At 39.3% G+C, this 51,520-nt stretch overlaps 2 protein-coding genes and 1 pseudogene across 2 annotated transcripts; 2 read left to right on the forward strand and 1 right to left on the reverse strand.

The window, feature by feature from the left end:
* The first annotated feature begins 14,099 nt into the window (after positions 1-14,099).
* LOC133315923 (uncharacterized) lies at positions 14,100-16,561 on the forward strand. Its single transcript, XM_061517604.1, has 12 exons — positions 14,100-14,249; positions 14,339-14,403; positions 14,455-14,600; positions 14,702-14,798; positions 14,902-15,026; positions 15,133-15,217; positions 15,304-15,424; positions 15,517-15,674; positions 15,760-15,883; positions 16,025-16,150; positions 16,234-16,299; positions 16,397-16,561. Exons 1-12 carry the CDS (start codon positions 14,100-14,102, stop codon positions 16,559-16,561), a joined length of 1,428 nt encoding a protein of 475 aa, XP_061373588.1.
* An 11,007-nt stretch (positions 16,562-27,568) lies between these two features.
* LOC133315924 (uncharacterized) lies at positions 27,569-28,867 on the reverse strand. Its single transcript, XM_061517605.1, has one exon. The coding sequence runs from the start codon at positions 28,865-28,867 to the stop codon at positions 27,569-27,571; it is 1,299 nt and encodes a 432-aa protein (XP_061373589.1).
* Positions 28,868-42,547: 13,680 nt separating this feature from the next.
* LOC133315925 (uncharacterized) lies at positions 42,548-45,018 on the forward strand (annotated as a pseudogene).
* Positions 45,019-51,520: the final 6,502 nt, after the last annotated feature.

The raw sequence follows: 51,520 nt of genomic DNA on the forward strand, positions 1-51,520 counted from the left end.
TGTCATGACAATATAGCATTAAAGGTATTGGGCCTAATAATGGTTGTTAGCCCAAGAAGAAGTTTGGAAGCCCACCAAAAGGAAAAAGGGCGCATGGTTAGTTAATGGGCTTGGATGGTCCAAGACATTACTAATTAATTTAATTAGTTAAATTAATTATCAAATGTTTAAATTTTGAATTTTGAATTTGAAATTTGAAATTTGAAATTTGAATTTTGAATTTGAATTTTGTAATTCGAATTTTGAATTTTGAAATTCGAATTTTGATTTTTGAATTTGAAATTTGAAATTTGAAATTTGAAATTTAAAATTTTGAATTTTGAATTTTGAATTTGAATTTTGAAATTTGAAATTTGAATTTTAATTTGGAATTTGGAATTTGAATTTAAAATTTAAATATTTGAACGTTTGAATTCAAATGTTTGAATTCGAATTTGAATTGGCTATGAAAAGTTGTTTCATAACAAAAGGATAAGATAAGATCTTGTTGGAACAAATCCCAAATATCAAGAGGAGATCTTTGAGAATCTTCTAGTGAGGATATGGGGCGCTGGTTTAGGTATCTGATGATGGTCATAGGATCAACCAAATGAGCTCCAGTCAGATTTGGTTTGTTGAGAGAATAAGTGAGACAGTTGGTTCAAGTTTGAATGCAACTGTTAAATGTATCTGGACTGTTATGAGGCCAAGTGGGGCGCACCATATGGCTGGCCATATGATGGTTGTTGAGTCAGATTCTTGTTGAGATATTCACTTGATATCATGAGGATGTGAGAGGAGGTTGTTGACAAGATTGGAATTTTGCAACAACTCCACTCATCCCCCTAGTGTGCGCTATATATAGGGCCTTATTTGAGTGAAGAAAATTAGATTTTTAATTAACTCATTCTTTCATCTCCTTGTGGGTTCCTTTTGAGGTTTTTCTTAAGAGAGTTTCGAAATAACCTAGCCTTTTTCAAAGAAAACCATGCGCCACTTTTGTGTCTATTCTTGCTGAATATTCACTCTTCTAACAACCTTGACCTAGCCTCCTCCTTCACACATTGGGCGCATAGCTTGCCTCCATTGGTGTTTTCGTTGGTGGCCTTGAAGAAGAGTTCTTCCGTCTTGACAAAGGGTGGTGTGGATCAACATTAGAGGGCTTGCATCTTCAAGCCTCATCTTGATCATCCTGCAGTCTTGGAAAGCAAACAAGGTAACATCCATGCCCTAAAGCATGTTTCTTGATATGGTATATGTTATTCCACTCGAAAAATTTTGTTTTTCCCTCTCACATGCCTCGACCTTCAAGGTCAGTTTCTTTCAATACTGTATTTCCCTGATGAATCTGGCTTCTAGCAGCTCGTCAACGTGCTCATTCAAGGCTTGACGTCGGTCGGATCCTATCTTCCTCTTCTTTGGGACACTGGCTGTGATCCGGGGTACATGGAGAGCTTGTGGCAGCAGAAAGGTGGGTCTATTCCTGGGATCTCCGAGGCTTTCCACGCAAATACGTCGCGGTTTTCCTTTAAGAAGGAAACCAGTTCCTCTTTGAAGTCAGCATCTAGGCATTTTCCTAGCTTGGTGTGCCCTTTGTCGTTCTCCGCAATATCGACATCCTCCAGCTCTCCTTGGGGTTCTGGACGAGGTGCTAGGAGATCATCTCTCACGTCGAGTTCCACCAAGTTGACCTCGCTTCCACATGCCTTTAGTGATTGGTCCTTAACTCCTCCCTCTTTAAGCCGAGGTGGAGATGATGGACCTCCATGATGGACTCGTAGAGTCTCATAGTAGCACTTTCTTGATTCTTCTTGATCACCTCTTATGGTGACGATCTCGTTGTTCATCCCAGGCATTTTCAATGCTTGATGTTTAGTGGAGATCATCATATCCCATTCATGGATTGTAGGCCGGCCAATGATCACGTTGTAGGAAGACGAGGTGTCCACCACGATGAAACGAACCCTTCCAGCTCGGAACGAGTCCTTCGTGCCCAAGGTCAACTTTAGGTCGATGTAGCCTTTTGGAGGGGACGCCGCTCTGTTGAACCCGACCAGCCCGGTGACACATGGTTTCAAGTCCTTCTCATCCAGGTTCATCCTCTGGAAAGCATCCCAGAGAATTATGTCAGCTGAGCTTCTGTGGTCAATAAAGATTCTCTTCACTCGGCAATTGACTAGCACTCCAGTGATCGCCAATCCATCAGTGTGTCCGGGTACGACCATTCCTAGTTCCTCCTGAGTAAAGAACAGTCTTAGGGGTGCAGGTTTGTTGTCTTCCCCTTTGAAGGTCGGCCTGTCTCTTACAGACATGACCTCATTTAGGTACTTTCTTTTGGCGTTAGCCGAGTCTCCTCCCCCACCTAGAGCTCCACTTATCACGTTGCATTCGAATTCGGCTTCAGGAAAGGCCTCATCCTTATCATCGACCTCTTTGCCTTTGGCAGGTCGGTCTTGTCTTTGATCCTTTATGTCTTCTCTCTTCGGGCTTCGACTTCTGCTTCGGCTTCTTTGTCGTCGCTTATTATTTTTCTTTCCTTGTGTTCGGATGATAAATTGCTTCAACTTCCCCTCTCTGACGTGCTTTTCAATAGCATCTCAAAGGTCCCAGCAGTCATCCGTGATGTGACCGTTTTGATCATGGAAAGCGCAGTATTTGTTTCTGTCCATCCCGCTCTTGGCTTTGAGTGGTCGAGGTCTCTCGACGTTGCGCATCTCGGTCTAGGCCGCCTCTTTCAATATCCTGGATCTGGACATGTTCAGGGGTGTGTAATCATCATACTTCCTTCTTGGAGATCGATCGTCCGACCTCTTATCGTGAGAATCCTTCCCTTTTTTGGATCCTTTCTGGTCCCGTTCTTTGTTATTTTTCTTACTCGGGCTCCGACGTGTCGGGCTTCGTCCTTATGACTCGACGTAGACCTTTTGTATATCTTCCACATCAATGTATTTATCCGACCTTTGTTGGAACTCCTCCAGATCATTCACCGGGTTCTTATAGATTGATCTCGCAAGTGGAGTCACCATCTAATCCCGAGATGATTAAGTGAAGGTGCACCGCTTCAGTTAAACCTCAGACCTTGAGGGCGGCATCCTTGAACCTGTCGAGGTACTTCCTCAGCGATTCATTCTCTTTCTGCCGAATTCTTCCCAGAGCGTAGGCCGGCATTGGATGCACCTTGCTTGTTGCAAAGTTCAGTCGGAAAGTCCGGGCTAGGTCCTCAAACGAGCCGATTGAGTTCCTGGGGAGCCTGGTTATCCAGGTCATCGCCTGACCAGTCAATGTTGTCTCAAAGATTCTAGCCTTAATAGGTCCAGTGATCCCGTTGAACAACGTTTCGGTCTTGAAAGCCGCTAAATGGGCTTCTGGGTCCTGACTTCCGTCGTACGTAGGTATTCTGGTGCTCTTGAATCTTGGAGGTATAGCCAGGTTCATGAGCCTCTCAGTGAATGGGCTATCATTAGCCTCCTCATCATCTAGGTAGTTCTCGTCATGGTTATCGTTCGGTCTTCCACCATTCCGGTCGTTGTCGAAGTTTGGGATCTGCACATTCTGTGCGTGTCCTTCAGTTGTGGCCACGTTCTGATGTCGCGGGCCACCATCAACAACACGACCATCTCTTCCAGGTTGGCCTTCAACATTCTGGTGTAGGAGGTATTCAGCATTCTGGTGTTGGATGCCTTGAGCATTCTGATGTCGTGGTCCGTCGTTTGCGACCTGACCGATTCCTCTGGGGTTGCCTTCCACGTTGCGATTTCTCAGTTCGGCCTCGAATGTCGCCATTCTTTGGGAATCTAGTCGCTATTGGGTTAGGAATCTATTCTCCATCTCTTGCAACCTTTGAAGGATTGCATTCATGGCCATCGTGGTCACGTCTCGCGGTGGCTCACTGTGTGGAGGTGGGTGAACTGAGGCCGCTGTCGTATTGAGTTGGGTTCTGGGGGTTGGTCCCTGAGTGCCGACCTGCACCTCTACCACCACCGGGTTCGCGTCCAACTGGAGTTATTCCAATGCAGATTGGTGTTGAGGCATGCCATAGGGCTGAGGCTGAGATTGATGCGGCGGCATTTGGGCGGTGCTAGATGTCGAACGGGTGTTCGTCATCGTGGAATGGGGGTCGAAATTTATTGTTCCCACAGACGGCGCCAATGTTAGGTCCTGGATAGACCGTATTGCTATACCGTAGGGTATGCGCTCAGAGATAGTGTATATCAACTGTATACTAGGCTTATAGCCGAGGTTCCAATCACTGCGCACAAGCAATAGGCTTATAGCCAAGAGGTGGGTGAGTGCACAGCGTGGGCAGAAGTAGTAAATGAGTTCTGAGTCATTACCTGGGGTCCTTAGGCTCTTATTTATAGCATTACCTTCCTAGTCTTGGGCTTTTTGAGATTCTCCAATTGTAGTAGGATTCAACTCCCCTTCTGTTGGGATGTGATCCTTATCTTGTGCTATTTGGCTGTTTGGAGTTGTTGAGATGTTGATGACTCTGTATCTCACCAGATATTCTGATAGGTAGTTGGGATATATTCATATCCATAACAGTTGCCCCCCAGCTCGGTATTCCGAGGTTCGGGATGTCGAGGTGCTATTGTGTTACCTCGGATTCAGTTTTGTCCGAGTTCATTGATCTCGGGTTTGGAATTTCGAGTTTTTGAAGTCTGCGCTCTAACTCGGAGTTGCTTTCGTCAAGATCGTACGCGTTATGCCCCTTGATCTTCCTTGATGTTTGTATGTATAGTCGAGTGGGGGCATGTCGGATGCGACTTGAGCTCATTTTGAGATTTTGGATATCGTTGTTCCGAGTTTTAATTTCATTGTGCTGGACCGAGTTGACATTCTCGGTCATGTTGCGACCTTTGGCTATGATCTTTTGGTTGACCTTTTATTTGATTTGAGACTTCATGGCGCCATTGGAGCTCGGAAGTCGGGGCTTGGCCTCATCACATCTGCCTGACCTTTCGTGTCACGCCTGCTGTGATGGTTACGACGATCCACGCGTTTTACGCTCGTTGGTGGTTCGTGCATCGTGCAGAGTGTGCTATGCTGAGCCTTGTGTAGGTCATGATTGAGCACATTGAATGCGTGCAGAAGTGATTTCGCTATTTTGCCCCTGGCTACTCGAACGGTTTGCAGCCTTTCCCTCTTCGCGCCTATGACTTTACTTCTTCTTTAAATACCAGCTTTTCAACTGGTATACGATTTTCGTTTCTCCTGGGCTCTCTTCTTCCTTTTCTGGTTCTGTGCCTTCGAAACTTTCTTGGAGCTCTTGTCAATTTCAGTGAAGGTTTTCGCGTGTTTGAGTTTAGTCCTCATCATCTTCACTTCCATATTCAGGTACCCTCACGTTCCTTCACTTTTATAAGTTTGTTTTTCGCTTGGTTTAAGTTGAATTTAATAGTTGTCCTCATTGGAAGCGAGGGTGGTTTTTACGTTCCGTCCTTTCGAATCCCCAGTTTCCTGTTTCCCTCTTCGGAGTGTTGTTTGGGGTTCGTGATGAGTGCCCCTAGCTCTTCTTCTGGCCAGGCTTCTGGCCGAGGTGATGAAGTGAGAGAGGAGGTAGTGAGGCGATTGCCTAGGTCGGTCCAGTACTGGATTTTTGGTAAAGAGTATACTGAGGAGGAGAAGCTTCAACAGCTTCTCCGTGGTCATAGGGGAAGTCGTCGGAGATCCCGAGGTGGTCTTGGTAGGAGAGGGAGAGGTCGGGTAGGAGGAGGTCGTCAAAGCCAACTTAGTTTTTCCACCAACCAGCCTCCTTTAGCGGATCCTTCACTGCCTAGGATGAGTTCCTCACCCGAGCCCGTCCCTTTGTCCTACATACTGTCGTCCTCCCAGGTGGCTCCGGGTTCGAGATCCGTTCTAGATCGGATTCCTCCCCTTGGTTTGAGCGATAGCTCCTCCAGTCTTTCTTCGACCGAGCTAGGTTTTCCTGAATCAGTCGTCCCTTCTTGCTTCGATGACTCTGCTGCAAGTCGGGTACCATTTGTTGACCTCGTCAGCAGTTCTGAAAGCTCCATCCCGTTTTCGTGGAGTCCATGCTCATTGCCGTCACATCTCGAAAGTCCTAGATCGGATTTGGATGATTTTTGTACTGATCCTCACCCTTCGTGTTCCAGGACCACGGCAATGGAGGAGTCCGACGTCCAGAATTGGGTCACTCACGAGGTCCTAAGCCTGCGGTCCACGATGTCTCCTGCTGACGTGGCCCAGCTTCCGGTTGGAGACCCCAGTGGGGTGGATATGCTCCCAGCGGGTGATTATCCGGTGTGCGCGGGGCCTATTTTAGACGAGCCCCACTTCTTTTTTCTTTATAGAGATCTGATCACTAGGTTAGGGATTCAGTTTCTTTTCACCGAGTTCCAGATGGCTGTAATTCGTAGACTTCGGGTTGCGCCTTCCCAACTCCATCCCAACTCCTGGGCCTTCATCCGGGGTTTTGAACAAGTTTGTGCCTACCTCTGTCTTCCTTGTACAGTTTGCCTCTTTCTATACTTTTTTGATGTGTATACAGCCCGGACTGGGGCCGAGGCTAAGGAGAGAAAGGGTTGGGTGACTTTCCGAGGCGCTCCAAATCGGGGTATTTTTATCCCCTACTCCCAATCTTTTAAGGGTTTTAAGGACGCCTACTTCAGGGTAGTAGCTCGTTCGGACTACTTACCGTGGTTTGCCTCGTCTTGGGGAGACGATAGGGACCTGGAGAGTCGGTTCGAGCTTTACTGGACGCGGAGTCACTATCAACGGCGTCCTAGGGACTACGCTACTCCTGGAGTGGCCCTTTCCGACTCGGAGAGACTGGCGGCGTCTGTCCTGGTTAGTTATGCCAGGAAATTCGGCATTATCGATTTGAGTCGGATTGTCGATAAATTTGGAGAGGACCTCCTTTGTGAGCTTGGTATGTCGCTTTCTTTTACGGCTTTTGTTCGACATGTGTTGTGATTTGAGTTCTAACCTTTGAAAAATCCTTTGCAGTTAGCATCATGAGCGAGGAATACAAGAAATTTTTGCCCAAGCCAAAGAAGACTTCCAAAGGGAAAGCTAAAGTAGATCTTTCCTCCGAGGTTGAGTCTACCAAGAGACGACGGATTGATGCCGGACAGGGCGATAGTTCGGCCACTGACGAGGTTATTTTAACCGATGTTTCGGCTTCCCTCTTTACATCTTCGCCATCTTCACTTCCTCCTCCTCCTTCCATTCCTCAGGGAGACCTGATTGTCTTGGAACCTGGAGAGTTGTGGAAGGTCGGGGTCTCGGACCGACTTAGGGCTGTGCTGAAGCCTCCTCAACAATTTATGGGCTCTTCGTCCTTTACTTTCGAGAGGAGGAGCACGTTAATCCGTCTGGAAGAGGATTCTCTGAAGGCGTCTTCCTTGCTCCAGTCGTTCCAAGACCTTCATCAAAGACTCGATTTGTCCTCAGCCTCCAACTCGTCCCTTGCTCTTAGGGTGGAGGGGCTGTTGGGAGAGAAATCCGAGTTGGAGAAGAGGGTTCATGAATTGAATTTGGAGCTGGAGGCGGCAAAGAAAACTGCAGAGTCGGCCAATGCTAAGGCGGAAGAGCTGAAGGTAGATAAATATGCTCTTTCCAAGTCTGTGATCGACAAGGATGCCCAGATCCGCAAGCTGCAGACCGACTTTGACGAGGCTAAGGCCATAATCGTGAACGCAGCTACTGGGGCCTTTGCCAATGCCATTGCTCAAGCCCTGGTTCTGAACCCTGGTCTTATTATTGACGGAATGGACGTTTCTTATGGTGTGAAGGACGGCGCTATCATTCCTGGGACTCCGGGTTCAGATTCTGATGATGAAGAGACCGAAGCCGAGGTTAATGAAGTTGTTTCTCCTCACATGAGTTGATGAAGGGGTCAGAATGCCGACTTTCATTTTGTAACCTTGTTATGGGCTCCTTGAGCCCCTTTATTTTCTTGCCTGAACATAATTGCCGCTTTGGGTCGGCTTTACAACTTATGTTTTAATTTTCTTTTGCCGAGATCGTTGCTTACTTCTCTTTACTTATATGTTTGAAGTTCCATTATGATCTCGTCATATTCGACTTATGAATCGCCGAGGTTTTTTGTTAGTCGATCTAGAATTACTTTCGTTTGTCAACAAAATTTTTATTCTTTTTCGGTCGCGAAGCTATTGAGGCTTCAATTACTTGCGTGGAAATCAATATGCATAAACGACAGGAATTAAATAACTGCTCATTTTATTTGAATTTCCAACGACATCTCTTTACAAGAGCTGAGCTTAGAAGCTCGTTTTATTTGCTTCGAAATAAATCTACCTACTGACTGAGCTTAATAGCTCGTCTTATTTATGTAGAAATAATTCTAACTATTGTAGGCCTTCAGCTTGTCCGCGTTCCAAATTCTTTTTACTGGTTTCTTGGAGATAGTTTCCAAGGTGTTGGCCTATTCTTCCCAGATTATCCTTGATCTTATAGGGGCCTTTCCAGTTTGCAGCGTGCTTCCCATCTCTGGCGTTTTTGTTGCCAATGTCTGCTCTCCTTAAGACTAAATCGCCAGCCTGGAATGACCGAGGTCTGACCTTCTTGTCGAATCTAGCAGTTACTAGCCGCTTTGCCATCATATTCTTGTATCTGGCATTTTCCCTGCATTCATCAAGTAGGTCAAGTTCTACTAGGAGTGCTTCCTTGTTTTGGTCTTCGGTTCCTTGTAACCTCTGCACCCTCCTCCAGGACGGCTCACCGATCTCAACCGGGATCATGGCCTCGCACTCATTTGTCAGCTTGAAGGGGGTCTCTTCTGTGGCAGATTGGGCACTAGTCCTGTAACTCCATAGGATGAGGTGTAGTTGCTGGACCCAAGCCTTTGGCTTCAAAGAGCCTTTTCTTTAGCCCGTTGATGATCACCTTGTTGGCAGACTCGGCTTGTCCGTTAGTCTGAGGGTGCTCAACTGATGCAAACCGATGTGTGATTTTGAGGTCGGTCATTAACTCTTGGAACTTTTTGTCAGCAAACTGTGTTCCGTTATCTGTGATGATCTCAGCAGGAAGCCCAAATCGGCTGATGAGGTTTCTTTCAAAGAATCTCCGTATCCTTGCCGAGGTAATGGTGGTGAGGGGTTCAGCCTCGATTCACTTGGTGAAGTAGTCGACAGCCACTATCAACCACTTGAGTTGTCCTTCAGCCGCAGTAAAAGGTCCTAGTAGGTCCATTCCCCATTTGAAGAACGGCCATGGTGTCGTGATAGTTTGCAGCTCTTCTGGGGCTGCGCGAAGGATCAGCGCATGCTTCTGACATTGTTTGCATCTTTTGACATTCTCCTTCGCATCCGCCTCCATAGTTGGCCAGTAGTATCCTGCCCTTAGTGCCTTTCTGGCCAAGGCTTTTCCTCCCATGTGATGCCCATTTATGCACTCATGAATCTCGGCCAGCACGTACTCGACCTCGTTCTTGCCTAGGCACTTCAGCATAGGTGTGTAGAAACCCTTCTTGTAGAGTTTCCCCTCTACTATGGTGAAACACGTCGAGTTTCTTACGAGTTTTCTTGCCTCTTGTGTTTCGTCTGGTAGGATTCCTTTTTCAAGGTAGGCCACTATTGGCCTTCTCCAATCCTCAGTCTCGGTTATAACCATGACGCACGTCGGCTCCAGGATGCTCTGTTGTATCACATTGCGATGATTTCCTGAGCCCTTTGAGCTGGCGAGTTTGGATAGGACGTCGGCCCTATTATTTTCGTTCCGAGGTATTGGAGGGACAAAATTTAAAATACAAAATTTAAATTACAAAATTTGAAATTCAAATTACATCTCTTTTAAAAGAGCCCAAAATTACACATTAATTTAAAATTTCAAATTTCAAATTTCGGGCACCATGACCATCCCCTTCCTCATTTGCACCTGAAATGTTAGACAACTCACAAGTACAAAAATATTATCATATAATATATTTTTCACGTATGTCTTGATATTTAACAATTAAATATTAAAACATAATTAAAATTCAAAACTTTTTCTTAATTCTTCAATTGGCCGAATTATATAACAATTTATTATAATTCAAATTTTGTTGACTCTTTCTCAAAGAACACAAAATTAAACCAATCATGTAGCCATTAACATGTTAATGGCCGAACCATATACCTTGTGTATATGATATAAATTTTCGAAAAATTTAATCTTATGCACATGAAACAATTTCATGGAGAAAAATAAGAAAACAATCAAGGTGTTCAAAACACCTTTCATGGTCGAACTCCACCCTTCAAAAAGGTGTTTCCTTTTTAAAACATTCACAAAGTAAAAACAACCATGTATACATATGGATTCATGAACATAGCATTCGAAATAACATGTTCATAAAAACAAAAACTTTAACCGTTTAAAGTATTGTAAATTAAAATCCATACGTAAAAATTGAATCTTTAACTTTTAAAGAAATTTTAACCGTGAAAAATATGATCACAAACAAGGTACCATCACCCGTCTATGGTAAAGCAACCGGGCTCTGATACCACTTGAAAGTTGGAAATGGCCTTGAAGGCCGATGCATGCTGGAGGGATAAACAAAACTTTTTCATTGCAGAACACACATGCATTCAAGATCATGCTTTAGGAAAGCATGATGTTACCTTGTTCGTGAAAACTTGTGATGATCAAGGTAGGTCTGAAGGGTTCAGACCCTCTAACGTTGATCCACACCACCCACTGCGTCTAGGTGCAAGAACTCCTTCTTGTGAAACCGCCAAGTGATCACTACAATGAGGCTTGCTAAGCGCACACTGTGTGAAGAGAAAGGCTAGGTAAAAGTGTTTGAAAGAGTGAAGCTTTCAATGTGAAAACTTCACAAAAGTGGCGCAGGAGAGGAGAAGAGAATGGCTTGGTTGGTTTTCTAAAAACCCTAGAAGGAATGGTACCTTATAGGTCCTCCCACGACTTTAGCTAAGACATCTCCATATCTGTAGCACATGAGGTCTATACCTTGTATCCATATACAAGTAGATAAGTCGTGCTAGTCTTACCCGAGATTATTGACCCCATTCTCAGTATCTCTAGACTAGGAACATAAAATTAGGAATAAACATCCGGTATTCTTGAATCCTCATGATTGTGATCTCATCACAGATACTCAAGAGATACCTATTTTATTCCACGGGGTTTATCAAGTTATTCATAATATATTAACATTAATATCGAGACAGAATTATGAAACAAGATAAAGAGTGCTTTTATTTATTTGCGACAATATTAAAAAGGTCTACATCTATGTCCTTATTTAATCATAAGATTGTCTCTAGGACACCCAAATACTAACAGACATAATACCGATCGGTTACATTGTATCCTGCTTGGAACACTACACACTACGGGTATCCGGCCTAAGCTGTCATATATCTTGGCACCCTGCCCCGCAAGCTACCAAACTGGGGGGCTTCTGTTCTAGATACTACTCACCTTAAGCCCACCAGTTGGGTCCAATATCCTAAGCCCATTGTCTAGAACATTCTAGAGGACACTCATGGCAAGTCATAAAAGCTCACCACTAGGACATTTCCCTATCCCTGCACTGCTGCCCCTGTACACTGACAGTGGGCAACATGTCTTGTCTAAGGAGAAGACATGGCTTGGAGACAGCTCATGGGCTGACCAACGGTCTCCCCCATGAAAAGAGTACTCTCCTCTCTAAATACCCCCATCACACATGGAGGGGGGATCCTCTTCCCCACTCTTTACTATGTTGTTACTCTGCCCACTTGGTAGAGCCATCCTTGCCATACACACACCCCCTTTATGCACCATGGGAAACTTTACTAGTGCCATGGTCTTTACCATTGCCACTATAGACACCCCATATATCAACATACTTCACCCTCCATGAGATACATCTTATGTACACCTACAGTATAGCAATGAAAATACCCAACCACTTGAAAACCTTAATATGCTTCCAGTTCCCCCAACAGATTTCTCCAAATCCAAACCTCCAAATTTGATGTGAAGAAGTCCTCAGGAGGATCATTCACAAAAAAATTTATATGACGTTAAATTTTAAAATGAATGGATTTATTCCCTTGCATTGTTCTTGCAAATTTGTAATACCAATTATTAAGTCACATCAAATTATTATGGAAAAAGTGTTTGTCCTTTTAAATGGCACAACTTATATCCTTTCACTCTCATAAAGAGGTGGGACCCATACCTTTATATTTTTTTGTCCACTCTCTCCTCTTTTATCTATCTCTTTCTCTCACTTAAAATGATACAAATTTACATCCTTGCAAACTTTTTCCAATTATTATTTATAATAATATTATTATTACATTTATTATTTATTTTTATATAAGTTCGATTTAATCAATAATGTATATTTGAACCAATAATTCATTGACTCTGCTATCTTGACCAAATTAATAATCGGCATGTCATGCAAAACACAATATCCTCTAATAACTATTTTATGAACTTTCGTTAAGTATGGCTGTACGGGCTTCCTATCTGAGTTTCTGGCTCATATAAACTGGTTAGCATTACCACTGTTATAAATTGATTACTCGAACCCGAGATTGTTTAAAAAAATTTACTAGAAATAATTGCTAGGAGAGCGCCTGACGATGAAGTTCATCTTTGTACAACGAATATATATAGGTATATCTTTACTAAAATAAAAAAAATAAAGATATGAAATAAAAAAACTATAAAAATAAAGAAAATGTAAATGTATTATTTTTTATATTTGATAAAAGATATACGAGTAATCGGTACATCCATAATACTAAAAGTATTTTCCTGACTACGGGTGTTAAGAAGTGAGAATTATCTGAAAATATTATAAAAGAAATGCTGGGTATAAAAAATTAACAAAAGATCATGTACTTCTCAAAATAATTACTTGACTGTTTGATAACTTTTGTCAAGGACTTTATTATTTTAGTCTTTAGATGGTTTGTATTATATATGAATCTTATTATTATTATATAGGTATTTAATAATAAAGAATTAAGGTACATCACAATCAAGTGATAAGATTCAACTCATTGTTATATTTAAGGAATTATGATAAAAGGCAAAAAGAAAGACAATTTAAGAAATTAACATTTATGTAAAATATGAAAAGCATGAGCATATATGCATTAATCATTTTTTTCTCATATATCATTATTATTATTTTATGTATGTCATTATTCTTTATTGATTAGCATATATATATGACAAGAGTGATAATATTTTTTTTTTGTATATAGGAGTGATAATTTTTAATTAGATTAATTAGACACTCTAATATGACTGGAATATGATATGTGATTTTTGTATTAGAATCTACAAAAAAATGACATGGAAAAAATTGCATAGTGTCTTGTATCTACCGCTTCTCCGAATCGAATTATAATTTATCCGCTTAAATTAAATATTTATATAATTACATTTTAATCCATTTTTATTTATTAATTTGAGGTTATTTATATGATTTTCATTCTAAACCTATAGCTATGTAGGAATTATCTGAAAATATTATAAAAGAAAAGTCGGGTGCAAAATTAACAAAAGATCATGTACTTCTCAAAATAATTACTTGACTGTTTGATAACTTTTGTCAAGGGCTTTGTTATTTTAGTCTTTAGATGGTTTGTATTATATATGAATCTTATCTTATATTCTAAGACAAACTCATTCTTTGGCAAGTCCGCTGACGTGTCGCTTCCTCCTTCACTTTCAGCTTTGCGTTTACAGTTACACTACAAAATTTTAAAAACTTTCCTTCTTTGGTAAATCAGTGAATAAAAAAAATATAAAAGAAAATCTAATTTTCAATGAAAATCGAAGGACAAGATTTCATAACTCAAATCAATAGTCAAGATTTGTTATAAATTGTAGGTGGCAGACAACTCATTTAAATTTGAATTTTGTAGTTGAAAATTTAAATTTAAAATTTGAAATCTGAATGGTGGCAGACAACTCATTTAACGTTGAGCTACTTTCTCCATTGGAATTGTTAAAAAATTTAAAAATTGCATATGCTTATATGTATTCTATGCGAATGTTTGGGGCGATTTTCTTCTTTTGTTCATTTTTTCTTTTTTTCCTCTGTCGCATGTCAGCTGTTCAAACATACAGCCTCAACGAAATAGCTTCTTCGTCCTCTCTTTTTTCGTCTTACCAATATGTTTTCAAAATATGATTTTCTGAAGGATGTCAATCCTGCCAAGGAGGACTGGAGGATTAAGGTGAAGGTGGTTCGGGCTTGGAAAGTTCCGAACTTTCAATGTAGAGATTTTGACGACAATGTTGAAATGGTTTTATTGGATGAACAGGTAGTTGTCTGCATTTTTTAAATCTTCCATCTTTGTTCTGATCATTTTAATTAACGTTATTCATGGGGGTTGGCTACGTTCTTTTGTAGGGTGGTAGGATCCACGCCACTGTCAAAGGTTCTTTGCCAGTGCGGAAGAAAATCCATGAAGGAGAGTGATATTTTATAAAAAAATTTGGAGTTTGATTCAATAGCGATGTGTTCAGGCCAACCAAGCATCAGTATCGTTTGTCCTTCAACTTGAGGACTGATGATAAATCGATTGTTGATTGTGATCTTTCTTGGAGTCAATTTGATTTTGTTGATTATAACATCATTGAGAAAGAATCATCTGACTCTCCTTATTTAGTGGGTAATATATTTTTCCTAACTGTTTTCATTTTTTAACTATTTTTCATTTTTTAATTTTTGCATTTTTTTTACGAACTCTTTGCTGCCCTCTTTTTTTTGTAGACGTCATTGGTTTAATTTCAGGAATTGGGGAAGTTTGCGAACGTGTAGTTTCTGGTAGGAAAACGAAAATGGTTGTGTTGGAGCTTGACAACTTGAGGTATTTGAAATGTTAGAGTTAGATAGAAAAACAAAAAAAATGAACGCTCTGTTAGCTTATATGTTTCGTGTGTAACGTTGTTCTTGCTGCAACTCATATGTAGGGGTCACAAGCTGGAATGCACTTTTTGGGAGCATTATGTGGATGAGGTGCAATCTTTTTTGGCAAACAACGACACTCCCCATAACGTCTTAATAGTTCAGCTGGGAAGGATCAAATGTTTTAGGGGTATTTTTTTTCTGATTTTATTGGTTATACTCATAACGTCGTAATCGTTTTTGTTTTCATTATGACATCTGTATTATGATTTTATTCGATTTTTTCTATTTAATAGGTAAGGTCGGTTTAACCAATACAAAATACACAACAAAGATTGTCATTGATTCAAAGGTGCCAGAGATTATTGAGTTCAAAAAACGGTGTGATATTTCTTCTCGAACATAATTTATTCTGATAGTGTTTATTTGGTTATTCACTTATAGTGTTAACAATTTTTGCTTTATAGTCTTTCAACTGATGGTGTGGAAAGTAGTATGAGGTTGACTCAGTCCTCATATTCGTTCGAAAATGATTTTCTTAAGGAGACTGAAAAGAAGTCTATCAGTGATGTTAAGCTTTGTGGTGAGGTAAATATTTTAAGTCTGTTAATCTCTTTTCTTGAATTATATCAACTCTGTATTGTTGTGTTTCATTTTTTAGTGCGATGACTGTATTTAAGGTTATGACGTGCATCACGTATGGGACTATACAATCTATTGAGAGCAAATACAACTGGTGGTACAAGTCTTGCAAGAAATGTCCATTTTCTGTTTGTGAGGATTTTGAAAAGTGGTACTGTAAGAATTGCCAAAAATATTGGGATGATTATTATCCAAGGTAACATGTTGTTCTTGATCTATAATTTTTCTTTAATCCATCACGTTGATATTTGTTGCTGATATACAATTTCGCAATACTATAGATTTAGTGTTCAGGTTAAAGTTGTGGATAACACTGATTCTGCATCATTTCTTCTGTTTGATCAAGACTGTGTTACATTGTTGGGAATATCTGCTGGTGAATCGCGCGAGCGACATTTTAAGAGGGTGTGTATTATCAATCCTGTTAAATGCTTAACATATTTTTTTTTTGTCGTTTATTGATCACTGTTAGCGCTGGAATTTGATAACGTTTTGTATCCTTTTTATTTCTTTTGTTTTACTTTTTCGTTTTTTATTTTTTTATAGGGTGCGGATTTGGATCAATTTCCAGAAGAACTAAATGTTTTGAATGAGAAGTCAATGTTGTTTAAGATAAATGTGAAGCAGAAAGATCTGAACTCAATGTTCATTAAGTCTCTGATTGATCCAAATGTAGGCTGCATATTTTTTTTTGTTGGATGTCCAACTTTCTTAATCTTTTTTACTTGGCTGCTGTTTGTTGTTGTATGTCACAGGAGGAAACAAATTTTGATACTGCTCGTGAAAACAAAATTGTATCGTCGGAACCTGAAAAGGCTGCGGTAGCCCATTATTTGAATTAAAATTTATGTTCTGAACAAAAAAAGTTCATAACATCTTGACGTGCTGTTTATTTTTATTTTTTTTACAAAACTATAGGATGTTGAGAGTCAGACCTGTGATAGTGTTGACGTTGGTGATGTTTCTCTGACTATGTTGACACCAATGATTAATTCTCATTATTCTATTGCTGGAGAATTTAATTTTTCAGCTGTCCGAACTGCGAAAGAAATAAAGCTTGAAAAGGAGTTACGTATTTTCTGATTTATATTTGCGTTTGTATAAATTGGCATCAAATTTTTTTTTTATCTTACTATACTGTTTAAACCATTTCATTTGCTTGCGCAAAGTTGAGATGCTCATCACTGATTTTCTTTTCTTTTTTTAAATAGATTTGATGCAGAAGCATGTGAGATCACCTCGTAGATTTGGCAACTATGTCTTGAGGATGACTTTTTGTGTCTGGGAGACGAAATGATTACAGGATTTTTGTTGTTATTATGACTTTTATTTGCAATGTCTTTTGTTCCAGTGACAGCTAATATGGTATATTCATAGCCAGAGTTTTTTTGTAGTGGTCTACCCCATGAAAGCTGTTTTTTTGCAATGGATTCCTGATATGTTGATGTGTGGCACTCTCCTACTGTTTTTTAAACATTGATTCAAAACTTCTAGTGGAAAAAAACAGTACTCATCCAGCGGCTAAAAAATCAGTTATATCTTCCAGTATCAATAACGACGTTAATTAATACTTTAGCAAAATCATTTGTAGTGTTACATGTTGTGCAATAAATGTTAATAATCAAATGATTAATCCAATCTTTGATTATGTTTTGGTTCGTCTTTTAAAAGTTTAATTTTACAAGTTCGATTTTACTCAAACAAAGACTGAGTAAACAAAAATTATAATCTGACTCATTCAATAATTCAAAAAACATATCTTAAGAACTGATAGTATATCGTTTTGGAAATTTATATGTCAGCAAATCTTAACATATTATTTCTTTTTGTTTCTTTTCTTTTCTTTCTACATTGTCATTTTTTGAATTTGGAACGACGGTGTATTGGGGAACATCTATCATCAAAACACTGCATCTAATCTACTGTTTACTCAACGTAGGAATTAATCAAATCTCTAACTACTAAAAACATCCCAACCTACGATTTAAATCTAAAAAAGTTTAAATTTGATTCAATCTTTTGGTTCTTATGGATAGATATTTAAAGTTGGAAATTTTATTGACCTTGATTCAGTGTAATTCAAAAAATTACTTTTTTTCAAAAAAAAAAAACAAATCTTATATTCTAAAGGAATGTCATTCTTTGGCAAGTTTGCTGACGTGTCGCTTTCTCCTTCACTTTCAGCTTGATGTTCACACTACAAAATATTTAAAACCTTTCATTATTTGGTAAAAAAGAATAAAAAGAAAAATATTAAATAAAATCAAATTTGTAATTAAATTCAATTGAGAAAATATGTCAACAATTGTTGGTGGCAGACAACTCATTTAATGTCCTTCTACTTTTTGCATTGGAATTTCCAAATTAATAATATCTAACTGCTTTCTGAAATCTTGATTTTCAATTTTCAATTTTAAAATTGAATTTGAATTTGAATTTTAAAGGGTGGGAAAACATTTGAACAATTGTTGGTGGCAGACAACTCATTTACTATCTCATTACTTTTTTTGCAGATATTATTCCATTACTTTCTACATGGATAATTGTTAACCATATTAATGCTGCATAAAAAAATAATATTTTCTTAAAAGAAAAAAATTAACATAAATATATATATATATATATATTTTTTCTAAACAACATAAATATTTTTAATATATATATATATATATGAATCTAATCTAAAAATTATAAATTAAAAGATAAAAAAAATTCTTTTTTCGAATAATATGTAAAATTAATAAAAAAAATTACATCTATCATTCTGTATAAAATAAAATATAAAAATTTAATAACTATAAAAATGAATGACCATTCAGTGACCACTGACCATTCAACTCCGGCATCGTAAAAAGATGTTGGCCATTAAGTATGTTACGGACTATTGTAATGTTTCTCATTACTTTTTGCATAAAAAATTGTTAAGCTTATTAATATTATTATTTATTATATCTATTGGGGGAAAATATTTAATGTATATAATTCAAACTTTTTAAATTTGAATTTTAAACTTGATAGGTGGGAAAAGAGTATAAAACAAAAACTGAAATTATCAAAAATTGGAATTTGATTAAACAGAATATTCTAATTACGTTTTTTCTAATGACCGTGTTTCTAACACACACACACACACACACACACACACACACACACACACATATATACTAGTTGATTACCCGTGCAATGCATGCAGGAAAAAAATCGGTTTGTTTGTCCCGTAAACAAATTAATAAGAAAATCGGTTTGTTCGTATGACATAAACGTGTAACTTTTAAGGTAGGAACAAAAAAAAGAATATAATAATTTAAACACAGTAAATTCCATGGTTGACAACAAAATCTCCAATAAAAAAAATATAAATGTCATGTTGACAGCAATATAATAAGAAATATGCCCAACCGATACTCACAACAATTGTAAAATATCGTCTCCCATGCACTATTGGTATTTGCTGCTGTTCGAAATGAATCATAAACAATATATAAACAATATTTGGAAAAGAAAAAAATTATTGAAGGGAATTATATAGTTTAGGCAGATGAATAATTCAGAATTACAATGAAAAACCTTTGACTCTGAAAAATGACAAGGGAATAATATACTGATTGTGCCTCGAATACTGAATCTGCAAAACAATAAAAAATTAGCAGAAAAATAGGCATAACAACTAAAGGAAATTAACAAAGAAGATAGATTCTCTACAATATGACAAACAAAAGCAACTTATCAAAGTCTGCATACGAAGAAATATATTTATTTATAGTGACTGAAAAAAAAAAGCAGCTTATGTTCATAGTGAAAGGAGTAAAAAAGAAGCGCAACTTATGTTCATAGTAAGCATTGTAAAAAGAAATGAACAACAAAGAAACTTTTGTAACAGAAAATAAACATACGAACCATGAACAGGTCGAAGGATAGCGTTTCACACTTACCAGTAAAGGGAGACAACACATGACATCCTGAGGTCGAAGAATCACTCAGAATATTTTTAAACGGTCCGTCCTTCTTCTCTTATTTTGGGGAGTTTGGAAATCTGATTGATGTTTATTCATGACAGCGCCCAACTTGCTTGGAAGAACTTTTGATTAAGAGAAAAGAGAAGATAAATTAAGAACTTTTTAAACTCTCCTTTATATGTATATAGACGTGCTTCAACAGAAAAGCGAAGAGAAAAGAGAGATACTCCCAAATATACCAAAAAAATAGAAAAGAAAAGTCTGCGAGATCAAAAAAACTCAGTGTGCGGAAATGACAGTGTCGTATTCGAATTGCAGGGTGAAATTAAGATACATAGGACAAACGTCATTAAGATAGAAGTCATTTAAAATTTAAAGTTGATGGTCAGAACATGTGCGCTTTCACTTTATAATTTTGGGTAATAAAAATTTAAAATTTACAAAATTACTTATTCGTAAAATTATAAATTTTAATTACTTACTCGGTAATTTAATTAAATATATGTTTTGCTTTTTGAGGGAGTAGAAGTCATTTCATCAATGCGTCAGCAATTTCTGGTCATGAAAGATAAATGTCATTATCTGTTTCAACGTTTAAAAACAAAATAACTATATAATAAAAAAATGTAGGCGTTTCGAGCTTCAGATGCGTCCTGGTTCTTGCGCGTAAATATTAAAATTCGATTTTTAAAAGAAATTTTTTTCCGACCATCCATATTTAAATTTAAAATTTTAAACCATTTCAAATTTCAAATTTCAGATCAGACGACCAATTCCAACATAAAAAGCAATTAAAACATCTGATTATCCAATTAAAATTTCGAATTTCAAAACCATATTTATTTATTAATTATTCTTTTTTGTCTGCCACCACAAATGGTCATTTAATTATTCGATTTAAATTTTAAAATTCAATTTTTAAAAGAAATTCTTTTCCCACCATCCATATTTAAATTCAAAATTTCAAACCATTTCAAGTTTTGAATTTCAGATCAGACGACCAATTCAAACATAAAAAGCAATTAAAACACCTGATTATCCAATTAAAATTTCGAATTTCAAAACCATATTTAATAATTAATTATTGTTTTACGTGTTCCACCACAAATGGTCATTTAATTATTCGATTTACAAATTAAAATTAGATTTTTAAAAGAAATTCTTTTCCCACTATCCATATTTAAATTCAAAATTTTAAACCATTTCAAATTTTGAATTTCAGACGACTAATTCCAACATAAAAAGCAATTAAAATAGCTGATTTCTTTTTGAATACCAATGTGATGGGCAGTGGGACATTCAATGCCTTGTCTGCCACCACAAATGGTGATTAAATTATTCGATTTAAAAATTAAAATTCTTAGATAAAATATAAAAATCTAAATGCAACTATAAGAATATTTTTTGTGGATAAATATAAAAATCTATTACATATTGATAGTTAGAGGTGGCAAACTAGGTTCGGCCCGGAGGGCCGACCTACCAACTTATTTTTATAATTAAATTAATATTTCATACTTCTTCTTTTATAATTAAATTCCTATTTATCAAAAAAAAATAAAAAAATTCCTGAATCCGATTTTAATTTTTGTAAATTCAAATTTTAAAATTCAAAATACTAAAGACACAAATCCTTGCAAAAAATAATTATTTATTATTATTTTATAAATATGATTGTAATAAATGAATGTCCATCTCTGAGATAAAATATAAAAACTTAGATGCAACTACAAGAATTTTTTTATGTGGATAAATATAAAAATGTATTACATGTTGGTATATAATGCTGACAATTAGAGGTTGCAAACTGGACTCGGTCCGGAGGACCAACCCGCCAACATTCTTTTATAATTAAATTAAAATTTTACCTTTTTCTTTTATAATTAAATTTCTAATTCTGATTTTAATTTTTGTAAATACGAATTTGAAAAATTTCAAATACTAACGACACAAATCTTTGCAAAAAATATTTAAGTATTATTATTTTGTAAATTTGATCTTTCTAAATGAAAGTTCATCTCTGGAAAATACTGAAAGAAGATGAGTAAAACTTTGTAATTTTTGAATGACTACATGACAAGGTAAAATGTAGCAATATACTTTTATGTGTTGCGTTAAGAGTGAATCGCGGAAAGGATTTTATAACTTTTGCAAGTATACGTTACGCATCTTTCTTATTACCTTGATGTCAAGCTCAACATTTTTTTTTTATTACAAATACATTATATTAAGTTGCAAATCACTCGAATATTTTGAATTTTAATTAAGTCTTTATTAATTAATTTATTTTATTTTATCATCATCGTGTTAGTAATACATGTTTTGTTACCTGCATATGTGAATATATTTTGTAGTGCAGCTCAGCATCGTTATTTAATTTGAGACTGAAGAAAGATATATCTTTTTTGTTTGTTCTTACATCATGCTATTAAATTTTAACAAAAAATATTATTCATAATATTTATTTTAAATTTAGGTAAACTTTTACGAGACAAACAAATCGATTTTTTCCCTTGTGCATCGGCACGGGTAATACACTAGTTATTATTACTGATCAGACCAAATATAATACGGGCTGGCCAATATGTATTGGGCCTAATCACACATGGTTGAGACAGAGATTGAGTTCTTTGCCTTTGGGCTTAGAGTTGTTGTTGAGGATCAGTATGCCTCTGTCCTTTGCTATCGCGGTGAATCCGAATAAGGGGTACCTGCGAAGACACTCCGATGCTTAAGTCAGTATTAGAGGCAAGTGTATGTATGTGATAATGAAAATAGATAGAAGTACCTGAGTGTGTACCATCTGCTTATACAACAGTATGATGCCGCCTTCATGAGGCGGTATGGCTTCTGATTGGCCCTATTTGGGCTGCAGGTCAGATTAGGACCTAAGTAACCTTATTTCCTTAGTACTAGGTTACCTGAGTAGAGTCGCGGTGAGCTGGAGATGTCCTCTATTTATTAGTTTCAAGGCGTGGTTAGCTTGCCTTGGTTCTTAAGTTAGCTTCCTTATTTTTGAGGATTTTATATCAAAGGGCGGTTTCATGCGCAATAAGAGCATCGCTTCTTGCCATGCGCAAAGGGGTTATCGTGTCTTGCCATGCGCAAAGGGGTTATCGCGTCTTGCCATGCCAAAGGGGTTATCGCGTCTAGCCTTGTGCGCGATGTTAACCATCGCGTTTTGCTTTGTACCCTTCATAAGATTGGGCTTCCTTGCATATTATTGGGCCTCTAATGAGCCTACTATATTTTATCCAGATCAGTTGCCTCCTAGCTTGCAGTTTTGTCATGGGGCAAAGCTGTGAGGTATACGTGTTTGTGCGCGATATATTCATCTCGCATGTCTTTTTTGACATCCGCAGTAATCATGTTAAAGTGTGATCATGACTTTTAGCCGCTTAAAGACGGTGGATTAGACGTTAACTGTCAGAAGCATTTAATGCCATAGAGATTACGTGGGTGTTTAATGGTAAGCGTGGTTGGTTTTGAAGTGTAAACGTTTTACCTTCTTTCCACGTGTCCCTGTAAAACCATTTAACTCAACACGTTTTGTGACCTTCGGACTATCCGTTTGATACAACCTTTCATATCTGTACTGAGTTATTCGGTTTGGAGGGAAAACATGTCACTAAGACTGTGAGAAATCCTCTGTCTGTCAGCGCTTGCTGATTTCTTCTGCTTTTCCAGTGTTGACACGTCCTGCTCGTGGTTAGCTTATCCGAAGTATAAATCTTAGGTATGTTCTTCATCCTGCTTTATTACCTCATTTTTTATCGTTTTAAGTTTGGGATATGTCTGATTATCGCAAATCTGAGAATTTTATCAGATTAACCGAACGGTCTGGCTCGTCCAGTCCTCCTTCTAAATCACTACCTAGATCAAGGTCGTTGGAAACTAGGGAAGTATGGCGTACTGATAAGTATGCCACTCCATTTTCTAACATTTTTGTAAATGATAAGCGTTTTCCTTCTAGACGGTTTGAGGTTGGTTCATCTTCACGACCCTTGAATCGCGAAAACGTGAAAACTCGTTCTCGACAGAGTTCATCATTGTTCCCAAAGATTTCCTTTAGAATGTATGGTCCCATTTTGATTTCAAGTGATTCGTCTTCAAGTTCTGAATGTAGTGATAAGTCTGTAGATACAGTAAACCCTAAACCATCCTCTCCAAATAGTTTGCGCGATACTTCATCTCCCATCGTGCAAGATTATTATGGTCAAAAGAGTCCAAGTCCCTTACCTTTAAATGTAATATATCCAGCAGGGTATCCTTTTAAGAAAAGGAATTTTGATGATTATAATTCTGCATTTGTTGTCTCTTCTTCCTCTAACTCGTCTTCTTCTACTGATTCTTCTTCTTCTGAATCAGAATTCGTTTCCCCTCAAATCAAGGAAATTATGGCGAGACACGGTGCTAGTGACAAGAAGAAACAAAAGTTGAATCCTGATTCTAAGAAGAAAGTTTTATATATTGATCCTGAAGGAGAATCCCCAGTCAAGCGTAATCTGCGGGATGAAGAATCCCTAAGTTGGGTAGCAGATATGGTACTGGATACTTCTTCCATATTCTACTCGCCAGAAGAATTGGCGCAAGTAACAGCTGCCATCCACATCACCCCTGACAAAGCTTTTGATGATCAGTGGGAAATTAGTGTTGTGCCAAAAAATGAGCTCGTTTTCTCATCGCGCGCAGAAGGTTCCACCAGACATTTCTTTATGATGTATGCTTATTTTTTCTTATCAATAGGAGTTCGCCTTCCTTTTTCATCTTTTGTTTGTAAGTTGCTAACATATCTGAATGTAGCGCCCTCACAGTTGACCCCAAATGCTTGGGGTTTTATCAGGGTATACGAGATGGTCTGCAAGGCATATAATCTCTTTCAATCTCCAGAGTCATTTTTGTACATGTTTAGCGTGATGGGACCTCATTCGAGTTGGGTGTCTTTTAGAAGTAAAGTAAAATTATGTGAATCATATTGCCGGAAGATTAACAAGTGGACCACAGAATATTTTAAAATTCATCCTGCTGAAGGTGCCACCCCCTTTTTCATGGGAGAAGATAACACTCCTATCTTTCCTTTGTATTGGACCGAACATCCTGCTGATGGTGCAAATTTGGTCTATAATTTTGATGATTTGAGCGATTTGGAGCAACAGACTGTGATCGCACTAAGCAATATTCGCGCGAAGCTTCAGATACGGGTTATTTGAGCACGTACACAATTTTGAATGAATATACTGATATTCGAGCCTATTTGGGTAATTTTGACCTTTATTCGCTTGTTGAGTTTATGTATAAAAAACTTTGTGTAGTTTATGTTATAAATGTTGTATATAGCTGACGCGAACTCCTTTTGCAATGTGCTGCAGATAGTTCAATGGCAGCTTCTTTGAGTAGATTGGAGAAGATAGCGGCCATGCGCGGTGTTTCAGACGCAGGTCCTTCCATCCTTACCAAACCTTCCATGTCAGCTACCGCCACTATTGCTGAATCCAGCGGGGATGCCACCGCGCGTATGAAGTCTCTGATGAAATCTCCAGGTCCTCCAACTGCCCCTTAAATGTTATCCCCTCTGAAAAGGAGGTTGAAGGTGCTGGGAAGGGAAAGAAGAAGACTTTTGAGGAGATGAATGTAGGTTTTCCAGACCTCATTTATTTCGGAGATGGTTGGGAATTTGATAAGGATATGTTTGCCAAGGGCAGAGAGATAGGTCCGCGCATTGAAGCGCTGCTAAGGGAAAAATGGCTGGGGACGTGCGCGAAGCTGAGTATAGCGAATCAATTTATCATGTCTGTGCCTGGTAAGTAACTTTTTGTCGCTTTATAACTTTGAAAATGTGATATCAATCTCTGTGTTGTAACATATTCTATGTAGCAGGGTCTGTTGACTTCTTGAAGGGATGCATTGATGAATTGAAGAGTGATATCGCGCAGTAGCGTACAGATTTTGAGGATAAACTAAAAAAGGCTGAAGAAGAGATGGCCAAGATGAAACAAGACTTGGAGAAAAAAGATAATGCTTTGAAAGAAATGGAGACGTCCAATAAGTAATTGAAGGCAGAAAAAATTGAGTTGAACAAGCGTGTCATGGAGCTGGAGGGAAATGCTGATACGGGGACAAAAGAGAAAACTCTCTTAACCAATGAGTTTAAGAAGTATCAGGATCTGTTCGAGAAAGAGGCTGAGGGAACCTACTCCAATATCATGCAACAAGTGCGTTTCTTCAACCCCACAGCCAAGTTGGACAATGTTCACTATTTTTACTATATCAAGGATGGCCAACTAATGATGCTAAATGATAAAGATGAAGAAGTGGTGGTAGATTTAATCAGCGCGATGGATACAGAGACCATCGCGCCATCTGTTCAAGAGCCAACCCTGCAAGGGCCAATTGCTGAAGGTGAAGATCGCGTTGAAGCGAATGAGGGTCCCCAAGACATGTCCATTCAGACTATTTAATTTTCTTGAATCTTCCCTTGGTTTTTTGGTCTGTAAGGGGAATATCCCCAATTTATTTGAAACAATGGTATTTTGCTGATAATATGAATGTTATATAAGTCGCGATGGCTAAAATATATCTTGTTTTCTTTCACAAGGATGTGTGATGAGTGCCTACTATGTACGTGTCATTTCGTAGAATAGTTGTAGTTATATCTTCTTTAGATGAAGAGCTATGTTATAACAAAAATACCTCCAGCGTACCTCACCGTCATAAGACGCGATGGTACAATTATATGAGGTTTTTGCAAAAGTTGATAACCTTTGAGGAGTATAACCTTTGAGGAATATTACTCTCCTCGTCCTTCTTCTCTTCCTTGAAGGCTTTCCTGAAGATATTGGTGTTTCTTCCTGATACTGTGCTATGGAACTTTGTGTGTTTAAAAATCATTGTTTCCCTTTCCTGTTTTTAGTGCACAATGTATGTATCTTCCTTCAAAACACAGCGCGCTTGTTCCTTTATCTGGAACTAGGGTTTGTACTTCGTATGGTACTTGAGAGCCATAATTGAATTCTGCATTGTTATACAGTTCATAATTCGTAATACAGTTCAACTGATATTTTGCATACCTTTCTACTTTGCCTTCTCTGAGGTATGATGTGGCTTAATATGCCCTTGATGTTGGCAGAAGCATCGCGCTTTAGAGGAAGTTTTAACAAGTTACGGTTTTATCTTTCTTACATACATCGCGATGGAGCGTGGAAGAAGTTACATTAGCTTTCTTCAATTATTGGAGGATCTGTTCAGGAGGATCCTTTTGATTGGAGGGTCCTTTTAGAGGATCCTTTCATTTGGAGGGTCCTTTTAGAGGATTCTTTTAGTTGGAGGGTCCTTTTAGAGGATCCTTTTTTAGGATCCTTTCATTTGGAGGGTCCTTTTTATAGGATCCTTTCACTTGGAGGGTTCTTTTAGAGGATCCTTTTACTTGGAGGGTCATTTTACTTCGAGGTCATCGCGCTTTACTGTGTCGCGCCCTTATGTTTGGGCAAGTGTGATCATGTTTGATCCTTTCTCTTTATTTGTATGCGCGATGAATATAGTAATCATATATGCATGTGCGCAATATATATATCAACAATGTAGAAATCTGCAATCTTTATTTGATAATTTTGGAAAGACAAATATTTCTCAAACAAAAAAGACTTAACTATAAAATATCTTAAGCTTATATGCGTTCCATGTGTGCGGGATGGTAAGCCCAGACAACGTCTTGATGACATATGCACCTTTATCAGTCTTACTTTGGATGCGATATGGACCTTCCCAATTTGCGGCTAGTTTACCTTGTCGCGCGTTCTTATTTCCAATGTCCGCTCTTTCTAGGACTAGGTCTCCTACGCTGAAACTTCGTTTAATAACTTTTAAGTTATAACGTGCTGCGACTCTTTGCTTTAATGCCGCCTCCTTGACATGGGCAATTTCGCGCATTTCATCAATTGCATCTAAGTTATGCAGTAAGGCCTGCGAGTTGCTTTCTTCATTCGTGTACATTTTTCTCCATGATGGTTCTCCAATTTCAACTGGAATGATGGCTTCGCCACCATAAACCATGCGGAACGAGGTTTCTCCAGTGGTTGAGTGGGAGGTAGTTCTGAATCCCCACAACACATAGTCCAATTGTTCAGGCCAATCTCATTTAGCTGCTTCTAACATTCTTTCCAATCCTCGTTTCAAGACTCTGTTTGTAACCCGTTCGTTTATGGATGTTCAACAGAAGTGTATCTCTGTGTTTAATGTGAAAATATTGAAGTATTTGATTGAATTTTTTATCCGCAAACTGCATACCATTATCAGTTATAATGGTATGAGGGACTCCAAATCTACATATGATTTTTTGATAAAAGAATCGACAAATTCTATTGGCTGTTATTGTGGCTAAAGCTTCTGCTTCGATCCATTTGGAGAAATAGTCTATAGCCACTGATAACCATTTTACTTCTCCGACGGCAATCGGAAATGGTCCTAATATATCCATTCCCCATTGGTAAAATGGCCAAGGGGATATCATTGAGGACAACTCCTCTGGGGAAGCATGGTACAAATCTGCGTGTTCTTGACATTTGACACAATGCAGAACGTGTTGCTTAGAATCCTCTTCCATACTAGGCCAAAAATATCCTGCTCGAAGCAGCTTTCGAGATAACGATTTGCCTCCCATGTGATGTTCGCCAATCCCTTCATGAACTTCAGAGATCACATATCGAGCTTGTTGGGGATCTAGGCATTTAAGCAATGGGGAAGAAAATCCTTTTTTATACAGATGGTTATTGATGACAGTATAGAATGAAGCCTTGCACGCTAGTTTCTTGGCCGCGCGCGGTTCTGGTGGTACCACACCTTTAGTCAAGTAGTTCCAGATTGGTGTCATCCAAGTGTCTTCATCATCTGGTGGCATCGTATCATCGTCGATCAAGGATTGCGCACTCTGAGATGGACGAGGTTTGCGTTTGGTGATGGCCATTATGATGCTAGGATTGGGAACGCTTTGCTGGATGACTAATCTATTGTTTCCTGGTCCCTTTGTGCTGGCTAATTTATATAAAATATCTGCTTGCGAATTTTGTTCTCTAGGGATGTGATCCATTGTGAACCTTTCAAAATTTGCTAAAAGTAACCTTACCTTTTCGAGATATTTTACCGTAAAAGCCTCTTTTGCCTGGTAATTCCCTTGGACCTGCGCAACTACTAGTTGTGAATCACTTTTAAGAATTATTCTTGCTGCCCCCAAGTCTTTTGCCATTGCGAGTCCAGCGAGGACTGCTTCATATTCAGCTTGGTTGTTTGAAGCTTTGAACCCAAAGTGGATAGAATGTTCCAAAGTTATGCCTTGAGGACTTTCCACAATGACTCCTGCGCCACTTCTTTTAACATTTGAGGATCCATCGACGAAAATAGTCCAATCCTCATTTGCCCTGGTTTGTTGTAAGTGCGTCATTTCAACGAGGAAATCGGATAGCACCTGAGCTTTGATTGTCTGACGCGGTTCATAAATGATATCGTATTCAGATAATTCTATTGACCAAGAAATCATTCGGCCGACCAGATCAGGCTGCCTTAGAACTTGTCGAAGGGGCTGGTTTGTTCGAACTTTGATAGTATGTCCCTGGAAGTGGTGGCGCAAACGTCGCGATGTTAGAATAAGCGCGAAAGCCACTTTTTCTATCTATTGATAGCGCAACTCAGGTCCTTGGAAGGCTTTACTGACAAAGTAGATTGGTTGCTGTTCCAGGGAATCCTCGCGCAATAATACGGCGCTAATGGCCTCGTTGCTTACTTTACTGAGAGGTATAAAACTAAAGGTTCATCTGGTTGAGGTTTCACTAAGACAAGAGGTTTAGCGAGATGTTCCTTGATGGCCGCAAACCCTGCTTCGCACTCAGAAGTCCAATTAAAATCTGTTTGTTTTTGCAACAGTTTAAACATTGGTAACGACTTTTGTGCTGAAGCTGGAAGAAATCGAGTTAAAGCGGTTATTCTTCTAGTCAATTGCTGCAACTCTTTTATGTTACGCGGGCTGGTTATATTGAGGACGACCTTACACTTGTCAGGATTGGCCTCTATACCGCGATGTGTTAACATGAATCCTATGAATTTTCTAGCAGGAACTCCAAACGCGCATTTGGCTGGGTTCAGCCGTAATCTATATTTGCGAATTTGTTTGAATACCTGCTCTAAATCTTGAGGGTGTTGTTGAACATCAATGTATACTTCGAGCATTTGGCCAATCTGTAGGCTGAAGATTTTATTCATCATACATTGATACGTGGCTCCAGCGTTCTTAAGGCCAAATGGCATCATATTATAACAATAAGTAGCCTTTTCTGTAATAAAGGTTGTGGCTTCCTCATCTGGTTTAAACATGGAAATCTGGTTGTATCCTGAATAAGCATCCATAAAGGATAGAATCTGATTTCCCGCGGAGTTATCAACCAATTTGTCAATGGTAGGGAGAGGGTAAAAATCCTTTGGGCAATATTTATTAAGGTCTGTGTAATCTGTACACATGCGCCACTTCCCGTTGGCTTTTTTAACCAAGACGACGTTAGAAAGCCAGGTAGAATAAGTGATTTCTCTAATCACTCCTGCATCAAGCAGCTTTGTTACCTCAGTTTCGACCACTTGTTGTTTTTCTGGAGATATTTTGCGCTTCTTCTGCGCGATGGGTTTAGCCTTTGGATCCAGGGTTAAATGGTGGCATATTACGTCAGGGTCTATACCTGGCATGTCAGCTGTTGTCCATGCAAAGAGGTCTTTATTCTTGAGAAGCACCGCCACCAATGCCTTTTTTTCTCCTTCTGGTAAATGTCGTCCAATCTTAGTAACGTCGGGTAATGGTCCAACTTGGAGACTTTCTAATTTGCCATCAGGTTGAGGGCGTGTATCGCGCAGGTCTAGATCAGTCATATTGACCGATGCTTTTCTTTTTCCGTCCCGCGGGGTTGGAGATTTTTCTCGTAAGCTGGTATTGAAACAGCTACACGCTGCTTTTTGATCGCCCCTAATGGCAACTATTGCCCCAAACGAATCGCAGAATTTGATTAGAAGATGGGCATAAAAATGATTGCCTTTAACGCGACAATGGTTGGTCTTCCTAAGATAACGTTATATGCAGATGGATATTCAACGACATAGAATCGTACTTTAACAGTACGAGCCAAAGGCATGATCCCAAATGTAACACCCCGTATATATCTGGTAATGTTATCATATCATCGTATTAAGCTGCGCTTAATTAAAATTGCGGAATATATTTTTCTTTTCAATTATGACGTCATTATACTTAGCCAAGTTGAATACTTAACTCATTTTCAAAACATTGCCTGTATGTAAATTGCAAAAGACAGCTAACTGAAATACCTCATAACATAAATAACATAAGTATGTCTCTAGTCACAGAACTACAATACGTAGACCGAACAACCCTGATAGTTTATACAACCCAGTTAAACTTTAACATAACAGAAATCAAAGTGGCATGGACAAACCCCATGCTCACCCAAATAAGGCATCAAACCCAACATAAGTCTCAACATCAACAACATAATAATAAGACGGAAAACATAAACAGCATCCAATCCAGTCATGTCAGCATAAATATAACAATAATCATCAACTAAGCTCCGGCCTCCTGTCGCCAGAGGCATCAGCCCCCAAATTACCTGAACCTGAAATAAGCGCCCCCAAACGTGGGGTGAGATCTCTAAATAAGAAATCTCAGTAAGACAAGGGGTCCTCAAGGACTCTTCCGCCCCAAGCTCACTTACAAGTATAATATAAGTTCAAAAGCAATAATTTCAATGCATGTTCATGTTAAGGCATATATATCATGACAGTATAATCTCTTGCTCAACGAGCTAAATACTATAACTCATTAATCATGTGATGTATGTAGATGCCGTTCGACTGGCCAGGGAACATGATAGGGATTATGCACGTCTGCGACCCATCTAAACATAAGAGTCGCAGTCTTATATGCCTTACACACCAGAGTCGCTGTCTGATTGTGTAAGTAAACAACATCACTTCCATACACTACATGCCTTACACACCAGAGTCGCAGTCTGATTGTGTAAGTAATCAACAGACATATTCACATATCTCAGGCATATATCAATGCATATAAAATTTTCATAAAAGCATACCATGCATATAAACCACCCTCCCATGGAGGTCGGTGGAACAAACAACAGATCAATCCAAGGACACGAAAGCTTACCTTTCAAGCTAGCTATCCAAACCAAGAATCCAACCAAGCTCAAGGTCAACACACAGCACAATCACAATCTGTTTTGGACCGATAAATATATCAATATACATACTCAACAAACCTTTGACATAAAGACAATGCCTTTCCTTACGTTTCATGTCTTTAAACTCTTCACAAAGCCATAAGCCCTTAATCCCTTGATTCCGACTTAGTTTAATTGTTACAGAAGTCCACATAAGTCAATCATGGGTCCACAAATCCAAAATTACATTCTGTATGAACAGTACCGTCACTGTTCTGAAATTCCCAGAATATCCATATATTTGTCGGGGACATATCCGGATATCCATATTCGGATATCACCAGACCCCATATCCGGATATCCATATCCAGATATCATATTCGGATATCAATATCCGGATATCATATCTGGATATTTTGCGACAGAATGCAGTTCTGCATTTTCGTGAAGATATCACTTAAAGGGTGGATTTTTAACCCATTACAACGTCCAAGCATGCATTTTTAAAGGCTTTTATGTTCATGTTCAGGTTGGATACTTGTTTAACCCATTAAGCATGACAAGACACCTCTTTTATCAATTAAAACTCATGACCAATGGTTGGTAACACTTACCCAAGCTTTAAAACAGAGAAAGTAGTGCTCTTGGAGCTCACCAACAACCTCCAAGGTTCTGACTTTGAAGATGCACGAAAATGGCACACAACAATGGTTCCTTTCCTTCAAAGATCACTCCATGAAGCTCAAAATGCCTTCACAAAGGCTCCACCCTCACAACTCAGCAACACAGCCCCTAAGTCTCACCAAGACAGACCTCAAACTCAGAAAGGTGAAGGCTTTCACCCTCCAAACACACACCTCTAAGTGTTTACAAGGTTTAAAGAGAAGAATCCATGGTAAATGAGGTGAATTGGGAGAGTTTTCATGCAAGAAGGCCAAAGGAAGAAGGTGGCAGCTCACACTCAGCAAATTCTCATGTAGAGAATGTCAAGTTTCTGACCTAGAAACTTGTGCACACCTATATATAGTCTAATTAGTTTTAATCGCACAATATTAGCGTTAATTGCTACGCTTAGCATTTTAATCCCAAACTTAGGATTCTGAACCTACTCATTTTTTTAAGATTTATCATATTTTTATTTTATTTTTCGCAGCACCTTTCCGGTACGCGCTTTCCATAGCCAGTATCAGATTCTGGCACCAGTTCTCATTATTTTAACTTGAAACTCGTTTTACAAGTCCTACATATTATTCTAGGAATATTCATGCATTTATTATAATTTTCCAGGATACTTCATCGGTACGCATTTATACCGAGTAGCAGAACCAGTATCTGCACTTTTCGTCCGAAAAGCGACTTTCAGCATTCTTAATCACTTTCTATATTTATTTAAGCCTTCTCATAATTATTAAGGTCAATTATGGAATTATTTCCTAATTTCACGCATTTAATTAATTATTTTCCGTAATTAACGGTGCGGGTTCTTACATTCACCCCACCTTTTTAGGATTTTGCCCTCAAAATCAGAAAACATACCTGTCTCGAAGCTCGGGATACTGCCGGAGAAGCTCGTCCTCTCGCTCCTAGAATTAACCTTTGGGGATTTTCCCCGTTCATCGTACTTTGACCATCGAAATGGTCCCGCTCCTCAGCTTCTTCTCGCCACGATCGAGAAACTTAAGTGGTACGACGGAAGATCTATAGGTTCTCCCGAACCTCCACAACATCCGGTTGCACCACGTGCGAAGGATCCGCTACAAACTTGCAAAGTTGAGACACGTGAAACGCGTCGTGGGTGCTGGCCAAGTTCGAAGGTAAGGCAAACCGGTAGGCAACAGGTCCTACTCTACCACGTAACTGGTATGGCCCAATGAATCATGGGCTCAGCTTCCTCACTCCGAGTTCCCGAACAACACCGGTGACAGTGAAAGTCTCACAACACGTGCTCACCCTTACTGAACTCCAGTGGACGATGCTTATCATCAACGTAGTTCTCCTAGCGATACTGCGCCTGCTCCAGCTTTCCTCTGAACATCTGAATCGGCTGGTGGCAAATTGGACAAGGTCCATGCCAAACAACTCTTTATCTCTAACCTCAGACCAACAGGTAGGAGTTCTACACCTCCTACCAAACAGCGCCTCGTAGGGTTCCATGCCCAGGTTAGCAAGGAAAACACAATTGCACACAAACTCAACCGATGGCAGGTCCCTATCCCATGCTGAGCCCTGCACCAAAGTGCAAGCTCTCAACATGTCCTCCAAGACCTGGATGGTTCTCTCAGTCTGTCCAGTAGTCTAAGGGTGATAGGCTGTACTCAGTAGCAACTGAGTCCCAAAAGCTCTCTGCAGCGCCTCCCCAAACCGAGATGTGAACTTCGGGTCCCTATCACTGATGATACTCTCGGGCATCCCGTGAAGCCTCACTATCTCGCGAACGACAGTTTGTCCAACTGCTTTGACGAGAAGCTCACCTTTACCGGAAGAAAATGGGCAGACTTGACAATCTGTCCACAATGACCCAAAAAGAGTCAAGACCAGCCTGAGTCTTAGGCCCACCCATCACGAAGTTCATGGAAATACCTTCCCAATTCCACTGCAGTACCTCAAGAGGTTGAAGCTTACCAAACGGCTTCTGGTGTTCATTCTTCACCTTCAGGCGTCACGAAAAAAGACACGCAAAAACAATGTCATTCCTCATTCCAGGACACACCGTTTGGGTTCTTCTCCACAAGCTCATTCTCGACTCTCATAGTCTCAATTTTCGAGAAGTGCATCCTCAAACAAGGAAGCCACCTTCAAATCTCGAAACTCCTTATTGACATCCAAATGCCAAACGATTTTCTGGGATCATCAGTCACCTTCTCAATAAAAGTGACCTGACCCCATAACTCAAAACTACACAACACACGAGTGAGTTTGGTCCTATTCCATGACTCTAACCTCAACAAAACTTACAATTTATAATCAATATCTTCAAAATAAATTCGTATTCATTTCACAGTACTAAATCATCATCATGTTCATTTCAACCAGTACATGTTAGTTAACATACTCATTTACATAGTAACGTACCTCAGTTCACGTACACCTGCAAAATTTTCAATTTCAATAACATAATAACCAAAAACTCTAAGTAACGGTATACCTCAATCTCCATGGTATCTGCAAAATCGAGAGTCAATCAAAGGTGAAATAACATTGATATGTCGTACTTATATCATGCTTAACACTATCCATGGTGTTAACATGCCAATTACTCATGACACCCATCAATAATCACATAAAATCCTAGAGTCATGGAGACCACTCAACTCACAACTACTTGTACATGCACTGCCTCGCATACACAAGATTATGCGTGGCCTTGCCACAAATTCCAAGTGTTACGCACTTAGTTTCCGTGAAGAGAATTTCACATTTCTAAACAAAGCACCATCACGCTTAAGTAATGGCGTAAGACATCTTGCCTCAATAACAACATGACCGGTGCTTCCCATGGAGACACGCTCGGTCGGATGAAGTCTTTCACCGAAAGACCCTCAGAACGCTATTTCAACTTAGCCAACTCTAGTGGCGACATCCGGTATGGAGCTAATAACAAGCCCCACACCAGGCAGCGATTCAATAGAGAACTCTATCTCCCTCTGAGGCGGAAACTTAGGAATCTCCTCTGGAAATACTCCAAGGAATTCCCTCACCACAGGAATGCCAGTGATATCCTTCTGTGCCCCACTCCCCAAACCTCCCAACATGACATAACCAATGTCCCTGCTCATAAGGCTCTCCTAGCCCGTAGCAATAAAAGGCGAGGAACTGGCTGTGGAATCACACGGAGACATCAACACTCTCTAGGCACAACAATCAATCATGACACAATACTTGGACAACCAATCCATGCCAAGGATGGTTTCCAAATTAGCCATTGGCAATCCTATCAGATCTACCGAGAAGTCACAGCCATCCCACTGAAACATGACATCTTGACATACAGTGGTAGCATCACATTTTTCTCCGGTGGCGGTAGTCACCCGCAACGGTGGAGAAAGCACAGACAATGGGCAACTCAAGCCCCAAAGCAATCGGGGTTGCAACAAAAGAATGCGTAGCCCCGAAATCAAATAATACATCAACAGATGAATCACAAAAGACACAGTACCTCTGACAAGGTTTGGAGCTTTATCTTATTGCTGGCGATCCAACGGGTATACCCGTCCAGTAGCAGGTAGCACTGCAGGTGCCACTGGTGGTGGAAGGGAAACCATCTGCAATGGAACTTCCTGCACAGCTGCACTGGTGGTCGACGGACAGTCTCTGGAAAAGTGGCCCTCCTTGCCACACTGGAAGCATACCAACTTCCCCAAAGCACAACGTCCCACATGCTCCTTTCTGCACCCCGAACATCTCGGAGTGGAAGGAGGCCTAGCAAAGCTTCCCTGCTGTGTAGAAGTCGTCCTCTTGAACTCACCAGGCGCCTGCCTAGTCGCAAACTGTTTTCCTTTTCCTTTCGGACCGAACTTCCTGTCTAGCCAGGAAGTGGAAGTGGAACTACCAGTCCCCTTCGTCTCCTCAATCTTGGCCTTCTTAGCCTTACTCGAGTTGCAAAAATCCTCGATGTCCCGACACTGCTGCACCAGTGTCCCGAAGTCTCTCAAAGCAGAACCAGCAAGGTAACCAGCAATATTCTCATTAAGTCCCCTGCGGAACTTAGCAGCCAAGAAGATCGGAGTAGGCCTCTCCATCCGAAAGTGAGCGAACTTAACCAGCTCATTGAACTTAGCCAGGTACTCGTCAACAGACAACGAGCCCTGAACCAACCTGTCGAACTCCCTTTGCTTCCTCTCCTGCGCGTCATACGGGAAGTACCGACCCAGAAAGCAATCCTCGAAGAATGGCCATGTCATAACATGACCCTGCATCTCAAAAGCATGAGAGGTGTTCGTCCACCACTCATGGGCATCGCCCTCCAACATGTAGGTTGCAAACATCAGCTTTTGCGGGTCTGTGCACTGCATGACCTGGAAGATCTTGTCTAATGCCTGTAGCTATCTCGCCGAAGCAATAGGGTCATAAGACCCATCAAAGGAAGGTGGCTTATGCTTTCGGAAAGCATTCAGCCGACGGTCGATCATGTCACGGTCCTCAACAGGCTCAAAGTAGGGTTCCAACACCCCAGTGACATGAGTAGCACTACCAATGTGACTCAGGCTCTCAACCTGAACACTAGGTGGAGGCGGCGGCGGTGGTGGCGGAGGGAACTGGCCAACAGCAGGACCAGCCCTCATCTCCTCCAGCATGACTTGCATCATGGTCATGTTCGCCAGCCGATTCGCTTCAAGAGCATCCTCCGTGGCCTTCTGGTTCGCTTCTCTGGCGGCGTCCATCATTGCCACGTTGGCCAATCTAGTGGCCTCCTGCATCTCAGCCAATGCAGTCAGGATTGGGTCGGGTTGACCCTCAACAGTCTCGCGGGTTCTCCTGGGTATTACCATGACTCTGCACAAGTTACACAAATCATGAGTTGATCAGGCCCATGCAGTGTGATCACATATGCATTATCATAATAACACTCAACGGAGCAAACACACAAGACAGACACAACCAAGCATCCTAGTTATTGCAATACATATAGACTTTTCCCCCGAATCTTTGCTCTGATACCATAAAATGTAACACCCCGTATATATCCGGTAATATTATCATATCATCGTATTAAGCTGCGCTTAATTAAAATTGCGAAATATCTTTTTCTTTTCAATTATGACGTCATTATACATAGCAAAGTTGAATACTTAATTCATTTTCAAAACATTGCCTGTATGTAAATTGCAAAAGACAGCTAACTGAAATACCTCATAACATAAATAAGATAAGTATGTATCTAGTCACGGAACTACAACACGTAGACCGGACAACCCTGATAGTTTATACAACCCAATTAAACTTAAACATAACAGAAATCAAAGTGGCATGGACAAACCCCATGCTCACCCAAATAAGGCATCAAACCCAACATAAGTCTCAACATCAACAACATAATAATAAGACGGAAAACATAAACTACATCCAATCCAGTCATGTCAGCATAAATATAACAATAATCATCAACTAAGCTCCGGCCTCCTGCCGCCAGAGGCATCAGCCCCCAAATTACCTGAACCTTAAATAAGCGCCCCAAAACGTGGGGTGAGATCTAGGGATGGGCATGGGTCGACCCGAACCGATTTTTTTGAAGAACCGAACCGAACCGATTTAATTCGATTCGGTTCTGTGAACCGAATTTTAAAAAAAAATCAAAGCGGTTCGGTTCGGTTTAAAATTGGTTCGAACCGGTTTTAAGCTGGTTCGACCCGAACCGCTTGTGAACTGGTTTCAAACCGGTTTCAAACTAGAACCATTTCTGAACCGGTTTCGAACTATTTTTCGAACCGGTTTCGAACCGGTTTTATGGAAGATTTTTTTTTTATTCTTGGCAATGTTACTTTCATCATAGTCATAGATCAATATAAAGGACGTGATAGGATTTAAGGTTCAGTATATATCCATTGAGGATCTAACCTTTATCTAATTTGTTGTAATTTTTCCATACCCTGTAATTTCTTCCATCGGTTTCTTACTAGAACCAGTTCTGAGCAACACAAATTCACCGTTTAATTTTCCATTTAATTCTATCTGTTTAATTGGAACCTAACAGCATGCTTCCATTGAGCTTATTGCTGGATAAATCCATGTAGAGTAGGTTTTGAAAATTTCCAAAACCGCTGGGTATTTTCGTATAGGAGAAAAAAAGAATAACATTATTTGTGTATTAGTTTATAATAATTTGTACATTGCAGGAAACATCAACCTTTTCTATATCATCTGATTTGTCCATATGGAATGCATTAGTTTTTGAAATTGTCATAACATTTAAAATAAAAAAAATAACCCTTTTCCATATCATCAGCCTTTTCTTACTTGATATCAGTTTTACAGATAGCAGAAAAATCTATGACTATCCTATATTCTATGAAACATATACACATGGGCATATTTTTCAGCTTCTATAGAAGCCATTTCTTTATTGTTGAACCAAGCAATCTCTAGGTAGTTGTGAGGCTGCTTGAGGAGTAGTTGGTTCTTAATTCTGAACAAATTCTTCCTTGATCATGTGATTCTCTTCTATATCTATTTCATGCAACCTTGCAGCATCCAGAATATAACCCTTGACCTCTTGGAACCTCTCTTCTGACAATGAAACCTCAGTAAGAAGTTTCCATGTGTATGCTTATGATGCTTCATCATAATCCACCCTTCTCTTTAGCCCTATGTGTCCACTAATCTCCCACACTGCTGGATTCACTTTAGCTTTAAGGATCTCTTGGCTTACTTCTCCAAGTGCTTGTCTCTCTGAAAAGCACTAAACAAAGAAAACAACCAAATTAAATTTTCTACTGAGAAAAGTAAGAAAATAAAGCTTTAAGGGACTGTTATATTATTTTGTTTGGTTAAGTACAATCAAAGCACCATTTTCTGTGTATTAAAGAAGGGAAAATGTAGCAAGAAAGCATATACAACAAATTCCTAGACACCCCATGTAAAATTAACTCAAATTTTGCATATATGAGAGTTGTTATTCGCAAATTATAATTAATCTGAGTTGCATATATGTGACTATTCGAGTGTAAGCTCTCTCTTTGTTTCCATCTCAGAAAGTTTCATATAAATTAATAACCTTTCGCAATTCAATGGAGGATTCTGAACTCAACAATATGTCAGAAGGCAAAGGATGACCAGCAATCACTTTAACTTCTGGCCCTACAAGGATGACAAGGTTTGGGGTTAACAGCCTTTACGGAAAAAAAGACACAATTTTTTAAAAAAAAAAGCTGAAAGAAAAAACAAACAAAATAAATAATCAAAGATAGTATAATTTAAGATAATGGACATAAATTAAAAACGACAAGCAAAATAAATTAATTTGAATTAATATGAAAGAACGAAAACTTTATTGCTTGTTCTAGAGTAACTAAATTGCAACATTTGAAATAACCTTAAATCAAAATATTCCCATTTCTTCCTTGTGTGATTGGGCACTCATTTTTCTGGAAGGGGATATTACAGGGACAAATATTTCCATCCAGCTCAAGTATATATTTTTATTACACTGATTTAAAAATAGTACATACCAAAGGGAAGAAAAAAGAGATAAAATTTCCAATAATATTTTTATTGATCTGGGCAAGCAATAATGAGTAAACTTATTCTAGTAGTAGCAATTAGAAAAACAAGTTAAAGGAAGAGAGAATGAAGAAAAATATACAATAGTAGTAATAGCAGTAGTTTAACATATAAACGGTGCAAAAGAATTAACAAAGATGCTCTCACATGCTTCATGCTTCAAGCTTTAACCTACAAATGGATGATTGAATGAGAAGCACTTCATCTCAACTTCTTCAATGAGTGGCTTTTTCAATTCATTTATCTCCTCTTTATAACTTCTCTTCTGATCTATAGTATAGCAATATCAGATCAAATTCCCAAGGTTTACACACACACACTTTCCCTCTATCTTATTTTTTATTCTATATTGTTATGGCAGAGTCTTACAAGCTTCTCTTATTATCTGCAGCCTTATGTTGTTTATATGGGAAATTCTTCACCCAACAACATAGATAAATGCCCCCATAAATCAGTGCATAAGATTTGAGCTTTAATCTTATGCAAAGATAAATATACCAAAAAGACAGAGCTATATGTCTGTATTATATAGCAAGTTCGATGTACTACACAAACTGTTGTTAATTTCCATATCTAGCAAGTGTAAATCATCCCCCTGCCAGATAACACATACAAAAAAGAAAAGAAAATTAATAAATAGGAATGAAAACCATATAGCCCCTTTGTTTTTCAGTGTACGTAAGAAAAAAAAACTACTTGGGGTACCTTTTCTCAAGGAGTATCAATTATGGGAGCACTCAAAAATATGATTGTCCCTCATCTCTTATCTATATGGGCAAGGCCATGATGTTATTTTTTTTTAGTGTTCAAAATATTATTGCTCCTTCCAACTATCTTTCTCAGCCTAACCATAGTACATCATGCATTATATCAATCCTTATTTCACGCAAGCGGAGACAATCCTCATTAACTAAATGGGGAACGAAAAACCATAAATCCCTAATATCACCAAAGACCTTACAAATAAAAAATTGAATTGCCAATATACAAAGATGAAGGTAGTTCTCACCTTTGTTCGACGCTTCAATGTGCGCATTGATAACTCATATTTTGTTACACTTATTTATTACTCTTGGTTGGTATTTTTATGATTTATTTGAATTAAATAAAGGTCTTTTGGGTCAATTCACTATTCTAGATTTTAGTTGGGTTTAATTGATTTTCGTCATAATTTTCCAGATTTACACTACTTTTGTATTTTGACCATATCTCACTCTACAGATGTCCGATTGACTCCATTCTTATTGCTATTTGCAGATAAAAGATAGGGCTACAATCTCTATTTCAGCTACTGAAGCCCAATTCGGACGGGAAGATGGTCGAAACTTGATCTCAAGATGACGTGTTTTGCTGGAATTTTATTTTGACGTTTGGACTTGTAATTCACATTAGGACCCAATGTGTTTAGGGCCCAAGGCCATGTTTTATTTTATTGTTTTATTTTTTATTTAGCTTTTATTTTATCTTTGGGCTGAAGTGATGAAATCCTAGCCGTCCTGCGTGACGGCTATTTAAAGGGGACTCTAGGAAACCCTTGGGAGTCAGTTTTTACAACAGAGAAGTTCTCTCTGAGTTTTTATTCAATTGCGTTCTTCATCTTTTTTCTTCTTCTTCTTCTTATTTCAATTATGCATACCTTAGCCATGCGAGGCTAAGAACCTTTTAATCAACCTAAGGGTAATGGATTCCATTGATTAGTCTTGAGGGTCTGTGTTTATTTCAAATCAGTTTTCGTTTCCCTTCCAAACTCAGATTGATATCGTGCGATCGTTGATATTCAATCTGAGGTTCGCGATTGCGATTATGGAAAAGGATTAATCATCAGATTTGATGATTAGGTTGATTGACCCTATGACCTTAAATCAAGCGGGCTGATACTCTGCGATTGTATGAGTAGAAGCATTGTCTTTGATCAAATGCTAAGCGATCGCTTAGAGAGGGTTGTCAATTGGAAATAAGGATTCTGATCCGATTGACAAATCAATCACGATTCTGATATTTTCTTATCCGAGGAAAGACGTCCATGGATCCCAAACCTTAGGTTGGTTATTTTTAATTACGAATTTTTATTCCAAATTTATATTCTGCCTCTTTAATTATTGAATCAAAATCTAAAACCCCCCTTTTAATTTTCTGTTCTCATAAGCGATTTTAACCAAAACAATTTCCTTGAGAGACGACTTAGGGTTTCCACTTTACTGGAAATTTTCTGAACCCTAATTAAAAAAATAATTTTTAATTTGCGCGAGTTCGACAGCTCGTGTCAAATTTGGCGCCGTTGCCGGGGAAATTGCATCGGTCTAAATCGTTTTCTGATTCTTGATCAACTTCTTTTTCATCTTCATCTTCTTTTTCTTTAATTTTCGTTCTTCAAAAAACAAAAAAAACAAAAAAAATTAAAATTTTTTGTCTTATCGTACGTTTTGTGATTTTATTGCTGTATGCTTTGCCTATGATGCATGACTAGGAGTAATACCAGTGTTGATGATTTATATGCATATGACCCTGTGATAGAGAGATCATTGCATGCTGCTAGTAGAGCTCGTAGGTTGTCTTATAGTAGAGCTGTTCCTGAGCATACCTTAGAGTCTGTTGAGTTTATCGAGTCTGTTTGTTCGAGTCCTTTACATAGTGTTTATTCGTTTGGTCATTTATTTGATTCTGAAATCATGGGTGATAGAACACTTAAGCAATTGGCTGCTCCTAATGTTGATAATGAGCAGCCCTTGTGTATTCGTTATACTAATCCTGTTGTACCTTTTGAGCTTAAGTCTGGACTAATACACTTGCTGCCCAAGTTTCATGGTCTTGCAGGTGAGGATCCCCACAAACATCTGAAGGAATTTCATATAGTCTGCAGCACTATGAAGCCAACAGGGGTGGATGAGGAACAAATCAAGTTGCGTGCTTTCCCTTTCTCTTTGGACAGTGGAGCTAAGGACTGGTTGTACTACCTGCCACCTTCCTCCATTGTAAGCTGGAATGACATGGCCAGATTGTTTCTGGAGAAATTCTTCCCTTCATCCAGGGCCACTTCAATCAGAAAGGAGATCAGTGGCATAAGGCAAGCTAATGGGGAGAACATGCATGAGTATTGGGAGCGATTTAAAAGGCTTTGTTCAAGCTGCCCACACCATCAAATTCTAGACAATCTCTTGCTTATTTATTTCTATGAAGGGCTGCTGCCTATGGATAGGAACCTTCTGGATGCAGCTAGTGGAGGAGTCCTGAGCAATAAAACACCTAATGAGGCCAAGGAGCTGATTGCTGAGATAGCTGCTAATGCTCAACAATTTGGCACTAGAGCAAGCAGCAGTGCAGTGTTCCAAGTGCAAACTTCTCCAATGCAAAATCCAATAGTGGCAGCAGCAGGAGCATCAAACACAGATAACCAGAGAATAGAGAACAGGCTTGATGAGTTAACATCAATGGTGAGGCAGTTGGCAGTGACACAGACAGTGCAACCTTCTGCTCAACAGACAAACAACCCGTGTGGCATCTGCTGTGATCCTTCTCATCCCACGGATGCTTGTCCTTCCTTACATGACAGCGGTTCCCAAGTTGACCAGTCTGTTGCTGCAGTTTTTCCTAAAAATCCACATCACCAGCAGCAGCAGCAAAATAATCCATTCTCCAACACTTACAATCCTGGTTGGAAGAATCATCCAAACCTCATATGGAACCAGAATCAGCAAAATGTTCCATATCAGAGTCAACAAAATTTACCATTCCAGCAGAGGCAGCAGTTTGTGCCTCCACAACAGAGGCAAAATTTTCAACAATTTGCCCCTCAGCAGCCAATGCAGCAGCAGCCACCAGTGCAGCAGCAAGCTAGTAGCAATGGCCCTTCTTTGGAGGATTTAATGAAACAGATGGCCACTAGCAATCTGTAGTTCCAGCAGAGGACTGAGTCTTCCATTCAGAATCTGCAAACACAGATTGGCCAACTTGCAACATCAATGAGTCAGAATCAACAAGCAAGTGGTAGCTCCCTTCCATCACAGACAGTTCCAAATCCAAAGGGAACCGGCAATGTTAGTGCCATCTCTCTGCGGTCTGGCAAGCAACTGGAGGAACCAAATCAATCTGCTGTTAAGTCATCTCAAGGAGGTGACACTGGTTCAAGGAAGCAAAATACTGATACTTCTGATGTCCACATCCCGTTACCTTTTCCTCAAAGAGCCACTCAGTCTAAAAAGCAAGCAGCAAAAGCTCAAGATAAAGAGATTATTGACACCTTCAGAAAAGTAGAGGTCAATATCCCACTCTTGGATGCGATTCAGCAAATTCCAAGATATGCTAAGTTTATGAAGGAGTTATGCACCAACAAGAGGAGGCTGAAAGGAGATGAACGAGTCAGCGTCAGCCAGAATGTGTCAGCACTCATCCAGCCCATGCCCAAGAAGTGCCAAGATCCAGGGACATTTACTATCCCTTGCATTATTGGAAATTCTATTTTTCATGATTGTATGTTAGACTTAGGAGCATCCATTAATGTTATGCCTGAATCTGTGTATAAGTCTCTTGGTCTTGGTCCCTTGCGTGCTACTGGTATTGTTGTTCAGTTAGCCAACAGGAGTAGTGTTCATCCTTCTGGTGTAGTTGAAGATATATTAGTTAGGGTGAACAATCTGATTTTTCCTGCTGATTTCTAGTCTTAGGGATCGAGGGTGAGATTCCTAGTAGTACAATTATACTTGGTAGACCTTTCATGAAAACTGCTAGGACTAAGATAGATGTGCATGCTGGTACTATTTCCTTAGAATTTGGTGATAGCATGGTTAATTTTAATATTTTTGATGCCATGAAATTTCCTAGGGAAGAACATTCTATTTTCTATATGGATGTAATTGATGAAATGATGGATGATATCTCTACTGACTTAACTGCTGAATATCCAGAATTATCATCATTACTTGATTCTGCTCTGTCATGTGATTGTACCGATAGTAGTAACTGTACTGCTTGTGCTGAGATAACTTTGTGTTGTTCTGATTTTAATCATGTATTGAATGATGATTTGCACAATGGTTCTGCATTGGTGTTGAATTCTGAGTTGCCTGTTGAAATTATTGAAGGTTCTATTTGTAACACCCTCTCCTGTATGCATCCAAGAGAGTCGTTTGCTAACTGTTATTAGAGTTGCGGAAACGGATAAAAGCTTTTTCTGAAAAAGATCTTTTAGAGATTGTTGTGAAAAGCTGAATCTAATAAAATAATAGTAAATCGGAGGTCATTCACCCCTTGAAACGTAACTCATAAGTTGACCGTAAACTGTTAAAATTCAGCATTAAAAATAATTCCTTTTCGCAAAACATTTTCAGATTTTCTTAAAATAACCGCTATTCGTAGAAGACTTCAAGCAGAAATAAATCATAGTTTTACAGTCATCCAAAAATCATCAAGTACCACATAATACAGTCATCCCAAGCTTAAAACAGTCAACAGTGAATAAATCCATGACAGCAACAAAATATAACAGAGTTCAACATCCCAGTCCTCAAATGCTTTTACGTTCTCCTGCAATTTAAAAATTGCAGCCCCAAAGGGGTGAGAATAAACCCAATAGTGTGGCAACAAAACCGTAATGCAACAATATTAACTAGGCACAAAATCATAAATAGTCACTTCAAACATTTAATCCTTTTCATCATATATCATAACGCGTATATAACGCCCTTTTTCCTTTACGCTCATAGCACCGTCGTGCGCGTAGCATCACAGTGGGTATTCCTAATGGCTCCCATGAAGGTGAATCCCACTGTGGAACCTATGCGGACTGAAGCCAAGTGTCCCCTCTCCTGGTACCAGGCATGCCTATATGATGCATGCTCAGTCACATGTCCTCAATACAAATATATATATATTCAAGATGTCATGAATCAAGTATACATGCCATGTTATGCAATCGCACCCAACAAAAAAATGTCTTATGGTGTAAAATGCATGCATATATCATATCATCCTTTCATATTCTTACCATTGGCTCATCATCATCATAACATTCATAGAACAAATGTGAGCAACACATCACAATTCTATACACTAGCCAATAGTCACATTAGGTAATACCGCCTACACATACCTTGGTGCTTTTAAGTACTAACCACAACAGCAGTGTATAAGCCCAACGTTTCAAGAATATTGCGCACCTAAACATAAGTATACAAGTCAGAATCCTATTCTATGGGAATTTCCAAACACTTCACACATTTATGTTTCTTTTATCCTTAATTTTCCAAACTGTTTTACCTTATTTCTTTTCCTACTACATTCTGACTTCCTAATATATATTTTTTCCAATGTAATACATCCCAAAACAGAATCGGTTTTGAACTTTTCTTAAGAGAAACGTTTTCTGCCTTCGTATAATTATTTTTTTTTTATTAAATTCATACAGCACCATATTCCATAATTTTTCCTAAGTTCCACATGCATACTATACGGTTTTCTCCATGCTTTAATTCCTACAACATTCTGATTTCTCATAATACCATTCCCATTATGGTGCGCCAAAAACTAAGCATACTGTCCACTGTTTTATTTTGATTCAGAAAAACATTTAGGGATCCTTCACAACCGAACAGCCCAAGGTTCATAAGAAGATCATTAAAATTCATTTTCTGCATGCTTTCATCCTAGGTCCAAGGATCATACGGCGGCAGAATCAAAAGGAACAAAATAAGCTAGAAAGCTATTTCCTAAGCATATATACCAACCGAAAGCTAGATGTAGGATGAGTTAAGGTTAAGAACTTTACCTCCTTGTAGCTCACAAGCCTAGTGACTCACTTGAGAACAGCCCTTACCCTTCTACCCTTCAAGTGTCACGCTACAAGGCTGCATGCAGTGGGGGATCACGCTCTAAGAACTCAGTTTCACAACTGCACGCAAGGGGTTTTACCTTAATAAAACCGTATGGAATAAAGGAAGGAATAAGAGGTTAGGATATGACAAGTTACCTCCTTGAAGTTGATGGTTTGACGACCTAAAACAGAGAACGAAGAGAAAGAGTTGATGCTTGGAGTTGTGCTATATACTCATGGAGCTCACGGTTTCTTTCTAAGATAAATGGAATAACTATAATGGTAGCAAGGTTGATGGTGTCCTATGGGAAAGGTTTCGGTTCAGCCAAGATGGGGAGGAAAGTTTCAAAACCTAATCTTTGTGTCTCTACTCCTCAAGGTCACGGTTTCGGTAAAGGAAATGGAGAATGAAATAGCTATGTTTGATTACCTACACTTCAGCGCTTGGGTGATTGAATGGTGAGTGGGAAGACTGATTTAAGGGCTTAGAAAAATTCATAAAGTATCTCACCCTTCTCCTTTCTTTTCCGTGCAAGGAGCAAAGGTGTGCAGAATTTCTGCACCACTAAAAGAGCATGCAAGCTGGCCATTAGATGCTTATTGGTTGCATGAGAGGAAGGCTGAATGAGGTTGAGTATTGCAGCAAGTTATCAGTCCACTTTTTGCCACTCCTATGCGTTTATGTCAAGAAATGAGAAAGGCTGACTTACTTTTATTTTAAGAAAACAATGATCAGAATTTTCCACTAAGTCCCATGCGCTCAAAGGGGATAAGGATGAGTCAACCATGTGGAGGTTTTCACCCAATTAAGGGCTGCCCTCTAAGGATTCCTAAGAAGTGATATAGATAACAAAATATTTTGGGCTGAACTAAACCCTTTCAAAGCCACTTGGGCCAGCGACCTACTCATGCGATGAGGGTCCAATTTATTTAATCCTAATGCTTTATGTGACTACAAATCAGCCCAATTGTTAGTAAATTTTTTTTATATCTTTTTAGTATTTTAATTTTCTTCTACAACTACCGCTAGATCCTAGTTATATCCTTTATTAAAATTTCACTTGTCTAAGGTACATTCGCATATATTCTAATAATTCAAGCAATTTCTCTACTTCTAACCATAGGAGTCAAAAATTAAACACACATTCCATGTGATTCGAATTTTCAATCATGCATGCTTATGCCTTATAATAATGTATATATATTTCTTAATTACGGGGGCTGTTACACTCTCCCCACCAAATACGAATTTTGTCCACAAAATTAGATTTACTTACTAATTAAACAATTCGGGGTAACGTTCCCGAATGTCGTCTTCACGCTCCCATGTAGCTTCAGTTGCCGATTGGTTGTTCCACAGCACTTTCACCAACGGAATCTCTTTTGAACGGAGTTGCTTAACAGATCTCTCCAGGATCTGGAACGGCTGGACCTGGTACGTCAGATTTTCCCTTAACTCTATTTCTTCCGGCTGTAACACATGAGATGGATCAGAGAGATATCTCCTCAGTTGCGACACATGGAATACATCATGGATCCCTGACAAATTAGGCGGTAGCGCCAAGCGATACGCTGATTCACCAATCCGATCCAAAATGAGATACGGTCCCAGATACCGCAGACTTAATTTCTTGACTCCCATTCTCCTGCCGAGCCCCGAGGTGGGTGTGATTCTCAAAAATACATGGTCTCCCACTTCAAAAGATAGAGGCTTATGACGCTTGTCGTAATAATTTTTCTGCCTGGCCTGCGCTCGCTGCATATTTTCTTTTATCTTCTTCACCTGTTCAGAGGTCTCTTGAATCACATCGGGCCCCAAAATACTTCGCTCTCCAACTTCAGTCCAACACAGAGGGGATCTACACTTTCTTCCGTACAGGGCTTCATATGGAGCCATTTGAATGCTGGAATGATAACTGTTGTTGTAAGCAAATTCAATCAAGGACAGATATTGGTCCCAACTACCTCCTTGCTCCAAAATACATGCCCGCAACATGTCCTCTAAAACCTGAATCGTGCGTTCTGATTGACCGTCGGTCTGCGGGTGATAGGCAGTGCTCAACCTCAAGTGGGTCCCGAGAGCTCGTTGGAAGGACTCCCAGAATCTTGAGGTGAACTTGGGATCACGATCACTTACAATGCTGGTAGGAACTCCGTGCAGTCTCACAATTTCACGAAGATAAATTCTGGCAAGCCTCTCCGTAGAATACGTTGATCGAACACATAAGAAATGAGCTGACTTCGTTAATCGATCTATAATCACCCAAATCGCATCATACCCTTCTCGCGTACGAGGAAGTCCTACCATAAAATCCATGGCGATACTGTCCCACTTCCATTCGGGAATCTCCAAAGGTTGAAGAAGTCCCGATGGTCTTTGATGTTCGTACTTCACCTTTTGACAAGTCAGACACCGAGATACATACTCAGCAATGTCACGCTTCATTCCCGGCCACCAAAACGACGTCTTCAAATCGTGGTACATCTTCGTGGATCCTGGATGAACAGCATAATTTCCTTTATGAGCCTCCTGTAAAACCTCTTGCTTTAATTCTTCATTCGACACCACTAACCGACCTTGGTACCTCAACATTTCCTTGTCATCCCAGACTACATCTTGATTATTAACCAAACTTCGGACTAACTCCTCATCTCTCTGAGCTTCCTTAATTCTCTGAAATAATTCATTCTCTACTCTTACTCGGCCCAACCTTATGCTATGCTTTCTCTTCACCACCGACAGATTCATATCCCTGAAAGCCTCAAATAATTTCAATTCTTCCATCATCAAAGTTGCAGCGTGCAGAGTCCTTCGACTCAAGGCGTCGGCTACCACATTTGCTTTACCTGGATGGTATTTCAGTTCAAACTTGTAGTCCTTTAAGAATTCCATCCATCGTCGTTGCCGCATATTTAGTTCTTTCTGGTCGAATAAGTACTTCAAACTCTTATGATCGCTGAATACGTCAAACTGCGAACCATACAAATAATGCCTCCATATTTTCAGCGCAAACACAATGGCGGCTAATTCCAGGTCGTGCGTAGGATAATTTTCCTCGTGAGACTTCAATTGCCGAGAGGCATAAGCTACGACCATGCGATCTTGCATCAGTACACATCCAAGTCCTTTCAAGGACGCATCACAGTACACTTCGAACTTCCTGGTTGGATCAGGAATGGTAAGGATTGGAGCACTAGTCAATCTATCCTTCAGCTCATGAAAACATTCTTCACAATCTACAGTCCACTCAAAAGGCACATCCTTCCGAGTGAGGCGAGTGAGAGGCTGTACCAATCGTGAGAAATTTTTAATAAATCTTCTGTAATAGCCTGCTAGTCCCAAGAAACTTCATTTTTCCGTGACAGTTCTGGGTCGTTCCCAATTCCTCACCGCTTCGACCTTGCTGGGGTCAACTGCAATACCCTCAGCAGAAATTACGTGACCCAAGAATTGAACTTCACTGAGCCAGAACTCACACTTAGACCACTTTGCATACAGCTGCTTCTCCTTTAAAATCTGCAAAACAATCCGTAAGTGTGCTGCATGTAATTCTTCATTGACGGAATAAATCAGGATGTCATCGATGAACACTATGACAAACTGATCCAGGAAAGGACGGAAGATGCGGTTCATGTAGTCCATGAATATCGCTGGAGCATTTGTGAGTCCGAACGGAATCACTTGATATTCATAGTGCCCATAACGGGTACGGAAAGCAGTTTTCGGAATATCCTCCGGTTTGACCCGGATTTGATGGTATCCCGATCGAAGATCTATTTTGGAGAACACTTTGGCACCTCTGAGTTGATCCATCAAATCATCAATCCTCGGCAGTGGATACTTATTCTTTACAGTCACCTTGTTCAGCTGACGATAGTCCACACACAAACGTAGACTACCATCTTTTTTCTTTATCAAAATGGCTGGTGCACCCCATGGAGAAGTACTAGGTCTTATGAATTCTTTTGCCAGCAGTTCTTCTATTTGCTTCTTTAACTCTCGGAGTTCCAAAGGTACCATACGATACGGAGCAATGGAAATAGGTCCAACTCCGGGAATAAGCTCAATGGAAAATTCTACTTCCCGCTGAGGGGGTAATCGGGGAATTTCATCGGGGAATACCTCCTCGAATTCATTCACCACTGGTACATTTTGAATTGGATTTTCAACCAGGGTCTCAGCCTCGATTGACAAGAGATAACCTGCTGCCCCCCGAAGGAGCTCTTTACGAACTTGCAACAAAGAAATAGTAGCAAAAGACAGAAAATTACCGTCTCTCGAAGGAACAATGACCTTCCCTGCTTGGCAGTCCAAAGTGATCCTGTTCTCCACCAACCAGTCCATGCCGATAATTACTTCGAAATTGAATACCGGCAAAACCACTAAGTTGATTGTATAAATGCTTCCTTCATACTCCAGAAGAACGCCTCTGCAAATTTCTGAGGCTGTACAGGATCCCCCCGTAGGAGTACTGATTTGTAATTCATAGGGGAGTGGAGCTGGGGTTATACCTATCTTCATAGCTATATGTTTTGCCATAAACGAACCAGATGCTCCAGAATCAAAAATAGCAGAAATAGGATAACCGTTAAGGATTATGTTACCTCGAATAAGATTCAGATATTTCTGCGCCTCATTAGCATCGAGGGTGAACACTCTGGCCTGAGTAGGTTGCTGACTTGCATAGTTTTGACATTTAGAAGCGAAATGTCCAGGTTGACCACATCTGTAGCATGTGTTGCTTCGTCCTGCTGATGACTGACCGGGTGCAGTATTTCTCTTGAAATTACCAGTCCGAGCTTGCATCTGTGGACCCTTTCCCTTGTTCATTCCCGT

This window comes from Gastrolobium bilobum, unplaced genomic scaffold (assembly GCF_033153095.1).
Source record: "Gastrolobium bilobum isolate Gb01-03AN ecotype WA unplaced genomic scaffold, APGP_CSIRO_Gbil_v1 utg48931, whole genome shotgun sequence".
NCBI classification, from domain to species: Eukaryota; Viridiplantae; Streptophyta; class Magnoliopsida; order Fabales; family Fabaceae; genus Gastrolobium; species Gastrolobium bilobum.

Excerpts from the sequence above, each read along its gene's own strand:
- LOC133315923 (XM_061517604.1), top strand. The coding sequence starts at position 14,100 with ATGTTTTCAAAATATGATTTTCTGAAGGATGTCAATCCTGCCAAGGAG. Across the intron at positions 14,601-14,701 it reads TGACTCTCCTTATTTAGTGG|ACGTCATTGGTTTAATTTCA; the intron begins GTAATATATTTT and ends TTTTTTTTGTAG. Across the intron at positions 16,151-16,233 it reads AGTCTCTGATTGATCCAAAT|GAGGAAACAAATTTTGATAC; the intron begins GTAGGCTGCATA and ends TGTATGTCACAG.
- LOC133315924 (XM_061517605.1), bottom strand. The coding sequence starts at position 28,867 with ATGACGCACTTACAACAAACCAGGGCAAATGAGGATTGGACTATTTTC.